We start from the raw sequence: 72,089 nt of genomic DNA, 5'->3' as shown, positions 1-72,089 counted from the left end.
AGTTTTATCCCTGATGGGAGGCTCAGTGCTTAGTTTGAGCTTTTCGCTGAGGTCTTGCACCACCTAAGGGTGCTGGGAGGCATGGGGCTTGGGTCTTTCAGCTCACTGTGTACTGTCCTCTGGTCTGGGTGGGTCTCTCCCCTTTATCTACCTGTCACTCTTCCTCTCCTCTAATTTCTTCTCACATAGTATAATCCTTTTTGTCAAGTTTAAAAAAACAAGAGCTATGAAGGGAATTGCTTACAGTTTTGAAAACAAGGAGAATAAGGACTTAGTTATTGAAAAAAATTTTTCTATTTATTTATTATAATTATTATTTACAAAATTATGATCACGTTCTACCTGCTGTTCTTATCCAGTCTGACAATCTTTATATTTTTCAATTGGATTTTTTTCTTATTGTTGAATTTTAAGAATTCTTTGTAATATCTTGATTACAACTCTTTTGTCAGATATGTATTTTGCAATTATTTTCTCCCATTCTGTCTTTATTTTCTTAACAGTGTCTTTTGCAGGGCAGAAGATTTTAATTTTAACAAAGTCCAACATATCATTTTCTCCTTTCATAGATTGTGCCTTTGACATTACATCTGAAAACTCATCTCCCAACCCAAGGTCATATAGATTTTCTCCCATGTTTTCTTGCAGAAGTTTTATAGTCTTGCATTTTACATTTAGTCTGTGATCCATTTTGAATTAATTTTTGTGAAAGGTATAAGGTCTCTGTCTAGGTCCCAGCACCATTCATTGAAAAAAACTATCCTTTTACCATTGAATTGTCTTTGAGACTTTTTCAAAGATAAATTGACTCTATTTGTGCAGGTGTATTTCTGGATGAGGTCTAATCAATGTAGACAAAAAACTTACAGTTAGGTAATGTAGTACCTACCTTGGGCATTCAAATTTATTCTTTAATTTAAAAGGTAGAAAGCCAGTGCCCCTCAAGTCTGCTCTCTCTTCAGAGAGGGGACAAAAAGGATAAAAATGAAATGCATTTAATTTCAATAAGCATGCATGTACATGAAAATCTACCTCAAAATAGCTAAAATGGTAAAAGATGTGTTGCTATTTTAAAGTCAGAAGATCTGGATTTGCCCCAGGCAGCTTTAAGCTTCCAGGGTATTATGGCTCACTAGCTTCAGGTTAGAAAATTAGAAATGCAAAAGCGGGCTGTGATTTTAATATCTGCCATTCTTTCATAATTTTGTAGTACAAGGTTTTCCAGGGAGGGAGCTGAGGGAGAGGGTAGAAAGTTAGAGAGGAAGAAATGAAAGGTAGCAGAGAACTGGTCCAACTATCTGTCTTTATTTTTAACAGCCTTCAAAGCAAGTCATGCATGCTGAGCACTGCAAAAGCACCAGGCATATGTTGAGGGAAAGAAAATCCTCTGGGAATGCACCCCTTGAGGGGAGAAAATGGCTTCATAAAGAAATGATGCAAACACCATACTTTGCCCTGCCAGCAACTTCTCTCTTTATTTGCAACTGCAGAATGAAATATCCACCACACCAAAGCTTTCATCAGCTGCACAAACAATGTGCTGTAATCTGATATTTATTTTTGCTGAAATGGATCTGCGGTCCTGCAATTTCGGATTCTGCAGCCTTGCAAAGCACCCAGAGAACCTTCGCTGCCCTTGGGGGAGTGCCGAAGGCTAACGAAACATCCTCGCTTTTGCAATATAATTTTTCTGCAAAAACCCAGGCCAGAGCTGGATGAATTTCCATCCAGCTTTTGGAGGGAAAAGCAAAAATGAATCAATTAAGCTTATCAGACAGCCTCTAACAAGTGTTCAGCACTTCATTAGGATATAATATCAGCCAACACTTGCTTCACTTTCCCTGGGAGATACTGGATTTGAGCTGCTGATGGTGGAAGAAGTGCTTTGCTGTCCCAGACCATACACTCGAGCAATTTAAATCTAGTCTCCAGAGAGACCTGACATCATAAAGGGAAATTGTGGTCAAGTTTTCTAATCTATGAAAACATTACCTCAACACTGCTAAACTCAGTCACTACCATCGTCTCTCTCCTTGCAGGCATCACCAAATTTCATAGAAGAGAAATCATTGCTCCACTACTTCACCACCTAATATTTCCTTAACTCTAAGACCTGCTGTCATGGGACACTTGAATGATGCTGTTCTTTTGAAGGTCACCAGGGACTTCACATTCTCCTGTCCAATAAGTAGTTTTCAGTCCCAACAGACTGCACCATTAGACACCAAGCTTAGCGTGTGCCTTTTGTGGACATGATGTTGGAGATTTCCTCGCTGTCTCTTTCCTGGGCATCTACTAGGCCCTTCATTGTCATTATCCAACGTTCTTCCTTTCAACTTTTTATTCTTTATATTCTTTCTCTCACCCATTCCATATTCTCAGCCATCACCTCCCCAATGCCTGGTGCTGCAGCAGCCATCCTGAATAACGAAGTACGCTTGAGATGGGATTCATCAGTGGAGGATGCTGAAGCAGGACATTAGAAGGAAAGTGGCTCCCTGTTGACTTCATGGAGACACCGTACCTATTCTGCCTTGCCTACCTCCTGATTTCTTCTAAGTATTAGAATGAACCCTGTGTTTAAGCCATTCTTATTTTGGACTTTTTATTACATGCAACAGAATCTAATTTAACTAATAAAAATGGGTATAATAATGCCTGGCTTATAATGCTGGTGTAAGGTTAACATGATAGAATATAGGTCTTCTATCTGGCTCAGAGCCAGGTAAGGCCTATATGATCAAATTTTGTAGATATTGTTATCATAAACTCTATGCCTGTATCCACAGAGGTGGCATGTACCATACGCACTATGTCCAAAACAAATCCACACCAAACCAACTCCTCCTAATCTCCTTGCTCTCTAGTTTGTGCTATGACTAATCTCTTGTTGATTCCTCCTATTCTTTCCCTCTTAATACTTAATTAGTTGCTAAATCCTATTGGTCTAGTTCTTCAAAACTTATCCAATGAATTCCCTCATTTTTACGTTTCCCCTGCAAACTCCCTGATTCGAACTTTCATTATCATCTACCCAAATTATTGCAATTATCAACTCAGTTGTTTCCCCACTTCCTGTGCATCTTCCTCTATTCCAGGTTATCCTAGGGAAATCTTGAGGTGCATCTTCTAAGAGCACTGCTCCAATCTTGTTGCTCCTCTGATTAGAGACCCGAGTGGCATGTCATCCTCCACTGAGCTAGATAACACACTCCTCAGCCTGGTGCTGGAGACCTTAACCTACTTCCTGACTTTGATCTCTGTATGCTAGTTAATCTAGACTTTTCAATTTGCCTTCTGCTGTATTAATTCTGTGGCTTGGCTCATATTTCAGCCATCCAGAATGTTCCTACACTCTATCCGCTTCCTACATTTCAGTATCTTAGCAAATTTTCAAAGCTTCATGGAAATACTGTCACTCCAGGAAGTTCTCCTTTCAAAACGGATGCTATTGTATTTTCCTTTTATTCTAAGCACTTTGTATCTGTCTTCTGGCATTTGTGCTCTATTGCTTTATGGCAGTGATTCTGAAATTTTAGAGATCATCAGAATCACTTGGAAGAATTGTGAAAACACACATTGCTGTGTCCCACTCCCAGAGTTCTTTATTCAGAGGGTCTGGAGTGAAGCCTGAGGATCTGTATTTCTCATAGTATCCCAGGTGCTACTGATGCTGCTGGTCTGGGAATTATACATTGAGAACCGCTTTATAGTTATTTAGATCTCATTCTCCCTCTACATCGTAAATTTCTTGAGATCAGACAATATGGTTTATTTTCATCTTTTATTCCCTGTAGCAACCAGCACAATAAATACTCAATAAGTATTTATTAAAACCAAGTAGAACAGGAGACCATAGTTTTACTTTTGAACTTGGCAATTCCCTTTGGAATTATGCTCAGTTGTTGGTTTCCCTCAGCCAGAAAGAACACATCTAAGGGCTTTTGCTGAGGGCGTAGTCAAATTCTTCCTAGTTTTTGCTGTTGTTTTGGTCCAGGGATGTGAGCTCATGGCATGCAGTCAGAGGAATGTTAAGTATTGAAGGCAATGCCATGACATAAATTCAGGGAAAGCAGTAGTTGAAGGACTCCCCCAAAGGAATAGAATGACAAAAGTTCAACATTTGTGAAATTAAGTATGAAGGTTACTATGGTAAGTCAACAACAGATTTCAAATCTATAATTGTACCTGGAGAGAAGCATGTTATAGTCCCTTCCGTGTATTTTTGTTCTCTCTTATGCTTTAATGCTTCAGAAGCAAGTCACTCTGAATTCAAGTTGTGCTTATAATTACCCTTATTATTATTCTCAGAATGTTCTTTAGAATCAACATGGGTTTTTAGAAAAGAAAATTAATTGCAGCGTTTCTTGGTTTAGAAATGTGGGCAACTGGATATTTTGGCAAATTCACGTCTTGTCTTCCTCCTGCGCATACATAACAGATTTCTCCTTCTACCTGTCTGTCTACTTTTCCAGTAGGGTGTTTTTCTCAGGGGGATGAGATGAAATTCTGCATATTGAAATTGTTTTTGAAATCACAAGAAAATCAAGAAGAAGTCAGCCAGAGAAATAAAAAACAACAAAGCCGTCCCCCCAAAACCTTTGTTTCTAGTTTTTAGTATTTCGTGTCATACTTCTCATGAATTCTATAAAAACAACAAAGGATATATGGAGATCATTGCAAAAAGGATATATATCAAATTTGGATATTTTTTATTTTAGGGAGGCAATTTAATTATACCCAGATGGAACATTTAAAAAGTCACATCTATGCATCATCATTTTTCAGCAGTAGCACAGATGGTACCTTTTCATTCGCACCACGTGCCAACATAGTCAGTGTGTCCAGCTGTCTGCCCCACCCCCATCACAATTCCAAATTTATATTTAAGAGAACATGTCAGTTGAGTTAAATCAGAGACCCTTGGGAAACTGCATTATCTGAGGCCCTGACATTACCATTTTATAATGTTTCCTTCTTGAAGGAAGCAGATGGGATTGCTAGACTTGGACTTTTATCTCATTTTCTTGAGTAAGGCACCCCAAGGCTGCCTGCCCCTTCCCAGAGACAGGCCACAGATCTGAGAGAACCATGTAACATCTGCAGACTGTCTGTTAAAAGCCCTTGTTTATTTAAACATTCTGTTTCCTTGCCATTTATGTCTCTAGAAATTAGGGAGATGCTTATCCTTTTTTGTCCCAGATAAGGTTAAAATTTATGATCGATGTCATCAAGTGCCCACAGTCTATGTCATGTGTAAAAAACAAAACAACACTAAATCCAAAAAAACAAATAGAGTGGAAACACACAACCACCAGCACCCCCTCCCCCACCTGACTGTTGGAATGGTTTGCATGGAGATAGGAGCAGAAATTCTACTTCTTTAGGGAAATTCCTGTGGTCTTCTGAGGGAAACACCAGCCTGAGGCCCAGAAGAATCTCACCCAGGGAAGGACACCAAGTAGCTATTAAATAACTCCTGGGAAGCACTTATAATTGCATTGAAGAGGAACTAAAGGGAGAATGAAATCGTTTGCCAGTCTATCTTACGCTGTTCTGTGATTTCTGTTTTATTGTGATAAAACAAAATTGTCCAGGGAGCCTAGAATCCCTAATTTTGGCATATCCTAGGGCCCCAAGGCATTTCACGGTTTAATTCTTGGCTTCCTAAGCTGATGGGTTTCACTGACAGTGATCGGCGCTTATCATTGTCAACGTCCCACAGCTACCTTATCCTCTGTTGTCTTCTGTCCCTGGCTGTTAATGTTTTGCTACTAGTCCTTTGAAAATCACTGTCTTCCCATTCTGCCACCCTTCCTGTACCCTTACCTTTTGTCGTGTGGCTCTGCAGTTACCGCTGTCAAGACCCGGAGCCCGGAGCCCATTTCCCTGCCCTTTGAGTCTGATTTCATCCATGTGATTTGCTTTGGCCAATGAGTCATTAGCAGAGGCTCGAGAAGGAGCTTGTTCATTTCCATCGTGGCCTGTGCCTCTGCTGTCACCATGAGCAAGTGCCCAGGCTACCCTGCTGGAGAATGACAGAGACATGGATTAGGGCTGAGTTGTTCCCTCTGAACCAGGTAAGGACAGTCTAGGTCAACTAACAGCCGACTGAACAATACTTTACCTTCCAAGCCATTGTCAAATTCTGGTTGTACCTCCCATGTGTGACCAAATGTCAAGTTGAAAGAGCCAGTCCTTCAAGATGGATCCAAAGTGGCTAACTGGATCTACATTTTATTACAGCCAAGAGCCCATTTGCTGATTAGAGGTCACACATGGATTCTGAGTTCCCTGAAAACCCACACCTGTTCTTCAACTTTGGGACTTCCAGAGTTCACCTGAACCAACTAACCAACCACACATTAGTTGTATCAACCAATCAGGGCTCAGCTGCATTGACCAATCAGAGCTAAACAAGTTTGAATCCTTTATTTGCAGAAACAAACCCAATTGGGAACTTAGGCAGGAACTTTTGGTATAAAACCCTAACCTTCCCTTTGATCTCTGGAAGGTACCTTCCTTTTAAACTAAAGGCTGTGTATTCTGGGTTTGCAAACTGTTTGCTGGAATAAAGCCTTTCCTCCAAATTCCTTTTCAGAGAACATTTGCTCACACGTGCAACTCTCAGGTTTGTCCACTTCTCTCTACCTCCAGCATCACCACCGTAGCACCTGTACCATATTTCACCTGGATTTCTGCAATGGCCTCTTCTATGGGGCTCCTGCTTTCCCTCACACTTCCCTGCATGCCCTTCCCTGCTCAGCAACCTGGCGGGGACGGGTGTGTCTTTCAAAAACAGAAACCCGATGGTGTCAATCCCCTAGAAAAACCCTTTGCTGGGTTGTCCTTGCTCTTAGTATAAAATCCAGTACTTCACAGTTCCCAAGGCTTTCAGGTTGTGCTCTGCTCTCTCACCTGAATTCATGCCTCCACCCCACTCTTTGCCTAGGCCCCTGTTCCACTGGCCTGCTTTTTGTTTTTCCTCCAACAAGAGAAATTCCTTTCCATTTTTGAGCCTTTGCCTGTGCTGTTCCCTTTGCTTGGAACACCCTTTCCCCAGCACTGCTAGTCACTGCAGGATTTTTCTCCTTTAGGAGCATCATCTCTGGGGTGATGTGGCTCCCATTGGCATGGGTGCCTACATGAGGACCTTGTAGGCCAAGGGGCCCGTCCACTGTGTCACTAGATTCCTGACTTTCCCTCATTAATCATCCCATCTCTGCCAAAAACAAATCCTGTGACCTCCGCCAGCCCCCATGGCACCACCTGTGATGGCTGAGCTATCTTTTTTAAGGAAGGACTTAATCTGCCTCAGGGATGCAGGTTGGGCTGCAGTTCCCAAAAAGAGTAGGGGAAGTTTTAAAGAGACAGAAAATATTTTTGCCTTTTTTTTCTTTCTCAGGCCATTCCCCGTTACATATTCCCCACTCTCGGATTTTATGCTTCCATATCTATGGGAGGAGGGGCGACTGCTCTGTTACAGTTGCAACGGTATGGCCACAAGGCAAGAAATGCCGGCGGCCACTAGAAGTTGGAAGAGGCAACAAATGGATTCTCCTCTGGAGCCTCCTGAGAAAGCATGGCTCTGTCAACACCTTAATTTCAGACTTCTGGCTTCTAGAACAGTGAGAAGCTACCCAGTTTGTGGTAATTTATTATAGCAGCCATAGGAAACTAATATAATTATGATAGTACCTCTTTCTGGAATTATCCAGAGCCTGTACTCTCCCCCACAACACATTTTTCATGAGAATAAGTGCTGTCTCTGCAACTCGTATGCTACCTCCTCCAGGCAGCCTCCGAGATTTCTCCTCCCACCACCTCCAGGCTTCCATCTGGGTAGACAGTCCTCCTCTGTCTCCCACAATTCCTTGAGCAATCCTCTATCATTGCTTTTGCTCCATTCTTTTGTATATGACTCTTTCTAGGTCAATCTCCCTGTAAAATTGTAAATCCCCAAGGGCTTTATTCATTTTTTCATCCCTTGGGCTTGGCACAGTGATGGGCAAAAGTGGCTTTTTAGTGAGGATTTGTCTCCCGCCATGAAGAGAAGGTGGATGCTGCTGTCCAGTGGCTAAAGGAGGGACTCAGGGACCCACAAGGTCTCTCATCACTGGCCAAAAATCAGCATATATGGGTGGGTGGCAGCTCCCCTGGCCGACCCAGCCGTGCACAGGCTTTTCCCTGGCTGGCAAGCCCTGCAGCTCAGCCTGCTCTGGAGCATTCTGGGCCCTGAGGTCTGGGGTGCTCCCTGCAGCTTCACGTCTGCTGAGCCGGTGTTTATTTTCTGCTCAGCTCTTTTTATATTCTCCTTCTCTCTCCGCTCTCCTTCTCCCGCCTCCCAAACAACAGTGACTCACAACCTCAAAGGCTGCTCCCTTTTCTCATTATTTTTAGGAGCCGCATGATTGCCCTCATTATCGCCTCGGGGCTAGACCAGGAGCTGGCCCACGGTGTTTTATTTCTCAGGGCCAGGCTGCAGAGCACAAACCTAGTGACATTTCAATAAGCTGGGGGTCATGTTAGTGTTCTAGTAATCTAGCTGCTCTGGTGAGGTAGCAGCTGAACAATGGACTTTGAAAATTAGGGATTGAGCTTCAGTCAAAGGGATGGTGTTGAGTCTTTTCAATTCTTCCTTTATAGATTAGCTTCTCGACTCAGAATTCTTGGCCGACGTTTGCAGTCAAATCTGGCATTCATTCCCTCCTAAAACCTGACAGTTTCCTATTAGCCTCAAATGAAGGTAGATAATTGTGTTTTGTTTTTTTTTTAATACTAGGTAGAAAGATCCCAAGGCAGGGGTGGTGGTGGTATATTTTCTATCCTTTGTGCTGTTAAGAAGCTGCTGTTATGTTGTAATTATCAAACCTGGGCTTTGCGGGGAGGGTTTAATAACTTCTTCACAAAGTGCCTAAATTAGTTATCTATTTTTTTTAATTTTTTTTTTTTTTTTTGAGACAGTGTCTCACTCTGTTGCCCAGGCTAGAGTGCCGTGGCGTCAGCCCAGCTCACAGCAACCTCAGACTCCTGGGCTCAAGCAATCCTACTGCCTCGGCCTCCCAAGTAGCTGGGACTACAGGCATGCGCCACCATGCCCAGCTAATTTTTTCTATATATTTTTAGCTGCCCAGCTAATTTCTTTCTATTTTTAGTAGAGACGGGGTCTCACTGTTGCTCAGGCTGGTCTTGAACTCCTGACCTCAAGCGATCGTCCTGCCTCGGCCTCCCAGAGTGCTAGGATTACAGGCGTGAGCCACCGCGCCCTGCCTAGTTATCTATTGTTACATAACAAATTATCCCAAAACTTAGCAGCTAAAAACAATACACATTTATAATCTCACAAAGTTTCTGAGAATCAGCATAGCTGGGTGGTTCTGGCTCGGGGTCTGATGAGGTTGCAGTGAAGATACTGGTTTGGGCCACAGTCTTCAGAAGGGCCTAGAGGACCTGCTTCCTAGAAGCCTTGTTCACATGGCTGTTGGCTGGAGGCCTCAGCTCCTCGTCACACAGACCTTGCTGCAGGGTGGCTTGAGTGCTCATATGACATGGCAGCTGGCTTCTCCCAGTGCAAGTGATCCAACAGAGAGAAAGAAGGAAGCCAAAGGCCTTTGATAACCTAGTTTCAGAAGGTACACATTGTCACTTCTGCCTTGTTCTGGTCCACAGAAGTGAGTCACTAAGCCACACTTAAGGGGAAGAGAATTAGGCTTCACCTTTTGAAGGGAGTGTCAAAGAATGTGTGGACATATTTTAAACACCAGAGTGGCCTTCCTTCAGTTAGCATCAGAGAAGGCAAACAAGTCATTGTTACCCTGTAGATAAAATACCACCTGATATTTGCATGGTCTGCTGGGAGGCTGCAGGAAACATGGAAGTCTTACAACACGGTCATTGAAATAGTAAAAAATAATACTTATGAAGACAGGTGAGAGGATATTCTGTTCTATTAGGTATGGAAGGAGGAAGAATTTGCAAAATGTGGGGAATACAATTGGCTAATACTAGAAGTAGTTTCTGTATAGTATATGCAAAGTTAACTAGCTATCTCATTGTGTTCTTTGATTCAACAATTCAACAGCAGATACTACAATGAATGGGACAAAAACTCTGCCTTCAAGGATGAGAGACTTAAAAGGAGAAGAGCTAACTCAGCTTATCTCCCCAAACCCAGCCCAGCCTAGACAGAACCTCAGCTGACCTACAGATGAATAAGTGATTCCAGCAAAGACCAACAGAACTGCTCAGCTAAGCCTAGCTCAGATCTGTTGAACCCTGCAGAAGTGTGAGACATTAATATTTATCATTGTAAGCCTGCAACTGAATGATTACTTGTTATGCAGCAATAGTAACGATACAAGTTTACAGTGTCATGAAAGAGACAAACATAAAGGCAAATTTTGCAAAGCAATATGATAAATACCACATTTGAGGATTGTATAGGGTGCTCTGAGAAGAGTGAGATGGGAGTGTTTAAATCTGCTTTGGGGTGATCAGGGAAGTTGAAGACTTCAGTTGGTGCCTGAATGAAGTCCTAAGGATGAACAGGTGTTTGCCATGGTAGGGTGGGAGGAACACAGTGTTTTCAGATAACTGCAAGTATCCTAGTAATCTAGAGAGCAATAGTAATGGATGGTTCCTAATTGTTGGCAGCCATTAGATCATGAATAACTTCGTGTTGCGCTAGAGTTTGCACTTCATCTTAAAGGTGGCTATTGAATGACTGAAGAGACATAACATGATCAGACTGATGGTTTTTTAACCTTGCTCTGGGAGTGGTATAATGTAGGGTAAGGCCACCCAGGCAGGAATTGGAGAGGTTCATCCTCAGTCTGTGCTCTTCCAGATATGGCCATAGGAAAGGAGGGGGAAGAGGAAAGAGATACTCGGAGGTGGTGTAGACAAGACTTGGTGACTGATTTAATGAGGGGGTGGTACCTGGCTTCAGTCCCAAGGCAGAGAAGTTTAGAAGGGGGTGGTGGTGAACATTTCATTGTGGCTCATGATAAGTTTGAAGTGCCTGTGGGTGAGCTGGAAGGAGGTGTTTAGTAGGCAGGCAGAAATGTGGTTTGGGGCTGCAGAAGAGGAGCCTGCAGCAGGCATCTGGTTCGGGGCCTCATCTGCATGGAGATTGTAGCTGAAGCTATTACAGGCAAGGTTGGGTTTGTATGCTTTGAGAAAAAAACCCAATTTAGTATCTTAGGAAAACGCTGACACATAAAAGATGGGCAGAGGAAGAGAAACAGAAGGAGATTGAGAAAGAGCAGCCAGAGAAGACCCAGGGGAAAGTGGTTTTGCAAAAAACAAGGAAGTAGTTTTTAAGTTGGAGGTTAAGAATATCAAGTGTCCCAGAGAGGCAAGAGTAGCTGAGGACTGAAAGGTTGTTTGGTTGTTTGGTGTCGAGAAACTATGATGAGTTTCATGGTGACCTAAGCAAGGGTTTCATCAAAGGTCAGGTGGGATGAGAGATATATTGCAGACAGTAAACAAGAAAATGAAGGGTCAAGAAGTAAAAACAACAGTGATTCTCAACTACTGCTTGATAGTAAAACTATCCATTGTCTCTTGGCTTTAGCTCTGACTTCAGCAATGGATGGGTAGACAGTTCTATGCAGGCCCCGATTCACTTTGAGTAGGCAGCATCTTGCCTGTACTGTGCACCTTGGGTTTTCCTTTCTGTCTCAGGACTCCTCTAATGCCATGGGCACCACTAAGAGCTTGCTCAGCGCAGTGCATAGATGTGTGGAAGTGTAGAGGAATTAATACCTCTAGGAGCAATGCTTCACCCATACGGATGAGAGTTGATGAATATCTTTTGGGTGGGCAACTTTTTCTGGGAGGGGTGGGCAATTCTGAGAGGCATTCTGTAAACATCTTCATGGTCCCATGAAACTGAGCCCCATTGCCCTGAGTGGTGACCTAGAAAACAATGCTTATATTGACTTATATTGGCCCATCTTTTTTACTAGCTCCCTCACTCCTGCTTCTTGGAATCACCCCCCAAATAAACTACCTGAATCCAAGTCCATATCTCAGGCTCTGTTTTAAGTGCATCTAAACTAAAAAGGAGACGTTTTAGACACTAGAGATTTCAAATGATTATATAGATATCAATGGATACTGTCTCACTGCTCGCACTCTCTCAACTACAGCTTCTGTGGCTTAGGTGGCCATGTTTTGTGTCATATGACCTAACGCTCTATCAGTAGCTCATTGGACCAAAGGTGAGCACGTGATTGAGCTCAGCCAATGCACACATGGCTTCTCAGCAACTGATGATGTTGCCTGTTATATAAACAGAAGGGAGGAGCTAATACGATTCTTTTTTTGTGGGAATTTGAGTAGGAAATATCTAGAGAATAAGGGAATAAGCAATGATATGAGAGGCTGAAAGGTTGAGATGAAAAGGGGGATTGGTGAAAACATGACTGGTTCCCTTTAGCAAACATTATGAGGGAGCAAAAGCAGTGAGAATAGAAAGACAGCCAGACAGAAGTGGAGCTACCACGTAGACCATAAGCAAAAAGAAGAGTCTTTTAGTTTCTATGACTCTCTAATTTCAGTTCTTCTCTGTGACTCTACTGTAAGCTCCCTTTTGCCTGAAGTACCTTTAGGGAGAGTGTTTTCTGCAGTTACAACAGCCTCAGTACAGTGTGGCCAGAGGAAGATGCCTGTGGAGAGAAAGTAGGTTGGATGCCATCGCTCACTCCTCCAAACCTACTCCACCCTTCTCCACCCTGTTCTGTGTCCTGGAAGTACCAACTTGTGTGAACTTCATCACTGACTCCTTCCCTTGGCTTCTTCTGGAGTTTGGCACATTGAAGTCATCAGAAAGGCAAGAAATGAGGTGGTGGGTGGGGTGGGAGACTGTGGCATTTATTCCCAGCTTTCTCCCTACCGTGCTGCCATGGGTTGGCTCCATCTCTCCACCAGAGGCCCCAGATCCATCCAGATGGTGTCCTCTCCATGTAATATAACTACCTTTTCTCGATTCAGGGAAACTGCTCCCTTCCCTTGCCTCTTTGGGCCCGGGGACGGGAAGAGTTCATACTGTTGCTAGTCCCAGGGGACTGCACTTTGCTTCTTGGTGTCCCTAAACCTGCCCATGTCTTTATAAACAGTCTCTGTTATTAAATTTCCCTTATATTACCAAGTTTCTCTCGGAGCCTGACTGATGTAGGACAGCAGTACAACACAGATGGGAAGGGCCATTTTGAAACTGGTGGGATAGGAAATGGAAGTGGTTTGTGCTTGATAATTGCATACTGGGGTGTTGTACCACTACAGGAAGCATTTTTCACATTGGGATGGAATTGTGTCACTTACATACCTGTTGATAACTTCTGTTTTTTTTCCTTCAAATACAAAGTAAAGTCATGCTAAGAGACAGGAAAAGAAAAGGGTAGGGTAGAAGGGGTTCCTTTGTATTTGGAAGGCCTCTGTAATTGAAGGGAGAGCCAGTCAAAGTTGGGGACTTTGTTGTAATTTTTGTAACTATTTAAAAGTTCCTTGTTGGGGTATAACATGTATACAGAAAAGTGCACACATACTGGAGAATTTTTACTGACTGAACCCAGCCATGTAACCAACACCTATATCAAGAAGTAGGATATTACCAGCACCCCAGAAGTTTTTCTTGTGTCTTTAGTCACTAACCATTCACCCCCAAGGGTTACCACTATTCTAACTTCTAACACTATGGATTCACTTATCCTGTTCTTGAACTTTATATACATGGAATCAAACAATATGTTCTCTTTGGTATTTGGCTTCTTCCATTCTACACTGAACTAATAAGATTTATATATGTTGCTTCAGTATGTAGTTGTAGTTTGTTCATTCTCATTATTGCAAGTGTTCTATGTTTAAACAACCATGATTAATTTCTCCATTCTATTGTTGATGGACATGTGGGTAATTTTCAGTTTGGGATATGAACATTCTAGTACATGTCTTTTGAACAAGAGTATACACAATTGACCCTTGAACAACACAGGTTCAAACTACAAGGATCCACTTATACGTGGATTGTTTTCCACCAAACAGGGATTGAAAATACGGTTTTTGTGTGATTCGAAACCTGAGTATAAGGAGGGTTGACTTTTGTACCTGTAGGGTTGGCCACAGGACTTGAGTACGCAAGGATCTTGGTATAAGTGGAGGTCCTGGAACCAATCTCCTGCTGCATATACTGAGGGACAACTTTATTTCTGTTGGGTAGATCCTTAGGACTGGAATTGCTAAGTCATAGTGTATGGGTGAGTTCAGCTTTAGTAATAATGCCAAATAATTTTCTAAAATGGTTATGCCAATTTATACTGGGCATGAGAGCTTCAATGGGACCACACATTTTTAATGGCACCAGTCCAGGATTTTCCTTTGTTCCCAAGGACCCCAGATAAAGAGCACGGTATTGAGCCAGAGTTTGGGGTTTGTAGTCCGGGAATGATGAGCAGAAAATTGAAGTTGCTGACAGAAGAGTTGAGAATGTCATACTTTGGGGCTCTTGGTGAGATTGGGAAGATGGACTCATTGAGAGAAAACTTAGAAGAAGGTCCTAGAAATTTAGGTGCATTTGATGGTAAAGGTAGAGATGTAAGAACATAAGAAAGGGGAGGTATGAATATTTTGGTCAGAGAATGGCATATGTGGAGTTTAAGATCTTTGAACTTTGGAGAAGTGTTAGGTCAGTTGATATTACTGAAAGTTCTGTTCTAGTCCTCAAGGCTGAACAAAGAATGAGCACAGGTGGTTAAAGGGAAGGGAAGGAGAAGTTTATTAATTTGCTGGCAAATGAGGAGGATTTCATACTCTTGTCTTAGAGAACCATCATCCCCCCTTTAAGCAGAAATACAGGGTTTTCAAAGGGGCTTTTCAGCTTCAGGCTATTGCTGTTTAACTATAGCATCTCTGATGAAGACAACCTCTGTCCCATAATTCTGTTGAGCCATCTCCTGTGGTTTAAGATACTAGAATACAAATAACAAAGAACATTTTTCTGCCCCTTTGATTACTGGCCTTGGGCAAGAATGTAGGTTTTAATTCCCAAAAAGGGTGAGGAGTTCTAAAGAGAAAGCATGTAAAACATTTTGCTCTTTTTCAGGCCTTTACCACTGTTACATTGAGACCTAGAATGAGAGCAGCTCTATGGTGTAGGAGGATGTATTCAAGGTCACCGCGGTGATGGCTGTGAGAATAAAGGAAGAGAGGGGGACCAAGGAACAGGTTATTTCAGGAAGATGAACTGGATATAGCCTGGAAGTGGCAGCTGCAAACTGAGTCCATAACCAGCCCCTGTCCTCCAATCCTTCACGTGCTATTATTTAAGTTTCTTTTCATGTTTTTCTCTTGTTCCCTTTTTAACTAATTTTCTCAGTTCCCCCCATTCTCTCTTGTGTCATCAATTCTGCCCTGGAGTTTTTCTGGGCAGAATTGCTTAATCCTGTTTTCTTTGTCTTAACCCTTTTCCTTGTCTTCTTCCTCATGCTAAACTTTCTGGTACAACTCCTCTGGGTCTTCAGGATTCAAAAACACAAAAACAAAAACAAACCAAAAAACACCTTTTCTATTACTTTTCTATGTCATCCAAAACCTTCAATCCACTATCAATATTTAGAACTTTATTTTTCCCATCTTAAGTTTGTCCTATTTGTCTTCCAAATTATTCTAGAACAGTGGCTTTTAAAGGTTTCTTTCTATTCTATTCTTTTCTTCTTTTTTTTCTTTCATTTTCTTTTTTAGCAGTGGAAGCACTTTCCAAGAAAATCTCAGTTGAAATCCTATATATGGAACACGCAAACGTGGTGTGAATGGTGCCCCCTAGGGTTGAGCCATTTGCAACTTGAACAAACTGGATGCAGTGCTCTGGGCAAGGGCCAGTAGATGCTTCTTAAACCTTCAGATTTTCTTGTCTCTGTCTCTTATTCTACCCACAGGAGTGGCAACCATTTTCATGCAGACTTCAGTCTTATGGAAGTATGAGCTGACCATACCCACCTCAGCCCCACTCTCAGTTCTGCCCTGGAGCTTCTCTGGTCCTCAAGCATAGGACATCCTTGCAAAGAATCCCTTGGCATTCATGCACACAATCTCGAAGAACAGGGAAGTTAACACCCTGCCCTGTGGCAGTCCCTGACCAGACAGAGATGCGAGCTGAGTGGTAAAAGGCAGATGGTCCTAATATGCATTTCATAGGCTTAGCTATTCCCTGGGATCAAACACCCAGATGCCTGTAGCGTTGCCTAACTCCATAATGCATGCTTGCATTGGCTTTCCAATGAGTTGTTTTTACTGTTTCACTCTCTCATCCCTTATGCCTCTCTCTGGAATCACACTCTCAGATAAGCTGCTTAGACTTATGCGTTTATCTCAGGCTTCGTTTTCTGAGGGACCAGCCTGTAACATCCCCTAACTCAGGAAAAAAGTGCTTCCAATGTACTCCAAAGCTGCTTCTTGGTTGGAAATCATCGCCCTGGAATAAAATTATATTGAGATAGTTGGAAGGGATATCTTGACTAAAGAATGGGTAATTATCATCGGTGCTGAGCAGGCTATTTGCATAAAGTACATAAATGAAAGTTCTAAGGGTAGAAATTCAAACTGGGCATTGTTATGTTCAAGTCAATAGGCATGGAAAACAAAGTGGATTTTTAGCAGAGTGGTATAAAAGCTCTAGCCCCCTGGAGAATCTATTTGGCCTGTTTTGGAGATTTGCCTTTAGAAACAAATGAGAGTACAGATTTAGGTCTCTAGGGCTTTCCATCTCCACAATCTGAAAGTTTAAAAACACACACCATCAGCACTTGCCTCATCTTTCCTAAACTGGCGGTTGTCACAGTTCCTTTAAAGAAGTAAGACAGCACCTCGGAAGACAGCAGCCACCTCCCACACCCCCACGCCCCCAGACACCCAGGATATAGCTTGTGTATACTTAAGCTGTCTCTGACACACATAATTTCTTTTCCATCCCTGAGTAATCAGTCTTTTTTGTGCTCTTAGTAAAAAGAACACTATATTTTTGTACAGAAAAGACTGGGAGGAAAGGAAAAGTAAAAGAAACCTCTTCCTCACCCCCTAAATTTCAGTGTAAATTCCCACAAAATAGCAACAAATAAAAGATGAGAGGGGGGAAAAACCACAGACGTTTCTAGAATAAGGGCATTTGTCAAGTGCTAGTTGAGATTCCAGTTTTATTTGTATATTTTAAAATGTTTGATTCCGGTTCTGGGTGTTTAGGGGTTAAGGATGGTGGCTGAAACACTACTGCTCTGAATAGGAGGGATTAGTTTCCTTATTTCAGGATTAAGGTCAGTCTTATCAACAGGCTGCCACATCCTGTCATCAGCTAGCCCCAGCTCTGCAATCACTCCGCCATGGTTCCAAATCCTCTCTTGGGCTGCTGGCCCCCTGAGCCCTCCGATTTTCATTTTGATATTACTAAAGGGTAAGAATATTAGGTGTGCCCACTTTAGGGCACAAAATGTGCCCCATATTAGGACAACACATAGAGTTCCCCCTAACTCTTCATTGCCATGAGATGCTAGAGACACAGAGGAGGCAAGAATTCCATCTGCCTCTTTGAGGTTTGGTGGGTTGACTGAGAAGACAACCCTTTTATTCACCACTCTCTGTATGCATGCCCTTTGTGATATGACTTTGAAGAATTTCCCAACAAGGAGTGGAATGTATTTCCCTGTCTCTTGGCTCTGGGCTGGTCTTGTGACCTGCTTTGGCCACTAGGATGTGGCAGAGGTGAGGAGCCTAGGCCACAGGAGGGCTTGTGAGCTTCCCATCTCTTTCTTGGACTCCTGACTTTACCATGAGAACATGCCCTGGTGCTCTGCTCAAGAACAAGAGACCATATGGAGAAGAGCTGAGAGGCCTCAGCCAATATCTGCCAACTTCCAGAAGCTGAGCAACCCAGGGGGACCCCATCATTGACTGTAGTCACACAAGGAGCCCAGCTAAGACCAGAAGAACTGCCATCCTAGCTGAGCCCAAAATGCCAAACTGCAGAGTCAAGAGCTAAATATTTGTTGTTTTAAAACATTGTGTTTTGGGGCAGTTTGTTACACAGCAATAGCTAACTGTTAACAGAGGCTCATGGCCTCCGCCATATTCCTTGGGTCTTTGCCTGTTTTCCCTTATTATCATTAATAGTATTGGCAAAAATAACAACAATAGATAATGTTAGAATACAACTGTGGAGTGTACAACTCATTTGGTCTCACAATAACATCTAGGGAATTATTCCTATTTTTTGGATGTGAATTATGGGGAAAGGAATATTAATGCCCTTGACTTTTATAACTTTTGGGTAAAGGTCAAAGAGACTAACTGAGTTTTAATAGTGAAAAATTTAGCACACCAACTGCCACAATTAGAAGCATGGAGATACGTGGACAGTTTATTGGTAGATCTGACAAAGGTGGGAAACATCTCTGATGTGAAAATTAATTTACTTAAACCTAAGATGAAGGCCAATGTTGACACTATATGCACATACATGTGATGAGTGACTTTTCTAACTAAAAGCAGTGAGGGAGGCCTGTCTCTATGCCTGACGTGTTGATTCTGCTTCCGTTCACTTTAATTGTCATCTTAGTGGCATGAAAGATTTATAAGGCATTTTAAGGAACATTAATCCTAGTTGATTTTCCCAACCATCCTATGAAATAGGTAGGGCAAGCATCATTTTATACATTTTGTTTATTTGTGGTTTTTTTTTTTTTTTTTTTGATACAGGATCTCACTCTGTCACCCTAGGCTGGAGAGCAGTGGTGTCATCATAGCTCACTGCAGCCTTGAACTCCTGGGCTCAAGTGACCCTCCCACTTCAGCCTCCAGAGTAGCTGGGACTACAGGCATGCATTATCATGCCTGACTAGCTTTTAATCTTTTTTTTTTTAGAGATGGGGTCTTGCTATGTTGCCCAGGCTGGTATCAAACTCCTGGCCTTAGGCGATCCTTCCACCTTGGCCTCTCAAAGTGCTGGGATTACAGGCATGAGCCACCATGTTTGGCCCCATTTTGCTTATTCATATATACACTAAGGCTCAGGGAAATCTTAAGACTCCTCATTGAATTCCCTTTCTATAGCACCTCCATGCTGCCCTTTAGTTTATAACTTTGTGGGCAGCAGCACATTGCGTTTTACTATAAACTTGCATTTCTTCAACCCTTGTTTGGGGAGGGTGTAGTGGTGCATGAGGGCTTAGGCTAAATTTCACAAATTAAGGACAATTGTTGATATTACTTTGCATGCAGCTTGTTGCTCACCAGTGAGAAATGCTGGTTTTTTAGACACAGGCAGTAGGCATTAAGGGGAATTTGGTTGGAGAAGGATGGATCCAGAGAATGCTGGGAGGTAGGCGGAAGGCAGCCCATTTCCCTACAGTGGTGTTTTGGGGCAAGGTTCAGGAGCTGGTGTGAATCTCCTAAAGATACTGTCTTAGATAGGGCTCCCCAAAAAGCAGACTCTGAGACAAGGATTTGAGGGCAAGTAGTTTATTTGAGAAGAGATTCCAGGAAACACAAGTAGCAAGATGGGAAAGAGAGAAGAGAAGGTAGCTAATAAGGCAAGTGATAATCACCAGGCAAGTTATATGAGCAACTGGAGATTCATTCAGCTGGGGAGCTCTGGGGAGGCCACGTAGAACACACACCAGAGTTATCCCAGCTTGGGGCCAAGGAAGCCAGGGTATCCACTCGCCCATCAGCATCTGTTCGTGGTTGACAACTGTTTGTCAACCAAGGGGCATTAAAACTTCAGCACTTCCTGCTCTCCCGCTCTCATGGCAGAGAATTGCAGGGTTCTTCACTGCAAACAGTTTTTTGTGAGTAGAGGTGAGTACTCAGAGTGTGTAGGCAGGGCATCAGCAGCATCTGTTAGGAGGATTATGGGCCAAATTTTTCTGATTTCTATGTGGAAAGAGGATCATACACTCAAGGCAATAAACTCCCTGAACAGAATGATCTTGAATCTGTGTTATGGCAAGAGGCTTGAGGAACTGAGGATTGTGTAATGGTGGGCAGTGAACAGCACCTGGTGGTACCCTGCCTGGGACTGGTGCTCTAGAACAGTCTGATACCTGGGATGCATTGATGACTCGTCCAGAAGATAGCTGCAGGCACTACAGTTAAATGCCTTGCTAATGGTCCACTTTTCCTTAGTTTCACTGATAGATTTTGAGTTTCCAAAGCATAAATGGAGAAACTGAGGTACATGACTAACCTGTTTGAAGGTGTGAATTTGTAAGATGATGATTGTATGAGGACTTAAATCTTGGACCATCTCAACCAATCTCAACATCTTCTACTCTTGTAAGAAAATTTGACTTGATCTTCATCCCTGCACACTGTTTATTTCATTCTCTGAACCTGCCTCATTGTCCACTGGGACAAGAATTGTGCAAGTTTCTCCTGGAATATGTAGGAAATACTTAAAGCCAGTACTGAGTGGCAGCATTGAGTTCATCACTTCCAGCTCCTGCTTCCCAAATCACTCTGGACATTTTAGTCATTCTGCATCTTGAAGAATTCCCTGATTAAACCTCACTTTGTTGGTGAGGTCTTCCCCAATTGTTCTATTTCAAAGTAACACCCTGCTATGGTTTGAATGTGTCCTCTCCAAAATTCATGTGTTGAAACTTAAATCCCATTGTGGTGGTACTAAGAGGTGGGGCCTTTAGTGATTAAGTCGTGAGGGCTTCACCTTATCAAAGGGCTGGAGGGAACTGGTTTAGGCCCTTTTGTCCTCTCCCCATCCCCCATGTCAAGACACTGTCCCCTCCAGAGGATGCAGCAACAAGCCGCCATCTTTGAAGCAGAGAGATTAGCTTTCACCAGACACCAAACTGGCTGGAGCCTTAACCTTGGAATTTCCAGCTTCCATAACTGTGAGAAATAAATTTCCATTCATTTATAAATTGCCTGTTCTATTGGTATTTTATTATAGGAGCACAAGTGGACTAAGACACACCCTCTCTCCCACCTCTTAATTCTCTCTATTCTCCTCACTGTTTTCCATTTCTCTATGACACTTACCATCTGATATACTTTATATTTTACTTGCTTTTCTAGCTCTTCCTCAGCTTGAGTATAAACTCAATTAATGTAGGGAATTTTCCCTGCTTTTTTTTGTTTGTTTGCTTTTGGTTTCTCCTAATGCTGTATTTCTAATGTTCAGAACACGGCCTGGCATATAACAGAAGCTCAATAAATATTTCTTGAATGAGTGAGTGAATGAAAGGTGGGTCCACCAAGACTTCCGCTATGACATCTAGTGCATCTGTCGTTGCTGCTCTATAAGGAGCCAAATGTCTCCTGGAGCTTCCTGGCTGGCTGAATTGAGAGAGGTGCGTTCCTGGAATGTACCTTCTAGGCCTCTCTAATTTTGGAGTCACACATATCTTGTTTAAATGACACCTATGTCACTTATTAGCTGAGAGCTTGTTCAAATAAACTATCAATTTCTTTACCTGCAAAATGGGGCTAATAATGCCAGTTTTGCCAATTTTGCTGAGTTTTTAAGACATTTTAATGAGTCAATATAAACAAAGCAGTCATAGTGCCTAGCATGTACTAGATGATCACGAAACATGGATTTTCTTTCCTTTCTCTTTATTTCCAGTGCAAGCATCAATTTGCTGATGAATGAGTGGCACAGAGATTGGGAAAAGTTGGTCAAAGCAGAGGTCAGGGAAGGATGTGAAAGAAGGATCATAGAAACTAGAAATGAGAATCAGACAAGAGGAAAGGATTCTGTTACCAGGATCTGGGACTACCCTTCATCCTCTGGTCTTTTATGGAAGAGTCTTCTGCCCGTGCCATGTATGAGAGAGGTAGAAGTTTCAGCCTTCCCCGCGTCCTAGATTGCCCTTGATCATCACATTTCTGATGTACTCTCTGAGTTGGCGCATTACGCAGAGCTGACTCATCCCTGGGGAATATGCTCCCTTTAGCCTAAAGGAGCCAACTGCATAAGAGCTGAGGCTGGACAAACTAGATTATCAAAGGAAATGTGCTTCAGAAAGAATTACATGACAGGCCTTAATGCAAAGTGCCTGTATCTTACTTTTCATATATCCAGTGTGAGGTTTTAATTACTAGGCAATGTGGAAACACACTCACTTATCTGGCTGAGAACAGATGGAGTTTGGAAGAGAATTTTCAAACATGGCCCATATGTTGACCCCTTGGCAGCTCTGACATAGGCAGTGTATTTATTCACTCTTCCTCTCTTCTTGCTTCCTTTCTATTCCCTTAATTTAAAGGAATAAAAGTGTTGTTACTGTTGTTCTTTAGAATAACTTCCCTGAGCATCTGGGAACCTGCTTTCAGGCTTGGGAAGAGGTGAAAGAATTGCAAACATTTATGGAGAATGATGAGTTTGTCATCACTGTTCTTGCTTCTTAACTGTTCTTACCAAACTTCCAAGGGTGCTTTCAGGGGTAAAATTATCTGACAGCCAACCAAGGCAACTAGGAAAATGTATCTGCATTGCCACTCTGGGGTTGTAGAGATAGGTAGAGGAGGTGGTAGAAGTGATGAACGTGATGGCAGTGCTGGTGGAGAGGGTGGAGGAGATGCCGGTGGGGGCAATGGTGTTACAGGTGGTGGGGCTGATGGTAGCAGAGGCCGTGGTGCCGGTGATGGAGGTGCTGATGGTGACTGCAAGGGCGGCGGTAATAAAAGTGGAGGGGTGGAAGTGCTGCTTAAGAAGGCATAGTGGTAGAGGCAGGGGAAAAGGGGAAGTGCTGGCTGTTGAGGCAGTGGTGTTGGTGGCAGAAGTAGGAGTATTAAGGCGATGGTGGGGGTGATAGTGGAAGTGATGGGGAGGGTGTTGGTGGTGGTCATGGTGGTAGAAGCCATGACAGTGGGAAAACTGTGTTGGCAAGAGAATAGAACACATATGTCAACACAAGAACTTGCATATGAGTGTTCATAGCAGCATTATTCATAATAGTCAAAAATTGGAAACCGTCCCAAATATTGATAAACTGATGAATGAATAAAACAAAATATGGTATATGCATACAATGGAATATAATTTGGCCATAAAAGGAAAGAAGTATTGATACATACTACAATATGGATGAACCTTGAAAATTTTATGCTAAGTGGAAGAAGCCAGACACAAACGAATCACACATTGTATGCCTCCAATTATATGAAATGTTCAGAATAGGTAAATCTATAGATACAACTAGTAAACCAGTAAATTATAATAGTTGGTGCCTAGGGCTGGGAGAAGTGCGATGGGAGTGACTGCTAATAAGTATGGCGTTTCTTTTTGGGGTGATAAAGATGTTCTAAAATTAGATTGTACAACTCTTTGCATATATTAAAAAAAACATTGAATCATATGTTTAAATGGGTGAATTTTATGGTGAGCCAATAAAGCTGTTAAAAGAATGTGAGGGCAGTGGTGGTGGTGGTAGAGGAGGGCTCAGATTTGGTTGGTGGGGATTTTGGGGAGAGGAAGGGAGATGAGAGTTGACTGATACCATATATACCTGAATCTAAGTAGGGCCAAGTCTGAGTACCACAGATTTTGTTTCCTATGGACTTTTTTTTTCCTATGTCTGCTAGAAAACTACATTTTCTCCCCCAGCCAACACTGAATTTACACATAAGTATTTCTAGAACAGATTATGAAAACCAAGCCAAGTTGTCAGTTGCCATTGGAATTATGTTTAAAAGGGGCATCTTTGGTTTTTCTACACACTGTCCTCAGTGCACAGAACTGGCTTCTTAGGAGCAACAGGACAGAGTAGCCCAGGCTTCTTCTGGTGTGAGTGCAAAATCAGACGGGTCCACGCAGAAATTAAAGCAGATATCTGGGGTCTATCATTTTTAATAATTTTAAACTAGCTACAAAATGTCAATCACTTCACAAACCAACAGAGGAGACAGGAGGAATTTAATATTACATGCTATAATGATATTTATCTCACAGTTTATCTATATTTCATTCATTTATATTATTTTTAAAAGGTTTCTTTATCAGCTACTAAACATCTCAGCAATTTGGTGTGCATAGCTCTAGATTAAGCAACAAAGAATTGTACTGATAACAAACCACACGGGAAATGGTGATTAATAAGAGTCAGCCTTATAAAATTTACATCTCCACAGTTTCACAGCAAGATTGCTTTCTCCAAAACACAGCCTTCAAAAGCAGCAAACAAACCCTATATTACATCCATTTGACATAGTTTTCAGCTAAACATATATTTTGCTGGAAATGATTAAATGGCGAGTGTGTCAAATCCATCTTTTTTTAAAATTCTTTTTTTAAAAAAGGATGATTATAAGTCTATATATGGACAGAAAGAAAGTGACACTACTGCAGTTTTGCTGGTATAACTTAATAATCTTGACAGTGTCTCAATACTGAGCATGCTTTGTTGTTGCTGTTGTTGTGTGTGTGTTTTCTCATCAGTATGCTACTGTCGTGGAAAGTTTTTGTTTAAGTAGGAATCTAAAAAATCTATTTAGTTCTCATGCATAAATGCATAAATCACATCACTTTTAGTGCATTGCCTGTTATGTAATTCCACATTGTCTAATCATGAAATCATAAAGACAGATAACAGCCATGAGGAACCAAAGACAGCACATTTTGAGAGATTCAGAGCCTGACACTCAAAGAAAGGACCATGGCAGTAGCTCTGTGGAATGTCACAGTTTTACAAGAACAATACTGTGTATTGAAAGAATCAACAGCACATTAAGCATTCCTAAACTGTCATTCAGCAAATGCCACTGAGGAGAGAAAAGGAAAAATGAAACTCAAGACATCTTACGTAGGGAGTTAGAGCCACCAAATGACCACTATATACAACCTTTGGAAAAAAAGAGATCTAGAGAGAACAAAAGACACATAGTATCGTCAGGAAGCTGACAGACGACACAGGACAACATTCACGATGGGGTTGGACTGATGTGTTTGTGTGTGCAGACCTACTAGGTAATACAATGAGAAAAGCGTGAAGGAGCTATCTTGCCCGACAGCATTTGGGAGAGAACATAGCTGAGTACACTTAACCACTTCCCAGCATCTTTGTTGCACGTTGGTTGGCCTCATCAATTCTGGTTTTGTTGGAATCAGCCTAGAAAAAGGAGAAAGAAAACAGAACTCAGGTTATCCCATAAGGATCCATTCATCCTTCTGGATCCAGGTCAAATGGTTCCTCTTGAGTGAAACCACTTGAAATTTCCCCAGTCAGAACTGACCCTTTCTTTTGTGTTCCTAGAACTATTGCTGTGGCTGCACTTGGACATGACCATAGAAGCTTGATTTTAGTTTTTATCTGTTTTCCCCACCAACGAGCATCCTTTTGAGGATAGGTTTATATCATTTATCTTCCTACCCTAGACTGACACTCAGTGACTTCTATGGTAGGCATTCACATCTGTTGGACTGAGTTGAATTACTGCCACTTATACAGTTGGATTCAAATCATGGCTAACTTATTAGCAGAGTCACTTTGAGCAAATTACTTCTTGGGGCCTCAGCTTTCTTATCTATTACCTGGGGATAATAAAGAATATTTCTAATGAGTATGAGCATGTACAGTTGACCCTTGAACAATATGAATTCGAACTGCATGGGTCTACTTATACATGGATATTTTTCAGTAAATATATTGAAAGTTTTTTGAAGATTTATGACAATTTGAAAGAACTTGCAGATGAATGCATAGTCTGTAAATATTGGAAAAATTAAGAAAAAAGTGTATCATGAATGCATAAAATATATATAGATACTAGTCTAGTCCATCATTTGCTACCATAAAATATACATAGATTTATTATAAAAGAGTATAATAGATTTTATTATATAAATCTATTATACAAAATTTGTCAAAACTTACAATACAAACACAGATCATTCATGGCACTACTCTCAGTCAAGAGAAATGTAGACAAATGTAAAGATGCAGATTTAAATCATATCAGCATAAAATTGACTGCAGTCCATACTGTACTCCTGTAATAATTTCATAGCCTGTTGCTGTTGTGGTGAATGCAAGTGTTATGAGTCACGTGACGCTCATCATCCCCTCCCATGAGCAGTTTGTCTCTCTAGTAAATTGCATATCACAGTAAAATGTGATCTTTCTCTGTTCTCATGTATTTTTCATTGTGTTTAGTGCAGTACTATAAACCTTGAATAACACCATGGGTCCAAAATGAATTGCCACCAGTGGTGCTGGAAGTTCTCCCAAGAAGCAGAGAAAAATCATGACATTGCAAGAAAAAGTTGAATTGCTTGATATGTACCCTAGACTAATATGTATCATAGACTGAGGTTGCCTGCCATTTCAGATAGAGGATTCATCTTGTAAACAGGTGACATGAACTTATAATATTGATATAGTACAGTATTGTAAATGTATTTTCTCTTCCTTATTTTCTTAATAACATTTTCTTTTCTCTAGCTTACTTTGTTGTAACAATACAGTATATAATTTGTAAAAAATACAAAATATGTGTTCATTGACTGTTTATATTATTGGTAAGGTCAATAGTAGTTAAGTTTTAGGGGAGTCAATGTTATATGCAATTTTCAACCACATGGAGATTGGCCCCCCAACCCTCATGTTGTGCAAGGGCCAACCGTACTGTGTTCCACTCCTTCAACTTTGACAAGATCAAGACTGACAACAACTATGAAGAGGGTATTATTAGCCCCCATTTTGAAGGAAAACCAGGCAGAGAGGATTTGGGCAATTTGTCTAAAGTCTTAATATAAATAAATGGGGAAGCCAGAGTCCAAATGCAAACAGCCTGGAGTCAGAATCCATCCTGGTAATCACCCTACTACTTAGTTTTGCTATGAGGATTAAACGAGTGTATACATATAATGTGATTAAAATGATACTTTGCAAAAATAAAGTGCTCAACATATCTTATCTTGTAATTATTATGGTGTGAAAACGTGGCTTGCTTTCTGGATGCTTAATAATTTTTAAGCCATATTTCTGAAGACTCACTTCTATGAGTTTGATAACTGGCTTGTCTTTAACAGGGGCACATTTACCATGATTTTGTACTTTGCTCACTTTAGTTTCTTCGTTGATTTCTTTACTACTTGGGTTACATTTTGCTGTATATGCAGCATGAAACCCAGAGCTGCTATGGAGATAGACCTGTAAACCCCAGAAAATTAATGATTCTCATCAGCACTGAGAAATGAATTAGCAAGGACAGGTGAAGACAACAATTCTGTTGAAGCTATCCTTCTGTCCTATCCTGACTGGTAACATTGTCCATCCTTCTATAGCCTGGAAAGAGGGAAGGAAGCTGCCAGGCAGTGTAGGGAAACCCAACTGATTTTCTATCAACCAGTATCACTCCATGATTACTGATTTTGCACCTATTGGTGCTTTCCAATCTCTACCAAGTTGGGTCATCTTAATTCAGTTCACACGGTGGATTTCCAGGACATTAGAGATATCCATATTCAAATAGAAATTTGCAAAGTTAAAATAAACATATTTCTAGATTATTTGTAACTCTAAATTATCTGGCAATGGTTCTCTGCCATCTGTTTGGATAATTGAGAGTTGTCTTTCAAAACAAGTATTTATATCATAAGATAGAGCATTGATTTTCTTTGATTTTGTTTTGAACTATAGATTCATATTTTTGACCTTAGGTTTTTTTATTTGGAAAATGAATAATCTCTCCAATTTTACTTAGCTCCTAAAGCATCCCTTTCCAACTACAAATCATATCAGAAATAATGACACTTTAGGGCAAAGGAAAATTACAGACTCAGAGCAATGGGAAATGTTCCTGTCGATTGAATTATGCTATGTTTCCAGACTGAACTCTTGGAAAAACTCAAATGAGAAAAATAATCCATTTAAAGATAGATGGCATTTCTGAAGGCAAACATTCTAAGATCTCTTGTATAAGAATGCACTGATAAACCTTCACATTGGTGTCACAAGGAAATATGTGAAATAGAGCATAAGGTTATTCTTTGGATTTCCTCAAAGGATCTGGAAAGAACTGGAACAGACTTGTGTTCAGTGAGCATCTGTGATTTCCACCTAAATTCTTTCTGGAGCACATGAAAATTCCAGCCCATACCATATCTGATACAAAGCATACTGCATCTTTATTATATTATATAAAAGAAGTAGTGCCTTTTATAAAAAAAAAATCCTGAATCTCCTTTTAGATGTCTTCCTGGTATTTGGAGAATGCCTTGGTGTTTACCCTATTTATAAGCTCTAGGACTTTACTTTTGAAGTCTATTCTGTTCCAGTTTTCATATTTCTATTTAGAGAATCCTAGATTCGTTGGCACACCCAACATATGCTCTACGTTTGTCCTTGAGTAGAAGCCAGGATGACCACTGGAGAGCCAGGAATAGGTTAGAAGTTGCTGCTGAGCCTTCTGAACACTCTGGCAATCTCAACTTCAGATCATGGCAGGCAACTTTTAGGCCCCAGCTCAGACTTCCACTCTGTTCTGATACCAGGTTTGAAGTGTTCTCTTACTATCTTTCAGGTGAAGCAACCAGGTCACAAGAGCTGGTGAACGGCAAAACCCTGTTAGAACCCACGGCCTTAGTTCTCAAATGTTGTGTTTCCTCATTGGTAGAAGAATTTGAGAACTGCTAAGTGTCAGCCTCACTGTATTTCAATGTGTGCCTGACATCTGCCACTGAAGCAAAGTGGCACTTAAAGCAAAGTTTGAACATCACTAAGTTATTTCCTTAGCAACAGTTCCCATAAACCATCTGATATAAACTTGCCTCCAGTTTAGTAGTTTCCTGAAATAATTGTATGTTTTTAACCTTAGAAAATTGTATATATAAACACCCTTAAGCAGAAATCAGGTTTTTAAATAGACAAAGTAATTTCTTGACAGTTCATGGGGATGTATTGAAAATCTCATTGTTTTGGACTTCCAAAACTTCACCATCAATCCAAGGGTTGAGAAAAGATCATGACTGATGGAGCTGGGTGAAGGTCGCTGTTGGGGTCATGAAAGAATATGGGAGAAACTCACAGACGCTCCTTATCCCTACAGTGTGATTGTAATTACATCTTAGATATGCAGGAGATTTTTCACACTGTTTCCTGTTATCAGAAATGATAACTCCCATGAGAAGGTGGAAGTTTATTACTAAGTGTGCAGTTCATGTAACATGATCATTTGGGGGAAATGCTCAGTTGAAATAGACTCTATCTAAGTCATGTGCAGATTATGATTTTAATTTAAAAAAGGGCTAAAGTGTTAACAGGAATAAACTAACTATTCAAAAGCAACAAGACCCCTCCCTCACTTCTTAAATGATTCAGCACTGAAGGAATGATACAACCTGGAAAAACTATTTCCCATCCACTTGCCTGGCTCTGATTAAACCTTGTAGCTGCATACGTCTTTGCCTTTGTAGTATATTGAGTCTAAAGATGAGAACTAGAAATTGCGCAAAGTGGCAGAGTCAAGATGCCACTTGCCTTTCCAGGAACACTTGTTTTTTTTTTTTTTTTTTTTGCTTAAGGCCCAACTCTATCAATAAGTGTTTGACCCCTCTATTAGTAAAACCTCTCCTTCTGGAAGGAGAAGCTCTCCTCCTTCCTAATTGGCTTTGATGCATTATCTACCTGCATCTTCCAGTAAATTTGTTCCATTAATAGAAAATGAATACTTCCTGTTTTCTCAAATCATTTTCCTGTTGGAAGGCAGTTCAGCAATTATTTCTTAGTTCATTTTTATGGGCCATAATGGGTTAGGTCAGCTTGTGTTGGCTCCAGTGCTTTTTGAATCTCTCAGTATTATTTTAAAATCTATTGACTTACACAGCTTTAAAAGCTTTATCATACCAAAGGCTTCTTAACAATGATGAGCATGTTATAACTTGCAAAAGTAAGCAAAGCACAAATATTTGACCAACCAACACTGATATTTGTGTAACTCAATACTGACCAGACAAAATATTACACAATCAGATATTTTTAACATGGAGCACATACAACACAATAGGGCAAAGTGTTTCCCTTATGTCTGTCTACTCAATCCTTCTTTGAGTCATTGGAGACTGTCTGTGTACCAAAAAATTACTATTTAGCCTAATGATTTAAGAAATCTCAGAAGTATCCTCCTATGCTTACCAAAGTAAAATGAATTAGAAATTCAAGATCTCAGACTAAGAACTTCAATATCTCCCAGGGAATAAACACACAACATAAAATTAGCCAAATAGAGTAGATTATAGATGTACAATTATCATTAAACCTACAACGTGTCTATTTCTCCTTTTTGGCAATCAATATTCAAGACTTTACTGATTGTGGAAAGGGGAACACAAGGAAAAATTATGTCAGATTTCTGTGGTGTAGAACTTCAGATTTTGGTGTCCTAAATCTCTTTGTAGGAACTTTCCAGTGTTTCTTTCTGTTCTCATCTAATTTTAAGTCCCCAAACCCACCTCTTCCCATCTACTCTCCTCAGTCTTTCTATGACCCTTGGAGCCAAGTCTGGTGTCCCTGTGTGAACTCAATTTCATCAGATGTGAGTTTCCTATTTTGAGATCTGGGGATGTGAACTGTCACCAACAGAAATGGAGCTGAGTCTTTTTGAGCTATCATTAAAGCTTTGGCATTACAAAAACAAAGCTCATATTTACCTTCCAGCTAAACTGACTATTCATTCCCCCATTTTCTGATTCCATTCCTTCACCATCTCCACTTGACAAACTACTGAACATCCTCCAAGACTCAGCTCAAATTCAGCTTTTTCTAAGATTTTCCCAACTCCTGCCCCTTGAAATTTTTCTTATTTAAATTAACATTTTTTTTCCTATGGATCTCTTAGTGAATCATAGTTTTGTGGGACAGTAAATTCATCTGCCTCCCATAGGCTGTGAACTTCTTGGCAGGAGGAACGGTGCCTTTCTCATTTGTGTATATCCCATAGTGCCTACCTAGCACAATGCCTGGCATAGAGGAGCCTTCCTTATCTTCACTCCAGTTCTGTTGCTGCATGCTGTGTTTTTTTGTCTTGGAAACTTACGGGCAACATTTCCAGCTATCAGTGTGCCTGAATCCAAGGCCATATTTTGAGGAATCTTATTATGCCTTTCACGCTTCCTGGTGGCCACCTGATGCCCATTTCAGAAGAACTGAGGAGCAGTACAACTTGCTGACTGCCACGTGCTTACCTTCTCCATGATCCTGTCAATCTGGCGGTTCTGTGTATCGATCTCATTGCCCATATCCAGGGCCATGTGACGGAGGTTCCCAATGATGCCGCTCACCTGCTCCAGGTTTTCATCCATTTCATTTTCTCGGGCATCATTTGTTACCCTGGGAGCCAAAGAGCAATTTTTAGAAGACAGAGGGTGGGGAAAAAATTGAATACCAAGGACCAAAAGTGTAGGGGAAATCTGTAGTCTTCTAGGTATCAATTTTTATCTGTCTTTAACCTCCATCTAATACAAGAACATATTTTAGCTTTTGTATATTAGAAAGTAATTTTTTTTTTTTTTTGAGACAGAGTCTCACTCTGTTGCCCGGGATAGAGTGAGTGCTGTGGCATCAGCCTAGCTCACAGCAACCTCAAACTCCTGAGCTCAAGCGATCCTTCTGCCTCAGCCTCCCGAGTAGCTGGGACTACAGGCATGCACCACGATGCCCGGCTAATTTTATTCTATATGTATTTTTAGCTGTCCATATAATTTCTTTCTATTTTTAGTAGAGATGGGGTCTCGCTCTTGCTCAGGCTGGTCTCGAACTGCTGAGCTCCAACGATCCGCCCGCCTCGGCCTCCCAGAGTGCTAGGATTACAGGCGTGAGCCACCGTGCCCGGCCAGAAAGTAATTTTTTAAATTGCATTTTGAACCCTTGAATTTCTGTTTTTAAGGAAGGTATAGCAAATAGATTATCTACTTTTCTCACTTCTGCCAGCACATCATTTTCCTCTTTGTATGTTTATCCTAATTTTTATTATTTAAGGATGAAGTCATTTTAGTTGGCAGGACTCTAGGTCAGAGAGTGAAGAGGGAACTAGATAGAAACTGTATTTTTCTTTCTGAAACACCAACCACAATCTCCAAGACTCGAGAATTAACGAAAAACTTCTTGTGCTAAGTCAGAGTCTCTCTGTTCAACTCTTTTCCCATTTGGGACCAACAGCAGTGGGAAGAGCCATGGTGAGTACAGTTTACCACTTAATGCTGCTTGCTTCCAAGAACTCCAAAGGGAGCTACTTGCTCAAGATGATTTTTATTTTCTCATGCCTTAATGCCATGGGTTTTTCAGTGGCATTGCGAGTGAGTGATTTTAGAGTAGAAAACTGGGATAAAAGATTATTGTTTCAGTTTCAGTAGGGAAGGAGTGAGGAGGAAAAAGTTGGCTCACAAAGCACCTTACCAACTTGCCATTTTTGCACAGTCCAACTTGAAAGTGAAGGATGTACTTTATTACAAACAGCAGGTACTTATTCCAGAATTTTCCCAGTACATATGATGATGGGCTTAAAAATGTTCAGAAGGGTTAAAATCCTTCCCCCATGATAATCCCCAATGTAGACTGGCCCATTACATTATTATTATTATTTTTTTTTGAGATAGAGTCTCGCTTTGTTGCCCGGGCTAGAGTGAGTGCCATGGCGTCTGCCTAGCTCACAGCAACCTCAAACTCCTGGGCTTAAATGATCCTACTGCCTCAGCCTCCTGAGTAGCTGGGACTACAGGCATGTGCCACCATGCCTGGCTAATTTTTTCTATATATATATTTTAGTTGGCCAGATAATTTCTTTCTATTTTTAGTAGAGACAGGGTCTCGTTCTTGCTCAGGCTGGTCTTGAACTCCTGAGCTCAAACAATCCACCCGCCTCGGCCTCCCAGAGTGCTAGGATTACAGGCGTGAGCCACCGCGCCCGGCCAACATTTTGTTTTTAAGCAGCCCAGGCCAGACAAAATTCAAAAATTAAAGGGGAACTTCCTAGCTTTCTCATGTAGGGAAGAAGATTATTTAAATGAGCATCAACAGCTAAGATATATTTCTAGTTCGATGGTTCTCGGCCCTGATTGCATATCAGAATCACCTGCGGAGCTTAATGGGCTACAGATGCTTATGTACCACATCAAGAGATTCTGATTGAATTGGTGTGGATTGGGCCCAAGCACTAGTATTAAAAAAAGTAAATCTCCCCAGGTGATTTTAATGTGCAGATGGGCTTGAGAACTCTTGGTGTAGTTTCCCTGGGAGCAGATAGAGAGCTGAGTTCTGAATTGGCTGATCTTGTAATTTGAGATTTTTAAAATAGATATTTAAGTTGTTTTTTGCTTCTAGATCTCAAAAGAAAGGATTAGTAAGAAGCTCATTATTCTCTATGTTCACTATAATTCTATTCATATCTAACTGTCTTTGCTCTGTGCCCTGAGAGGCTAACCTCCAAAACTGTATCACCCAGCTTCTCTTACCCTCGGGCTTCGAAGGCGCTTTGGCTAATGGTGAATGAAATTGAAGGGCAGGAAGAGTAAGGGGTTAGGGCATTTATTTCCATTATTCACTCCCTGCTAGCTTTGGCAGTGGCTGCATTTCTCTACCCACAGCCATAACTATTGCTGGGTCCCTCTCTGGTCTCTTCAGGACTATGTGATAACAGCTTCCTGCTATAGATAGTCCAAAAGTGCTTCACCATAACTTGTTTTTTTACCCTGCTCACACCTCTGTAAACAGTCTCTTTAATAAGCTCTGTTTAATTAAACTCATGGAACAAGATGCCTGTTTACCGCCACATTAAATCTGGATGCGGTCATGTAACTTGCTTTGTCTAATGAAACTGTGGCAAACATGACACAAGCAAAGGTTTGATAAGTGCTTTTGCATTGCATCTTGCCCCCTTGGAATGCTGCTACCACCATGTAAGAAGCCTGGGCTCTCCTGCTGGGGAGGCCACATGGACGAGAATGGGGTGCCCCACCGACAGCCCCAGCCAACCACCAGGTAAGTGAGTGAGGCCATCTTGGATCTTCTGGTCTCCAGATGTGTGTAGTCCCATGGGTTAGCTCAGGAAAGGCTCTTGGGAGAATTGCCCAGCCAACTTGTAGATTCAAGAGCAATAAAATGGTGATTGTTTTAAGAACCACTCAGGTGTGGGGTGTTTTGTTAGTCTACAATAGAAAACTGCTACAGTGCGTACTACATGAGGCTCACCTGCGGATGAAACCACCACTGATGGCCATCTGCTCCCGTTCATCCACTACACGAGCAGGCTGGCTGGCTACCACGCCGTCCTGATTATTGCCCCAGGCTTTTTTGTAAGCATCACTTGATTTAAGCCTATGCAAAAAAGAGGGTGAGTGACAAGGCACGGGGGTGGAGCAGTAAGCTCACAACAATCGTCATTTCCTCAAGCAAAGAATCTAACCAAGCGAATGAGATTTAAGTTGAGGCATTAGAGAATACCGATATATCATAATCCAGACCCAAACAGTTGGCCACCACCATGCCTCAGCTACTCAACATTTTCATTTCCAATCGAGTCTATTGCAATTGTCAAGACTGCAATCTTTGCCTACAAGGGTGTTCTTGTTTTAGTTTGTTCTGTGATTTCATTTGGATTTAAGACGAGGATTAAGGTAGCTGGAGGACATTCAGTTCTATTTCAGTGACGTGGTTGTATTTTGAGACACAAAACACACACACAGAAAAACATACTGGCAGACAGACACAAAACAAGACTGCCAAGTAGAGTGTGGTACATCACACCACAGTAACACACTGTCATTAAGAAAAACATACTCAACCAAGTTTTTACACATCACCATGCAAAGATCCCTGTTTAATATTTTTTTTCCAACACATGTATGAAAGTAACATTTACAACTGTATATGAAGGACATAAAGGATTGGTGGTTGGCCAAGAGTGGTGGTCTTTCAGTTGCCTCTAGAGTGATTTGAATTAGATAATATATCGGTACTTCCAAACAGTCACCATACATCCAGAGTTGATGTACAAACCTTTGTCCACAGAGACAAAAAGTAAAAGAAGCATAGTGAAATGAATGCAGGAAAATAGAAGAGAGAACAAGCCATCTAGCACCAAAAAGGGAAACCCCTCTATCTCTTCTTCATGCACCAGCTACAGGCATGAGTAGAAAGTGAAGCATTCTCATTTAAGCCAAACTACTCCAGAAGTTGACCATTCTCGAAAAAGGCACTAGCAGGACAGTAATAGCCTTCAGGAGGATTTGAAACGCAGGTTCAGTAGCTTCTTTGTTGGGCTGAGGGTAGGGTGGAGAGTGCTTACGAAATCCTACTTCAAACTATCCTGGGGTTGTGACAGGAGGAGAGTGGTTTGGAACTGGTGTAGTCTCCATGGGCTGTAATTCACTGAGCTGCCTTGGAGTAAAACTTAAAATCCAGGCATACCTATTGTGCCCAATAGAAACATGTGCAGCATATTTTGGTGGGTGTTGTAATTAAAGGCAATCAAAGATGTTTTTAGGTTCTTTGCATAGTAGAAACCACATGCTTTTTAGTCCAAAAACAAGAGACATCCTTTGGTCCCATTTTCACATTTTCTATTACAAGATACCAGAATTTAACTTTTTTTTTCTTTCAACAGAGGACCACAGCCATCTATTAAAACTGGCTCTAATAATTGCAAATTGGGGACCAAGCAACCCTGGAGACAATTTGGAAAATTGTACCAATTGAATTTCAGCAACTCCCACAATCTAGTGCACAATGCCACAGGCCTTAGAGCAGTCAGAATTTACTGCACCAAAGGGCCATGGGCCCATTCAATGAGACAAGATCCCCGAACTGATTTTAACAGAGTTTAGAGTCTGGCTTTGTTTTTTTCCAACTCCCCATCCCCTCCCTTCTGGGATTAAAAGAAGTTATATGGACTTTGTGATGTTTTCTGCTATGTAAAATGTCTGGTATTCCATCTTTGGCAAAGTCAAAGGAGTGGGAAATATGCGTTTCTGAAAGAAGGCAAACCACTGCACCCACAATGCTGCACATAGACTCACATCACTGCTGTACATCTACCATAATCCTTGGAAACATGCCGAGATAGTCCAGGGCACCACCAGCCACTGCGTTGTGACACATGGTTTTCAAAGCATTATTTACACAAAATAGGGAACACACTTCGGTCAAGCTTTGAAGCTCTGTTAAGGGTCTCATGCTCATTAAGGATTTAGTGACCACTGATATGTGGAATTCATAGGGGCCATCATTTCATCAGAATGTTAGAATCCATCCCAGGGGCCCCTGCCTCCCCCCTTTCTTGACACACAGTTGATGAAGGGGGGAAAATGTATCTGTTGGAATTCATCCCAAAACGGATGGAAATCTTGCCTGTGGTCAAGTTGCCACTGGAAAAGATATACAGTCAAATCTTGACTAACTGGAATGCTCAGCAGTAATTTTTTTTTTGGTACATTATATGACTTTCTTAATGAACAGTGGGCCATGGGGGGAAATTTTGTTTCAAGGGCGATTGGTGAATACTTTATTAGACTCTAGGGCTACTTTCCTGCCTGAGTGACTTAGGGTATAGACGTAATTGAATCTTTCCTTGGTTATGGTTTGTACTTATGTGTCTGATGGCCTTTCCTCTGAAGAGCAATTCTTATTGTTTGATCCTCATAGATGTGGAAGTTGTAGAAGAATGAAGTCTGAGTGAGCTAATGCAAACTACCTAGATTGCCCTGTTAGAAAAAATATTTTAACTCTCCAATGTGATTATTTTTCCCTTTTTTTTTTGTTTGTTTCTTCTTGCTAAAAGTGGAAGAGAGCAAAAGTACACAGTTCTCATTGGCTAGATTCCAGTTAATCAGGCTTTACTGTAGATCATTCTTTAAAAAATAAAAGATTTTAATTTATTTGCAAATTGAGCCCCTCCCCCTCCTAAACAGGAAGTAGGATATTTTAAATCAGCCTCAAAGTTTAAAGGATGTGAATGGTCATATAATCTGCTAAAAATGACATCAATTTCTATTCTAAAAGCTAGGATCAGGAGAGCTTTTAGGAAAAAGGCTTCTTTTAAAGGGGGGAAGTGGGAGGGGTGAGGGAGATCGGGTGACGAGTTTAATTTTCCAAATGCATGTTGGACAGTCCACTCATGCATTTTTTTTTCACTGCTAGTCAAATAAGACTATCTTCCAGAACCCTCAGTTTTAGGTTCCTTCTGTTGCAAACCTTTATAACCACATGTCACATTTCTGCTACATTCCAAAAGAAGCGTTGCAGAACCTTTAGAACAGTTGAATGTTTTGTGATGTCGTGCATGCAAAATCTACACATTTCAACATTTCAGCCAGTGTACGGGTAGCTCTTCCAAGGAGAAGAATTGGAGGGGGATGGGTACAATTTGGGTAAAGTTTGAGCACTTCTCGCCGGAAGAGCTCATCACCTCTGTGTTGGGTGCAGCAGCAGCACCTTGTGACCCAATTTGCAACTAGCGAGCAGTAGAGAGGGAGAATCTCTGTCATACTCTCTAACTTACAGAATGCTTGCTTGGGCCAATTTACCTGTCTCCTTCACTTCTGAAAAATCAAACCCTGCTATATGTGTTTCTCCTCTTCCAAACTTACCCGCAGCCTTTTTCTAAATCTGCAATTTTAGTTGGGGAAAATAAAGTTCCCTGGGATGCCTCTTTCTTGAGACTAGTCTCTGTCTCAAGGTACACTTTCTGGAAAATGTTGAAACGTTCATCAATAAAAATTGCTGACAGTGAAGCTTTCACTGTAGTATGCCTGATTTTTAATGCATCAACAGTAACTTCCACTAATATCATCTATGCTATGAGATGAATGCATCGGAGACGGTATTGATCTGTTCTGCATGCCACATGCTCATCCTGTCTCTGAGCCTGGCAGGAATGAGCTTGTCAAGGCTTGGAGATGGGCCTTGGGAAACCAAAGCTTCAGGCAGGCAGGCAGCACCTACTTGTTACAGGGACACACACAAAGCCCGCAGAATTTTCCTAGGTCCGTCAAATTCTTTTCTGCTTCTTTCATGTCCTTATTGATTTGGTCCATCCCTTCCTCAATGCGTTCCAGTTGTTCTGATTAAACACAAGTATTTTATCCCCACAGAATGAAGCAGATGGAAAAGGACAAAGAAAAAAAAAGACAAAACTTCAGACATTCACTTTGACATTAAAAAAGAAAAAAAAAAAAAAAAGAAGAAAGAAAACTGGACGCCACAGATTAGAGCTGGTACCCAGTACCTACTTGTTACAAGGACATATGAAAAGGCCACAGCATTTCCCTAAATCTTTTAAATTTTTCTCGGCCTCCTTCATGTCTTGGTTGATATGGTTCATGCCTTCTTCGACACGATCGAGTTGTTCTGGTTAGGACAAAGGGATGACAGTGTGGAATGAATTTTTTGGGGGTTTCCAACAGAACGTGAGAAATGACTGTGAAACAGAATTTGAGAGAGAAAGAGAAATACTACAATGCATTGTCCAGGAGGATGCATTGTCGTAGACTGCTGCCGCTGCCCTAGCAGGTATGGGTGGAAGGAAATGAACAAAAATGATGCTCAAAAATAGTTTGTAATTCAAACGTGATGGGATGGGGTCGGGAGGCCTGTTTGATTCTCAGTGTCCAGGAAAACAGCACAGCATATACACTTACTCAGATACCAGTGAAACCCAAGTGAAAGAAAAACAGGGTGTTAGTTTATGTTTTAGGCATACCAATTTAATGCCAATGGAGAAAGTATCTGTTTTAATTTTAAAATATCTACATCTTTTGGTTTTTTTAAGCATCCTCGACTAGATAAAGGTAGACAATAGAATCCATTTCTTCTCTGGGGACAACAACAGCAGTGATCATTAGCAATGGGTACAGGTCTTTTTTCTTCCCCTAGCAGTGGCTGTCTAACCAGAAGTAGCTCATGGTCTGTTTTTGGTTTTGCCTATTTAATTCATAGACACTGTAAAAAAAAAAAAAAAGTAACATCAGCACAGTAACATGATACGTACTAGAACATTTCAATTCCTCTCTCATCCTATGACTTACTTGCTATGAAAGCTTTGGAAGACATTTCAATTCTCTGTCTCCTGATGTAGTCTCCATGATGGAGAGCGTGCTAAATACTAGGCCCAGGCAGAGAGATCAGAGAGAATAAATGTCTCTTTGGAGGAGGGTTGATGGGTTGGAACACAGACCAGTACTGAGTCATTGCTGGTAGCAAAGTTGATGTTATTGTATCCAAGACATAGATCGATAGTCATAAAAACGAATCAGATTTCTAGGTTGCTAGGGTTACATACACCAACTTGATTAATTTTTTAAAAGTTGTATCACCAAACTGAGGTAGCTATAAGTTCAATGAAGGGATTTTTAAAACAGCTTTTAAGACCATTAAAGGAGAGCAGTAATGGATGTCTTGGCTGTCTAATTACAAAACCTAATTACATTTCCATTCCTTTTTTTCATGCCTATGCCTCCGGGAATGAAGGCATGCTTAGAATAAAACTGATAAGTACATTTCCAGCTGAAGGATGTAAATAATCACATAAAAACAATTTCACATTAAGTTGTACCATGAAATTGTTATTGAAAAAAACTAAGATACGTTTGCTAGTGACTCAACCTGGGGAGATGAAATTTGGAAAATAAAATCCTATTGTGTTCTCTGTTGTGGGGTTAAAGAACAGAATTCAGCTTATTAGGAATTTCCTATTTCTGCTATGCTTTTCAAATGACTGGTGAAAACAAAATTTCAGTGTTTATCCATCCATCGTTGGATACCTGGAGGAAATAACTGTGTAGTGCTAGAGGACTTGTGCTGAATAAATACAGGTACAGTGATGTTTTCAAAAAAATCCTTAAAAGGGTTAATGACTTTCTTTTGCTATTATGTTTGGATGACTAGTTATTTGTGATAGAACCACCAATGGCAGGATGCGCAAGGATCTAAGTTCACACATATTTTCTACTAATCTCACCTAAGTAAGGCAACATGGGGACCTTAGAATCCTCAACCTGGTAGAAAACAGTAGAAGAATAGCAAGAATCAATGTTATTGACCTAGTGTGCAATATCCAGTTACAAGATGCTGCCTATATGATTTTCAGTTTCTTTACCATTAATAAACATATAAAGATTCATTTAAATAACTTTAAATAGCCAAATGTGACTAGTAGCCACCATATTGGATAGTGCAGCCTTAGTCATTCATAAAAGGTATTGGTGAGTGAACTTTAGCAAGAGGGATATTTTCTCAAATGCTGCCTCATAGTGCCATGAACCTTTTAAGATAGTCATAGTAAGATGATAGAATAGCCATCTGGCCCTCTGGATGGGGCTTTTCTTTGGCTTTCTTCTGCCAGGCAGTGGTCAGAGATAGTTTGTAGTTGATCCCAGGGGATTTCCCCAAAAGCGACCTCTTCAGCATCAAAACAAACATATAAACCAGCAAAGACCAACAAAAGAAACAAGAGATATGAAGGTGAAAGCCCACATTAGTGCCAAGGTCATTTCAGGGGATTTCTCTTGGAGACAAGTTTTCTAGAGAAATCAAAGTCCCAGGGCTCAGGATATTTCCAGGGCTGTCTCTCATGCTCAGTGCTCCTTGGTGTCTCCTGATACCTGGGTATAAAACAAGAATCCCATAAGGAATTTCCCAGTGCAACCATTAAGCTGGACAACCTGGAATGGTCTGGCCTGACCCCAACAGTTGTAACGGTTCTTTAGAAGGAAGGCTGTTTCTTGAGGCTCCTGTGCAGCTGTGGGGTAGAAATAGTCAACACTTTTGGTGTTCAGGCACAGACAAAATTAGTAGAGCATAGCTGAAGAGAAAGTTTAAAGTAGTTACAGAGCTGAATAGCTAAACATGGCACATACAGAATTAAAATGCATTTAAGATGGCAGTGAAGATAGTTGTTGACTTATGCTCATCTGTCATTTTAAAAGGTCCTAAGCTCCTATTATAGTATAAATGGAATGTGTCCCACTTCAAACCAGGCAGAAACCGCCCACTTTTGGGGGGCTTTAAAGTTGCATGTTTCTTATCAGTATAAATCTATTCACCTCACGTCTGGTAAAACCCTGGCTATCCTTGCTCAACTGAGAAATTCCACATTTACTGTGGTATGGCCACAGTTGAAATGTTTTAACCAAGAACATTAACGATCTCATGGGAAAATCTGTCAAACAGACATTCTGTTTTGTTTCACAGAGAATAATATATAGATGATCCTGGGAATCATTTGTGCTAAAGGATGACATATTTTTGCATTTGTATGAGGATTTCAGCAAATCATATCTTTAGATTTTCTTCATCCAAGTATAATGAAATTTGCAACAGAAATAAGCAAGTTATTTACTTTCTCTCTGTTTGTTTTCAGGTTTGTCTATAGTATTTTCCATGTTTTTATGTCAATGCTTTCTAATTGGGGGGAAAAGGCTCTATTCTGAATCTTTCCCAAATTTTTTTCCTGTTGCAATGCCCCTTCTGCCTTCACGTTACAAATTATTAACTGAAAAAGTTAATAAGGCAGAACTGCTATTTATTTGAGTGTATGTGTTTCAATTTTGCTCTGGAAATGAGGTGCCACTCTTCTCTACAGGCACCTACTGTTTAATTTTTTTTTTAAGCTACAACTAAGCTATGTCATTGTTATGCAGATGGAGCCAGCAAATCTTGTAATTATAGCAAACTCATTTGGGGACTTATGAAGACTGCCACTGCTACGGTAATACCTTTAACACAGACCTCCACTGGACTTTGTCATTTGTGTATAAATTTTGATAATTTGTACTTTGAAAATTGGAGGGAAAGCACTGGGGTTGATGTTCGATTGTTTTTTCAAAACTTTTTTCTTGATTTTTTTTGACTGATTGTATATTTATTGAAAAAGTTCAGTATGAATAAATAATGTAAAACCAAAAGTCTTTAAATGACAGCCACGTGGGTGTGCCCCCTCTGAGCAGGAAAAGTGCCTTATGTCTGTTATCTGTAAGGCAAATTTCTCCCAGTTTGAGCTTTGTGCTTAGAGTTTATTTATGGTGGCCTATGCTGTGAATACATTTTACATTTTTATCTTTTCCATTAAAAAAAAACTCAGGCGATCCAAAAGATTGTCTAATGCTTTCACAAAATATGAATAAAGAGAAAAACTTCTAAAAAATCTGCTGATTATGATAAAATTCAAAATGTAATCAAGTAGCTAATTCGTGGCTAATATTATGTATAATATCACCATATAGCTAGATATATTGAGAGAAAGAAGACTTAGGGTATTACCCTCCTGTGTTGTACTTTAGAGTAGAGAGATGCTATACTAAAATGCTGGCTGTCTGATTTTCATTGCTTCTAGCATTTCTATAATCATTTTAAAAACAGGCCAAATATTTCAACTGGTTCAATTTTCTAATTTCCAGATAATTCTCCTCTGCTTATGTCCTGTTAAAAATAGCTTCCAGTTATTTAAGGAATTCCCATAGTGACTTTGGAAATCAAAACTGCCAGATACTGAATTAGAATGGTCAAGAAAGTGGACAACATGACATACTATACCATCATTCTATCTAACTCCTAGTAGAAGGAAACCAAATTTATTGGGAAAGTTTGGGGGTACGAAGAATAAGAGAATCCTCACACTGTCCAAAATACTATCATTAAAAAATACAAACAAATGGCTTTTGCCTTCAAAATTCTGTTACCCCAATATATATAAGAGAGAGTAGTACCATTCATTCAGTCATGAAGAAGGCCTTGACATTTTCATACATTTACTAATCTTTTCAACAGAAAAAGAAAAAAGCAAGATGAAAATTCTAGAACCCTCACATTCACATACGTGCGTAACACAAGTCAAAATGACCACCTGCATATGCACAAATAATTTAAAAATGCACATTATTCAGATGAGGAATTGTTCTTACTGAAGAAATCTGAACTTACCTCCTTGTTCATCCAACATAACCAAAGTCCTGATACCAGCATCTTTACTCTACATTCCAATAATGGTAGCAAAGTTGAAAAGGAGTTAGAGAGAGAAAAGAGAGAAAGAGACATCAGTAAGGGGACAATTAGCCCTAGAAGTGGAAAATGAAGAAGGACCAAAGGAAAACAGGGAGGAAGTGTGGTGAGAGCCTTGAGGGGTGGGGAGGGACGTGCAGGAAGGGGGAGCCTGCAGACTTGCTCTGTCAGTGATGCTCTGGGGCAGAAGAAGGGGATGTAGCATAATCTCTAGGGAGGAGGGCTGCGGACGGGGCTTGGCATGGAATTGAAATATACATACTTAATATTATCCTGTAATTTTATATTTAGAAAATAAAAATGCCTATGGTTTCCATAACACCAACCACAGAAAACAAATCTTTCAAAATCTTCTAGACTGAATTTTCTTCTCTGGCATAATCTATCAGAAAGTCTCCATCAGTGAACTGGGGAGGGATGCTCCACTGGGAAGACGTGCAAGAATCTTGTGGGGTGGGGAGAGACTTTTAGGTTTATCGGAAGAGAGCATGGCTTCACGAAGGTGGGGAAACACAGCTCAAAAGGAATCTCGCCCTCCTATTTTCTCTCTGTGGAGAGAAGTTCTGTGATATTTAGAAAAGGGATTGAGGTGAGAAATAAGGGCTCTTTATTCTGAAATCTAAAATTCTGCACAATGCTATAGTGTGAGAAAGTAATTCCTCTCCAAGCTTTACCGCAGTTCTTTTGTGCAGGCGAAGTCTTTAAAAGGCAGTGTTCATCTTACTCCTTATTGTTCAAATACACTAACTGAACACTGTCTGAACCGAGGGCAGGAGGAGAGTGGGAGTTGGTGGGCAGGAGAAAAGGGACAAAGATACTCGCATCACTGCTACTTAGGAATCATCATTTCTAGGAATGCTAACCGGTTTAGACGGCCCATTTTACAGAGTAACTGTTAATGAGTATAAAATGGCATTGCTCGCAGTTTGGATTAATTGATTTTTCAAAGAAAGAAAGCTCGTGGTAGCTCCCAGAATAAATTCTAAAAGAAGACCTCTCTCATAACCTCATTTATTTTCCACTGACTTACTCTGAACTAAGAAAGAAAGAGAGAGATATTAGTGGAGGCCAACAGAGGTTTGTAAAAATATAGATAGTATTTTAGCAATTAAATTCCAATAGTGCTTCTAAAAAAATAAAGCACTGAAAATGATTTCTGTGAACTCTGATAAGCTCCTCATTTTTGGAGACTGTATGCAGTTGACTTTCTAGGACACAAAAGCCCACCTCACCTCTGAGCACACTTTGATAGACTTTAATGGTAAAGCCAGGGTGTGGTTTGGAGAGTGACAGCACAGGGTGACTCCAAGCGTCGAGGACAGCACAGATTCTGGAGCCAGACCCTGGGCTGGAATCCTGGTGGTTTCATTGCCTAGCTGTGGGACCTCAGGCAAGTGTCCTAACTGCTCTGTGCCCCTTTGTAATCCAGCAATAATAGTTAGTACCTCCTTGAGTTTTTATGTGAATTAAATGAATTAATATGTGGAATGTGCTAGAATGGAGCACGGCCTACAATTAGCATTACATCAGTGTTTCCAAAATAAATAGATTCCAAAAGTGCATCTACAGTGGGATATCTAGGCAAACTAAAAATATCAGCATTACCAAATATCATTAGAAGCTTCTAGACCACTAATTCTTTAATGGACATATGAATCCCCTGCAGATGGGTCACCTTATAAGATTCTGAGTCAGTGGAACTGGGATAGAGCCTGAGATTTTTTTTTATCTCTAACAAGCTCCCCCGATACATGCAGCTGGTTCAGGGATGCACACTGAGTAGCAAGATTCTAGACCACAAAAGACATCTCAAAATTTTTTCCTTACATGTGTTCTAAATGGACTTTTGTCTATATTAGCCTGTATTTTAATGATTTATTGGCCCTTTGCTGCATATTTTATCCATTTCTTGTGAGAGGAAATTATAAAGAGCAGATGGCTGTCCAGGCATATATGACGTGACAATGCAAGTTCCGGTGAGGACAGAGGCATCTTGGAGAGCACCTTCTCCTTGAGGACCCAACCAAAGCCACACGTGAGATCCCTGCTCCATTCTACCGGGGACAGTGGATGGGAAAAAAGCTAGTGATTTTAGTTTGGTCAGTCCAGCTGTCATCTGTCTACACTTTCTTTTTTTTTTTATTTTTGAGACAGAATCTCACTTTGTTGCCCTGGCTAGAGTGAGTGCTGTGGCGTCAGCCTAGCTCACAGCAACCTCAAACTCCTGGGCTTAAGCGATCCTTCTGCCTCAGCCTCCCGAGTAGCTGGGTCTACAGGCATGCGCCACCATGCCCAGCTAATTTTTTCTATATATATATTTTTAGTTGTCCAGATAATTTATTTCTATTTTTAGTAGAGACGTGGGGGCGAGGGGTCTTGCTCAGGCTGGTCTCAAACTCCTGACCTCGAGCGATCCACCCGCCTCGGCCTCCCAGAGTGTTAGGATTACAGGCGTGAGCCACCGCGCCTGGCCTACACTTTCTTGATATTCTGTTATATCCATTTATTTTTATAAGAAGCCCTGCAAGTATAATTTCATATTTGTCCAATTTGGCGCTGCATGTTTCCTCATTAGAATGATTCACAGAACTAATTTGAATGAGCAAGAGTTTTTCAGGTTGCCCCAATCTGGGAGAACAGTAGCAGAGAGCACTGACATCCCCATGAACTGTCAAGAAATTACTTTGTCTATTTAAAAACCTGATTTCTGCTTAAGGGTGTTTATATATACAATTTTCTAAGGTTAATTCAGGAAAGCTGGGCTGTATTGTTAGCTCAACTACCAACTTAGTCATGAGACTAGGGAAGAATCATCTGACCTTTCAGGATCTTTCCCCACATTTATTTTATTTTTTAATTTTTGAGTCCGAATCTCGCTCTGTTGCCCAGGCTAGAGTGCCATGGAGTCAGCCTAGCTCATAGCAATCTCAAACTCCTGGGCTCAAGCGATCCTCCTGCCTCAGCCTCCCGAGTAGCTGGGACTACAGGCATGTGCCACCATGCCCGGCTAATTTTTCTATATATATTTTTAGCTGTCCATATAATTTCTTTCTATTTTTAGTAGAGGCGGGGTCTCGCTCTTGCTCAGGCTGGTCTCGAACTCCTGACCTCAAACAATCCGCCTGCCTCGGCCTCCCAGAGTGCTAGGATTACAGGTGTGAGCCACCTCGCCCGGCCTTTCCCCACATTTAAATAGGAGTAGAGATGCCAAATAAGATCGTGTGGCTGAGAGGTCGGTTCACTCACTCACTGGCTCACTCGATCCATTCATTCATTCATTCAATAAATGTTTATCAAGCCTTTGCTCTGCCCCAGGTCCTAAGGGTAAGGGGTAGACAAATACTTGGCTTCTCAACTGTGTTGCTCAGAGAGACAATTTAATCAGGTGGGCAGAACTGCGATCTGGGGGTCAATGATGCTGAATTCTAGACCTATCTTTATAGTCATGGTTCTCTAAAGTAACCTGTTTTGTGTCTCAGCTCCCCCAGCTGTCAAACGGGGACAGTCACCTCTCCTTCCCACAGAAAAGCTACAGAATATAAAGCCCTCTGAAAGTTCTCCTCCAGGGGAGGTTATGCTAGGTTCAGAAGGAAATACACAAAGATGCAGGATTTAATTTCAGTAGAATCTCCATCAGTTTAGAATGAGCTGCTTTGTTTTCATAGACCATTTTGCTTTTTGTGGAATTCTCAAAGAAAAATAATTATGGTAGGAGTTGCTGGTGGAAGGGAAGTTAAGTGCTGCGTGTAAGAACTTATGCTCTAGAATTTAGGTAGACCCGGGCTTTCATTTCGTCTCTGCCATTTCCAGCTGAGTGTCTCAAGCAAGCTACTTAACCACTATATACCTCAAACTCCTCCACAGTAAAATAGAGATCAAAGTAGTTGTAAAAGGCAGCTGCAAAGATTAAATTAGATAATAGAGGTTTGATGATAATGATGGTGACCTCTCCAAGCACAAAACCTGGCACATAGTAGGTGCTCAATAAATGTTAGAACTTACATTTAGCTCTGATGCTTTGCTGATAGTTTCTATCAAAATAACTGGACTGTTCTTTAGGGGAATTGGAAGCTCAAGGACAAGGGCAGGGATGGGGACAAGATTTCAGGGGAGGCAGAATATTACGTTTTCTTATTCCTTAAATAGTATTATGTTTTAGTAGCTAGGAAGTGAGAGGAGGTGGTTCTATTTTTATCTTAGCACAGTTCTTGGTTTCTGTTTGAGATTGCTGGGAAAACAGCACACCTAAAAACAGGGGAGTTGGAGCTATGAGGAATTTCTTTTTCTTTATCATTTGTTTCTTTTTCTTTTTGTTTATTTCTCTATTTTAATTTTTAAAATTTTTACTTTTTTGCATATGAACTAAGATGATGTTTACAGAACATTTCTAATCTTTCTTTTGTCATTCTGAGATGCTTTCCCTGCAGTCTGATACACTTGAGCTAAAACAGAACACTCCAGGTTCTCGCTTATCTGCTGAGTTCCAAAGGACCCGACATCTGCGTATCTGAAAAGAACTGTCCAACCTGTATTCTTTCATTTTTAACAGAAAGTCTGGCATACCACAAACAGCATTAGAATACTTGTTCTGTTCCCATGGCCAAAGTGTCTTCAAAGATAAGGTGGAATAAAAAAGAAAAGATGCTGAAACATTCATGAAATGTTAGGAGTTCAACAACCACTCCATGAAAGCTGTGTTGTGTGTTTGAACTGGCCTGCCCTGACACAATGTGGCTTTTCCTGGGCTTAATTTTCATAGCTCAAGGCATTAATGTATAGACTTCATTTCCTGGGATCCAATACTCCCTCCTTGAAGACACCTTCATGATTCTCTCACCAGACAGAGGTGTTCCCTTTTCTATGCTCCTAAGGCAAATATGACCTTGAACTTGGAGAGCTATTTACATATATGTTTCCCTGCAAGATATCAATTGACATCTCCCTTCCTATCCTGAGAGTTAAGCATTCCATAAATATTTGTTCAAATGCATCCACCTGAAACGGAGTTCCCAACTCCAGGTGGGGAACCAAGTGCTATGTGATTTCTAACTTTGTTACCTACCTATGGTATTTAGCTTTTCGGAACTTTCCCCACTGTCCTCTGTGTAACTTTATATTATCCTTGAAATGCTGGTGATGGCTTCTATTAAAAAGTTAGTTCCTACCCCAGCCATACTGTTTGTTACACCCTGGAGTCTATCAGGGATGGTGCAGAGTTGTATATTCTATTGAAAGTGGGATTGTTTGCCATAGGGAGATTTCACAAGTTGAATAACCTTTCCTGTTTTTGTAACTGAATTTTTATATGGATTCAGCTCAGTTCAAATTATATGGCACTGATGAACCTTGGGATCATGGGCAAGATCCTGGTATTTCAGTGCTCAGATTTTCCAAATGATTTCTGCCCTTGATGAATATTTAATGCTGACTGTCTTTAAAGAGAATTTCCTTTTTGATTAAAATACAGAATATCATCTGAATAGCCAATGTCCTAGGCGTCAGGGTGTTGGGCCATATATACAAAATAACCCAGGAGGAAGTAAGAGCAAATCAATCTCTTCTGATAACACATTGCTCACAGTTTCCTAAGGATGGAAAGTCTAACAGCCTCCTCTCATCTATTAGAGGTAGGAGATAGCTTCCATCTCTTTCGCTTCTTGTTCTAAGATGCAGCTTCATGCTTGATTGAGAAACACTTTAGGAGAAACAAAAACATATGATTTGAGAATCCTACTTCAATCAATAGAGCTTTTGAGATTTTTTTTTCCCCTAGAATATATTAGAGCAGACACTCATTTTTCAAGGCTGGTAGACACTGCTTGCAATTTAAGACACATGAAAAAGAAGCGTCCATGTCCCAAAGACTCTGACGGGCGAGGGGCCAGCTCAAGGTGGTGTGTTCTTATTCATTTGTTTCACTACTTCCCACAGTCTAGTCAGCATTTCGACACTGCACAGGTGGGCGAACTGGTGACAGTTCTGGTATTTTAGAAATTTGCATTGCATGTGCCCACACGTAAACAAAAATGAAACGTTAGCTTGGAGGCTATGGTTGAAGGTCATAAAGATGTATTATGATAAGAACATAATAATATACAATAAAATAATTATGTCGATTGACTTCTGGGCTTCCTTCAGGTTCACATCAGAGTTCCTGCAGGAATGTTGCTAACATTCGGTCCTTTCGTTTTTTTCTGATGACAAATTGGGAGAGAGGAAGTCTAGGCTGAGAGCCTTCGCCAGCACTCCTAGATTTAGAATATCTGCCTCCTTCTTGGTCCTCCTATTTTTACATGAGCAGTGTTCCCAGGACAGAGCAAAGAAAACATCTCTATTTAGAGAGGGAAGGCTGCTTTTTACTGGGCTGAGGGCCTCCTCGCGGGGTCTGCCTTCCCGTGTGACCCAATTTGTGCTACACTGCAGGCTTGAACTGTCATTTGTTTTTGTGATAAGAGATTTTGCTATGTGCACCCTACCCCACCTCCTCCAATTTCCCCAGCTTCCTGGGGTGCTGGTGCTTGCTACCTTCTTCCCACTGCCCCAGTGGCAATTCACATGCAGCCGTATTTCATTCCCAGGTGACAAACTGAAGCTACAGAAATAAGGGAAGATGTTGGCTCCCGTAGTGTGAGAGGCAGCTGCTTTTCCTTTTAGCCCTTGCAAAATTTATCTTTTTTTCCCCTTTCATGTCACTGCATAAGCAATTTACAGTAGCATGAGGTGAGTCGGTTCATTTAATCATTCTGCTGAAGAAACCTCAAGATCTCAGAAAATGATAATGACACATGAATTTATACATTGATAAGCAGTTTCAAAGCATCACTAAAACAGCATCTCACTGAATAAAAACTATCAGGCTTGTTTTATTAGGTTAAGATAAATATAGTCCAACCCATTCTTTTTCCACTTCATCTCTCCCAATGGACAAGTTCAATTAATCCATTTATTCTTCCTGGTTGACTGCTGCTCTACCAAATTGGAATGAGTGAGGTTTATTGCAAATGCTCTTTTGATTCCGTCATTGCTATCTGCCCTATTTTACCCATTTAAAAATAGTTTGGGATTTATTAACCATGCCTCGCAAATGGATGTTCAATCCAGAATCAGGAATGTAAAAGAGCTTCTGTATTAATGTTATTGGATTTGATATTTCCCTTTGTTAAAGATTTTTCCTATTTGCCCATAAATTTTAGTGCCTGATTCTAAATATAGCAATTTCTAAAAATGATACACTTATATGGATACATAGTTTTAAAAGTCCTCTATATGACTAAAGTTAGATCAGAATGTCAGGGTTAGATGTGATTTAGAAGAAGCATCAAAGTAATTACAAATGAAGCTTTTATGTAGATAATTCCTTTGCATATTAAAAATTGTTCTGATTTTCTTCAAGTGATCCGATCTTTTGTAATTTCTTGGGAGCATTGATTGGGAAATATGATCCTTCTCTGCTTCCCAGACTATAAAGGTGGACTGGGTTGGGAGGGAGGGTGAATATGCTTTCAGGGATACCTGGCAACTTAGATACATCATCTCCCTCATCATGTGGCTTCCTGATAGGCCACATTACAACTGAACTCAATGGGATCATGGCTGAGGGAAAGGAAGCAGGGTCTAGGAAAACAGGATGTCAGCATAAGGGATTAGTTTGTTCATCTTAAAATATGGTCACTCCTTACCTCTTCAACCAGTTGCAGCATACGACGGGTGCTTTCCAGCGACTAAGATAAAAAAAAAACATAAACATTATGAGTGCAAGATCCAGAGGTCTTGGAAAGTCAGAAATACTTTCTTCACTTGAGAAACACAAAGAATCCTCATCACATATTCTTTTAAGTTTGCAAGTAAAACACAAAAATGTCATTTCATTTTCAATGTCTTCCCTATCAGACTTTCTACAAGATCAGATTCCCTAAAGCAATTACATTCAAGCTTATCTTCATAAAATCAAAACCATATGAAGCTGATCTTGATATCAAAGACAAAGTAATCTAGAAAAGATAATTTTGCCTGCTCAGAATGCATGAAAAATGATCTCAAATACTCAGAGGACTCATTGGGTCTCCCTGGGCCAGGAATATTGAATTTTAAACACTGACATAATTTTTCATGAATTGAGATGAATATAACATCAAGTTTCTTATAAAGCTCGTAGAAACACAATTGGAAGTTCTTATCAATACAAATTAAGCTGTTGCCTTAGGGTGAAAAAAAATCAAGCATGTTTGAAATAACTAGCCTATAAGAGACAGATATAATAATTATCTCCATCCTTAGATTAAAAAGAAATGAGAAGGAAAGTCTGAGCTCGGCGATGGTCCCTCGGGCACAGTGTTGTCACTTTTTTCTCAGTTCCTTTGAAACTACTAGAATCCAACAACCAGTGTGGTTTCTCCAAGCTGTGCTTTTAAGTGACAAACTTATTTTGAACAAGATTCTGCAGGAACCTGAAGGATGTTAACATTCCCGAAAGAGCTGTCAGCAGGCTGCTATATGCAATGGTGTGCTGGCAGATTTTTAAGCTTTAAAAAAAAAAAGAATACATAAATGTATTCAAGTTTATTTGATTAATATAAAGGATGAATAAAATGTACAAATAATAATAAAATATATAATGTATATATATTGTAAATTACCTATAGCCAATTGATTCTCACAGAAAGCTTTTGTTGGTTTTTGCTGAACTCTTTTTTCTGTAGCTAACCACGGGATGAACAAATGTAGTTCTGACATGAATGTTGGTTGGATATTTTCATTTATGTTAATGAGTAAGAGGAAAATGAAACAATGAAGTCCTGTTGTCAATGACAAAAATGATTTCTTTGCTTTAGAGAATCACAGTTGTCAAATACTGGAAGCTTTTTCCATTTTTTTTGTGTGTTATTCATAGTGTAATGACTGAAGACATGCACATTTTAAAGTTTAATCTGTATTATTCATATTTTCTCCACTTTCTTAAGTCTATACAGTCAACAAAACAATAAATCAAGCCCTGATTTATACTGTTTGCAGGTTCCCATGGTATAAATACTCTTACCCTGTCTGATTTTTAACTATAACAAAATGTGACTGAATGTGAAGTTGGGAAAACATGCAGAAGTACACCATTATGTGGTATTCCTACCCTACAGATATAATGGCTATATCTCAAGAGCATAGATAGTAATAAAATGATCGTAAAATAATTAGGAAGTGATGAGTTTTGAGTATTTATTAGTTTTGATTTTAATACAATCTAATTGCCAGCTTATATAATCCAATTTTAATAATGGCTGTGTCTAGCAACCAGCTCGCAAAGTTCCCCAAAATGTTAACAATCAGCTCTTGGAACCGAGGCGGCTCCAGCACACCACTGAATGTAAGACACCCACAGACATTGCTTTTCTTAGAGGACCTTGACTTCTCAAGATTTCTAGAAATCGGGAGGTAGAGCCAAGACATTAAGCTGCATATAGGTTTTATTATCAACCCATTCTGGTCTGCCGAGGCCTTAGGTATATAGGAAATCAAAATCATACCCCTCCCTTTCTTTTTTAATTGAGACATTAGAAGAAGCCCTTTTCCCACCTGAACCTGAATGAGACAAACCACTCAGGACCCTGTCTTCTGCCTCCCTTCCCAGGTCTCCATCCCTCACCTCATCGGCCAACTGGTCAGCCCTTCGCTGCATCTCCTCCAGTTCATTGCGCATGTCTGCGTCTTCGGCCATGGTAGCGGTGGGGGGTGGCTGGGCGCCTGGGCGGGGGGGTCAGTGATGTATTTGGCCCCGGAACCTGGAAAGAAGCAGATTTGAAAGTATGAGAGCTTATACATGTGCGTGTAGGTGTGTGCAAAGAGTGGAAGATCTGAATGACCCACACTCCGTCATGACCCATGGCTCTGTCATCTTCTGAACTTGATGCCACACCCAGACAGGAGTCAATGGAATCATGCTATTTCTCCAGAAGGTTCCATGAATATACACTTGCCAACTTTACCATGGAGATAGATACCTGTCTACCTATGAAATATTTTTAAAGATACAAACCACTCAAGGGTTGGGAATGATGGGATGGAGGAATGTGGTTTTGGGTTTGTACACTTTTAATGTCAAATTTATTTATTTTATTTTTTCTTTGTTTAAAACAGCTTTACTGTGGTATAACTGACGCACAGTCAACCCCATATATTTGGATTGTACAATTTGAGAAGCTTTTACATATGTCTACATCCAGGAAACCATGACCACAATAAAGAAAATGAATGTATCCATCACTCCCAAAAGTCTTCTTATGGTCTTAGTATTCCTACCCACCCACTGCTTCCCTCCCTATTCCACCCCACCTCCATGCCCAGAAAACTGCTGATCTACTTTCTGTCACTAGAAATTATTTTGCATTTCCTAGAATATTATATAATTGAAATCATATAGTATATATTTTGTCTGCCTTCTTTGACTTAGCACAATTATCTTGAGATTTATCCGTGTTGTAGCATGTATTCACAGTTCATTCCTTTTTGTTGTTGAGTAGTATTCCATTGTATTTAGAGGTGTTTAGAAGCAAAAGGCAGAAAACCTTTCATCTCCTTCAATTGTCATCAGAGATTGCTAACCGGGCTTGTGCAGAGGTGAGCCGCTATCACTCCAAAGAGGGATGAGTGCCTGGCCCTAAAATGTGACCGGCCTATTTCTTGGCTACTCTCTTGCAATCCCATATGGTGCAAATTACAGGTAGCAAGACTGAAGTCCCTCCAGAGCAAACTCGTCCCTCCCTCCCTCCTTTCTCACATGCTTCCTTCCTTCTCAAATATTTATTGAGCACCTGTAGTATGCCAGAACAGTGTTAGGCACTAGGAATATAGTGACAAGTAAGACAGGAAATTCATTGCCTTTACAGAACTACAGTGTGATTGGGAAGATGGACGTGAAATGAGGAAATTAGATGATTCAGTGTGATAGTCAGTACACTAGGGGACATGCCTGGTGCCATGGGTGCCGATGGTTTTGCAGCAGGCCTCCTTAAGGAAGCCACATCCCCAGGAATAGCCAGCCATTAGAGGGAAGGGGTGAAGGACCTACAGAAGGGTTTCAGATGATAAGTATTTGATGTGGTGAAGACTTCTCTGTGAGTAGCACACATTTGTGGAAGGCGTGGGCTCTTGTCTTGTGGCTGAGATGGCCAACGGTGCACTGGAATTTATCCTTCCTCTTGCATGGTGGAGCATGGTCTCTGGGAAATAGCTGTCCAGCCAGGAATTATATTTCCAATCCCTATTTCAAGGAGGTGGTACCATATGGCTAGAGATGGTCTGTGAATTGTAGCAGAATGATGTGTGTCCCTGTTAGACTAAGGCAGTTCAGAAGTAGGTATTCTATTCCCTCTCTTTCCCTTTCTGCCAGAAAAACAGGGCCCTAGAGGATGGCTGAGCCACGAGACAGCAGCAGATTGGGTCCTCTGCATCCCTGCATGGAGGGAAGTTGACTGTTGGCCAGAAACACCTGAACTCTTAAATGAGCAAACAATATACTTCTATTGTGCTACCCTACTGAAAACACAAGGGGTTGGTTTTGTTATAGCAGCTGGTATTATACTCACTAATAAAGGCCTGAAGAAACTTAAAACGGGATAGAAACACTGCATATGAGCATGATTTTCTAACTGAAAACATATTTGTGTTTGTGCTTTTATTGAAAACTGAAGCTGGGAGAGGAAATTAGATTTAGGCTCTTGGGGCAATACCATGTTTGCATTATTATTTGTATGAGAATTACTTTTTGCAAAAATAAAAGTGGATATTCTTTATCAAAACAATCAGGAACATATTTATTGGAGGCAAGGGCACAAAAGTTCACAAAAGGGCCCTTGCGCTGAGCCTCGGGCAGGGGGCTCTGAGATCTCATCTCCCGGGTCCATGTTTATACTGCTTTCTCAACGCTAAGGCTGAATTCCTATGAGATTTTAATTTAGCACATATTATTAGGATATTTCATATGCATCACTCTTGTTAAAGAAGTCATCCTATTGAAGGGTTCTTAAGATAGGAGGAATCCTAAATTGAAACTTCTTTGGATATAATAGACTTCATTGTTCTTTTCTACCCATTGATTCTTGGGCAAAGCATCAAATATGAAATCAGGGTAGAAAAGGAAGTAAAAAAGCTTCAGGGCTGCATTCTACCACTGGCATTAAAAAAATAAGGTAATATGCTTATGTTAGGTTAGTTTTATGGGCAGTCATTTAAAAAATTGACAGAGCATTTTACTATGTGCCTGCTAATTTTCCAAACATCTGCTCTGGCCACCAGAATATGTGCTCACGATATAATGTAGAGCTGTAAACATTATGTCTTGCTTAAATACAGGTCTCCACTGTAAAAATTAGGGATCTAGACAACAGAAACTGGGAGGGATTTATACCACATCACTCAAGATGAGCAGGAACAAAATTCCAACGTTCCTCTGAGAGACTGGAAATCTGTTCTCCACAATAAAATGGTAGACCCTTGGGGAAGCTGAATGGACTGTGGGTCATAGCTTAGTGGAGTGGATAAAGGCTTTGCTGTCAGAAAGACCTGGTTTGGACTGTTGGCTCTGGCACGCTCTGCCCAGCTGGGTGGCTCTGGGCAAGTTCATCACCATCATATAGTATGAATTCAGAAAGCCTTGCTCATTCCAGGTAGGCGCGTACCCTTTGCTAAGAGTGGAACAAATCCAGTGCTTTTTAATTAGCTTTCCTTTCCCAACGGCTGGGCATGAGGCATATTGCTGTGGCGCTGAGCACCCATGGAAGCCTGAAACCAGGGAAACCAGCAGAGCGCGAGCCTGCAGGCTCTAAGCAGCATCCCTCCTAGGATTACCACCAAGAGACAAACACCAATGCCTTCTGGCCCTGTTCTCTGTCTTGATATTTTGCTGCTGGGTTCCTTGGGGGAACATCTTCCTTCAGCCTAAGCAAGCAACTGACCTTTCAACAGGCCAGTTTATTCGAAGGCAGGGATCTGTGGGCTTTCAGCCCTGTGGTACTACTGCTATTTCCCACTCCTCTAGGTCTATTTGCTGGCAGATGTCTGTGTGCTCTCTCTTTCTCTCTCTCTTTCATACACACACACATACTCAAGTCTCATGTGTTTCCTTGGCAATCTCCCCTTGAAGTTGCTATTCTCAGCATGTGAAGAACAGCTGTAGGGCCCCCAGCTCTGAGATGACAGCAACCTATCTGGGTCTGGCTGATGGGCATGTGGCAGGATGGCAGAGAAGCCACCTATGTGGCAGATACCCTTGATTGCATCACTTTCATGGTTCCCCCAGGAGCTCTCACACCTTTGTCCTGCTCTAAAATGTTGGGATATGTCTGTAATTTAGGAGGAGGGCTGATGAATCTGACAGATCTGAAATACACAGCATTGCAAAGCTGAAAAACCAATGTCCTCTCTGCTACTAAGATCTGGGGAGTGGTCACTGTGTGCACCTCCAGATCTTCTGTTGGGATGTTTATTGCTAGTGTTCGATAAGTTATTCCCATAAACCCCGAACCCATGCATGTTAGCATCCTAACACACAGCAACTGAAGAGGCATAACAACATTGATTAACAGTAATTTTAGTAGCTGAAGGGAAGTTAATAGTAAAATGATATTTATTTTCAAGGCGGCCTATAACACATCACTCACATTTGCATTTTCAACAACCACCATAGGTCCTTCTTATGCCCCCCAGCATGGGAGGATCAACGTGTAGCATTACTCAGGGCTGAAGGTCTTTGTAAGTATCCAATGGGATATTCTGATAACCCTATGATAAAATCATCCAGAAACACAAGTACATAGTTCCTCAACATTTAAGGAGGACATCTTAATCTGAGGTGGTGGCCTCTTGTTCTCCCCACCATGTTCTTTTCAATATTTGATGACATTGGATGAGCTAAGTTAAATACCGTGAATACCTTTCTTACAGGAAGAGTTGGCTGAAGAACCATCTCAAGTGACGGGTACTTCAACCAGCTCACAGAAGTGTCACCCTCTCCCTTGGTGTCTCTGAGGGGAGGCATGGAGCACCATTGGAAGCCCACTTTCTTTCAAGTGTAGCTTATTTATTTTCTAGACCATTCCATTCCACACCATTCCTAAATGAGACTCTCTATCTATATCTAAGTATAAATAGAAACAGTCCTGATCTGGTTTCCTCTGAGAAGGGAAATCTGGTTTCCCCAATGAGCCCCTTCCCTGGATTACTCCAGGATTAATGATAGCATCGCTGATGGGCAGCTTTGGCTTGTGTTTTGTTTTTTAGGGTGCTGGGTCTCGGGAGGCCTGACATTTAAATGCAGCCAGCATTGGCATTTCTTAATTGCAACGGGGCAGCCAGCCATAACCAACACTGATTATGCCTAAATCTCTCTTTTTCAAAAATGCCAATGTTTCTTTTGTCTGTTCTGAAAATGTGGCTAAATGGGTATTTAGCCCTGTGGTTTGTGTTATGCAACAATCCCTGATTGTTTACTTGGGAGCCAAAGCACAGCGAACTTGACCAGGAGAGAGGGAAGGGCAGAACCCAACCTTGTCTCATTTATCCTGATCTTAGTCAAAGCAAACCACAATAACTGGTTCACCCATTTGACCAACATGTGCTGGAGTGAAAGGACTGCCCCTAAGGGGTGGTTCTAGGAGCTCTAGCAGGAAGCCTTTGCTTTCAGTTCTCCTCCATCTTGCCTATGGCAGACTGATAAAAATGTCTGTATTCCAAGGTATATAGCCTGGTTCTTGGGGGATGAGCAGTATCCTGTAGCACTAACATTTGGCTGCAATAAAAAACAAGTTTTCTTAGATGCTAAATAAAATGATTTCTCTTAGGGGGTGCGTGAGCAGATGGAATCCAAGACCAAACAGAAGGACCCCCCACATTCTCATTAAAACCAAACGATTTCTGTGCACCTACGACCAAATCAACAGTTAGAAGGAAGCTGCTGTATACGCAAATTCAGCAACAGTTTTGCCCTCAGTAGTGGATGCTGTTGGTTCTCTGCTCAGTTCTCTAACTGGTTCTTGGTGGTCATCCCCCATTTTGTACCTGGGATCCTCTTTGTAAGACCACCCCGGGGCTGCTTCTCCTGATCCACTGAGAGCAGCAAGTATCTGGGAACTTATGTGCCCACCCCTCCCCCCCTCGCCCCCTCGCCCCCCAGGGCAGGCCCATAGCTGATAACTGACTGGCACAGGAGTACAAAAGCCCAGCTCTTTTGCCTTAAGGTGAGGCAAACCACCAGGCGTAATGAACCCTCCAAAGACGCTCTCAGGACCTCACCAAAGCTGGGATGCCACCTGAAATGGCTCCTTTGCTTGGTTTCCTGCCATCCGTGCCGCTCTTCTTTTCCCACTCCCTTCCTGATTTCTCCTGAAAGCACTTCCTTAATAAATCACGTGTACATAAATCCACGTCTAAGGGGCTGCTTCTGAGGAATCCAACCTAAGACAACTTCCATTTGTTTATGAGCTATATTTATTACGTACGGACGACTGAATGCCAGGTATCAACAAATCACTGTGTGAGGAATAGAGGGGAAAACAGAACAAAAATTCCTCATATTCCCAGCCACAGCAAAGAACATCTACATTCAAAATATCGCAGAATGGCTAGAACTTGAGGGTTACTGGAGTGTCATTTGTCAAAGGAAGAAGGGAAGCTTCGAGAGGTGGAGTAATCTGAGACTATAGAGTCACCTGGAGCCTGAGTCTTTTAACCTCCAATCTAGGGTTCATCTTAAAGTATCCTTGAAATAGCAAACATCAAAAAACCTGGAGGAAGGGACTTGTCTATGCTCACTGAGGATGCTTTTAGAATATATAAAAATAACATGACTAAGGCCAACGTGGCCTGTCTTTTTTTTTTTTTTAACTGTTAATTTGAGATGTTCACTATTTTTATATTCCATGATATCACCCTAGCAAAACTAAAATTCTAGTTTCTTCTGAGGTGGATACTGCTCTTGGTACAGAATGCTTTCTGTCCTGAATTAAAAGGAGGCATATGAACTATATGGTATTTATGAAAGAATCAGTGGTGGTTGTGTTGCTAAACTCACTGAGTTTTGGCATTTTCTGTTATTGTCTACTTTCTTCCGAGGCAAGATGAACAGATTGGTAGGTAAATGATGCTAATCAACATGATCTGTGTTTTCCTAGAAAAAGTACTGAGGGTGAAGAAGACACCTATGGCCAGGACCCCCATGTCCTGAACCCATTATCTTTGTGAATAGTTTTTCCAAAACCCTGGGATGCTTGTGCCTTCTTCATAATTTAGGCATAAATGCACACCACATTATTAATTTATTTAATCTTCTAAAAATTGATTTTAATGGACTGACCTTTCAAACTCAGCATTGTTCTAAATAACATCTACAAAATCAAAAGTTTTGTGGCTAACTATGTTTTCTTAATATACATCAAAATAGACAAAACAATTATTAAAATTTTAAAAACAGACATCTTCTATCATCCTCTTGAGCTCATTTGGCCAGCCATGGAGGATGCATGTGTTATTTGGGAGTTCACTGCTACAGATGTAGGGTGGAATCACATGCTTTTCATTCCTGCCTACATTTCTACATGTCTGACCTGTGTACAGAGTACACAGATAGGCAATGGAAGCTTGACAAACAGGGACTCTGCGTTTGAGCAAAATCTAGGATCTGGTGGCCCACGGGCATAGAAAAGAACATTTGGGGTACATGTAAGTACTGCATCTTGGGATCAGGGCACCCACAGAACAAGTGATTTCCATCATTGTTCCTATTCATTAATTTGTGGTTACCTTAAAGCTGGGAGGAAAACAGGGTGTTCAAAGGCTTTGAGATCACATCCTACTAAGGAAGGTTGAAGGTATGAGGGCATTTATCTGGGAGAAACGAAGGCAGAGACAACCGAATGGTTACCACAAGGAATAGATATTAGACTTGTTCTATGTTAACCATTAAATTATGTGTGATTTAACTTAAAATTCTTTGGCATGGATATGCCTTTGTTGTAATTTGTACCCTAGAGGCGGATGGTAAACACTGTAGGTACCCTAATTGGGGATACACACTTTTAGGATGGGTAGTTAGCATTTGAAAGGTTTTTATGAGGAGCACACATTCCTGAGAGAGCTATTGTAAGTGCTTCCACTCCCTTTGTCGATGATCAACTGGAAGGTTGGCCAATTAACATAACGGATGTTAGGAATGATTTTTTTATTGGTGAAATAAAGTATTCAAAATATATGAATTGGCTAAAAATACTGGGCAGATACTAAAATACCACATAATATAAACAGGGTGTGTGAGTGTGTGTGTATAGTTTCCATATATATAGTGAGTCTGGAGTTATGCCATTAACCTAAAGTTTAAATTTGCTCCTTCATTATTTCATGGTTAGGGGATTCTCTTAACCACTGGTTCTTACCTGTAGGGCTTGTTAAAACCCAGATTGCTGACATAGTAAGTGATTCTGGGGTAGGACCCGATAATATGGACTTCTAAGATTCTCATTATCTTCTGCTGCTGTTACTGCTGCTGATGCTCATTCAGGGAACACACTTTGAGAACCACTCCTTTTTATCTGATCTGACTACAAGGTCACCTGAATCCTCCCATTAGAATATTATGTGCTTATTGGAATGCCCAAAAGAACAGAAAGCTGGTACTTCATTATTCTTATAGAACAAGTGGTCCAATTAGCATTGTGTCTGCTTGCTAATAAATATTTGAATGAAGGAAGAATGAATCTTTATAACAAAATACCTAGTTTTAAGGTCATAAGGAAGGAGACCTACAAACTTCACCTACTCTAACTACATCTGCTAAAATAATTGCTGAGAATTACCAAATTGGCAGAGGACAATTTGCAACAGACTTCAAAAAACAAAACCACCAAGCACAGAGAGGAAGTTATAGAACTTTCTAAGAAATCTGTCCAAAGTCTGAGTTGGGAGACTTGGAAGAAGTGAGTTCCCTGTTCCTGGAAGTATTCACAGAAAGGCTGGCCTACCAATTGGTGGCCTTTGATGGATGTGATTCATTTATAAGATGGGACACTGGGTCAAGTGATGTATAAATTCTCTTCCAAACCTGGGGTCTCTGGCTCTATGAAGAAAGACAAGGTGTACATAGAGTGTTGATACCACAAGCCCAGGTCTCCTCATAAGAATGGGTTCTTTGTAGCAATGAAAATTGGGATTTGTGGATTAGCTGGGGCAAATCCTTTAATATAGTTCCTCAGTATCTATTATATTTATTCTACAAGACTGTCACAGACATCAGAATTTTTATGGACCTAATTGTTTCTACCCTTTCATTCTTCTTGGGAAAGGTCTACCATGCGGGAAACACTATCTGTTCCTAAGTATTAAAGTATATACACTGTGAACACAAGGAAGTCATTTCCCAAGCCAGCACACTCCCAAGAAGGAGCTGACTCACTTGCAAATTCTGCTTCCCTGAAAAGTGCCAACCTAATTGTTATTTCTCAGATTAATCTGATAATCTCATGGCAAACATGGGCATTCACCCAGACTTTATCATTTTCACCTCTGATGGAGATAATTTTTTGTTTTGTCTTAGATAACAGTTCTGCTATGTCTCTCCTTAAAGAAACCAGGACTCTGAACAAAGCCACTGCACACCAACCTACTAAGCAGTTAAGCTAAGAGACTGGCTGGAAAATTATTTGCTCTAGAAACGAATTCACTGCAGGGTTTCTTTAAATAGCAAAGCTACGCGCTTACATTCTAGCATTTTACAGATCATTAAGTACTTGACACAGAGAGTGGGAACAAAAAATAAAAAAGTCCCAGCCAAAGTGTTGGGAGTCCCAGCTGATGGCAGAAGAGCTCCAAATGATGATAAAGTGTCTCTGAAGTGATTGGGTAAGTCAATGGGGACAGAAGACTGATTTGCTAAATTAGATTTACCCAAATCTCCAGTTGCTTGAGTCACTAGTGTGACTGTAACTACCTCAGTGTGCAAATTTGACTTCCCCAGTTACTCAATTTGGCATTGACTACCATTAACATAGAATGGATTTAAAAAGCACTTTGGATTAGAGTTTGCAGGCAAAGAGCCTGGGGATTTTTGTAAACTTAAATCCATCTTTGTACAGAAAGCACGTACTGAGAACATCAGGGCGAAGGAAGCATTCTGTGGCCAGTTGCTCAGATGTTTATGCTGGATCAATCTCCACTCAGTGTGAGTTTTCTACGTTCAGTTCTATCACTGAATCCACGTTTGATTGTGCACAGTTTCAAGGCACCATTTCAAAAAGTTCAAAACATGACTCTCATAAACATATAGAATGAATATGTGCTGAAGATTTATTAACTCATTAATGAGAGAACCAATAAGATGGTAAAAGCTGGTTTAAATTCATATGTAATACTGGAATAAGACTGTAAACTTAAATACAAAGCTGGTTAATATCTTACAGAGCAATAAAACTGTAACCTTTGTAGTTATCTTTTCCACCAGACAGAAATCATTTAAATTTTGATCACACAAAAATCTCCAAATTAACAAACATATAACTTCACAGTGTCTGGACCCTGATCAAAAGTTAATAGAAAGTCAAAGAAAGAGAATTAGATAATCCTTGAGTGGGTCCATTGGACAATGCACCAGTATGTCAAGTGAAAAGACATGCCTCCACTGTTTTGCCTTATTTCCAAGTTTTGGATGATATTCCTTTTTTTTTTTTTTTTTTTTTTGAGACAGAGTCTCGCTGTGTTGCCCGGGCTAGAGTGAGTGCCGTGGCATCAGCCTAGCTCACAGCAACGTCAAACACCTAGGCTTAAGCGATCCTACTGCCTCAGCCTCCCGAGTAGCTGGGACTACAGGCATGCGCCACCATGCCCGGCTAATTTTTTCTATATATATATTTTAGTTGGCCAGATAATTTCTTTCTATTTTTGGTAGAGACAGGGTCTCGCTCTTGCTCAGGCTGGGCTCAAACTCCTGAGCTCAAACAATCCACCCACCTTGGCCTCCCAGAGTGCTAGGATTACAGGCATGAGCCACCGCGCCCGGCCTGGATGATATTCTTAATAATACAAACAGGTAAAATTTGGTAGCGCCTACCAGGTGAACTTCTTTTGTTTTGGAAGGCTGAATGAATATTTATTCTTTCTCCTAGTGTTATTAGTGAAGAAGAATTAAAAAAAAAAAACTTACGCCCACATTTCTCAGATCCCAAGTGGCACATTAAAATCTCCTGGAAAGCTTTAAAACAATGCCTAGTTGACACCCTAGACCAATTTAATTAGAATCTCTTAGAATGGATCCCAGGAAGCAATATATTTTAAAGCTTCCCAGGTGACTTTAATGTACAGCCAAGATTGAGGACCACTGTACTATTTAGAATCGATATACATCTGTGTGTATGTATGTGTATACATAAATTTATTTTGAAATTAAAATCAAAGTTATATACATTTTATCCCGTTTTTACTTTTAATTGCCTTATGAAAATTTCCACTAATCATTAAATATGGCTTAAATGTCATTTTTAAAGACTACATTGTGGTCCATCATATAATGTATTATGATTTATTTGGCTACTCCCCTATTACTGTATGTTTAGTGTTGTTTCCCTTCCCTTCCCTTGTCTTTTCTTTCTTTGTGCCATTATAAGGTAGACTGCTATGAATGTCACAAAATTTTATCTACAGCTTGGATTATTTCCTTATAATGGATTCCTGGGAGTGGATTTACAGGTTAAAAAGAGTGAATATTTTAAAGACCTCTGAGATCTGTTACCATAAATGCTTTGTACAAAGGCTTACCAATATATTTTTAACTTGTGATTTCCTCATTTTTTAATTTATAAAATATCCCAGAGAGTTTAAAATTTATTTTTTTCTAGTTTCCTCAGTGGTCATTTTTAATTTAACTTTTTAATTCAGCCAAAATTTATTTTAGTGTACATATGGATAAAGTTCTCATTTGATATTTTTTCCAAAACAGTCCCCTTTTCAACATCATTTGTCAAATAATTCATTCTTTCTCCATTAGTTTATGATTCAAAGAAGTTTATAATGTGTAGGTTAATGAACTGTATTTTGTAATAGTGGATAGACTCAAGAGATGTACATGAAGAAGGTTTAAACCACTAACAAACTAGTTTGAACATATTCTTGTCTAAGTCTTAACCATTATTATTTCTTAGAGACACCTAGTTCTGGTTTTAACTCTCACTCATTTATAGAACACTTAGGTGTTGAAAAACAACCCAGAGCTCATCCTCTCTAAGATGGTTTTAATCTGTCTGCAAGCAGCTTGTAGCTTTGCCAATAACAGGTCTGTCTAAATCCATCTGTTCTACTTTACATATTCTCCCTCTGTAATATCGTCTATACCCTTGCATTATCTATGAAGAAAGGTTTTGCTACATAATGTCCCAGAATGATTTATTACCAATTCTGAATTTAGTGGGATCTATTTTTTGTTATCTATTTATTTATATTTTTAAATTTTTTTAAATCACTATAGTCTCACTATTCTTGCTTAATAACCCTACTTAAAATCAGTACATGAAGCTCAAAGTTATCAAAGCAGCATGGCACAAAGGAAAAGGAAGCTAGAATTTTTAATCATGTTTAAGAAAACAGAAACATTTTTACTAAATGGAAGACACGAATCTTCTCATTCCTACCCCGCATGATTGATTCCGGTGTTAAATCGTAGAAAAGGTAGCCTTGCCTACTAATTTTTTTAATGAGTTGTACTTCATTAATAACTGTAGTACTCACCTCCTAATTAGCTTTGTTCAGTAGAGAAGCCTTTATCATGCATCTCCTATCGCCAGGCATTGTATAGATCACTAGTGATTGTTACAAAGAGGAACAGGCCTCAGTGAATTCCCACCCCATAACCCTGTGCCTGTAAAGGAAATAAGATACATGTGTGTATGTGTGTGTTACTATTCCAGAAGCTGGTAAGAGCTTGCTCTGACCCATGTACCCTTCTCACACCCAGTCTCTGTACTGATCAAAAAGTTATTTGCTCATTTGAAGGACACGTGCAAGATGGTGGATAAGAATTAAGGGTGCCGTCGGTGGCCAGGGAAGCAGGCATTGATTGATGGCCCTTTAAGCAATCGGTTTGGAGTACTTTGCCCCACCAGTGAGTCTGTGTGGTACCATGCAGACTTTTGGAAACCCGGCAGGTTGGCAGTCATGGTCATTACACTCACCTGCTTGGACCCTGTGGTTTGGCAAACTCCAACAGGCAAATGTTCTCTTACCCAAAGGCTAGGCTTTGGGCTGCCCTGAGCCTTGGGGTGGGGGAAGAGAACCCTCCACATCATTTCAAGTACGCTTGGCTAACACATGGCTGGGCTCAGGAGTCACACTGGGTCTCATCAACATTTCCCTTTAGATGCAGGAACAGTCTGAAGCCTCCTGAGGTCAATGAGGCAAAGAGCAGCTTGGATCTGTTTTAGAAGTTCCTGAGGTTCTGGGACTGCCCAGTACATTAAAAAAAATCCTCTAGACCTGAGGCACTTTGCCTTGGGGAACCATTTTTTCGTTGGTGGATTCTGAATTACTGCATTCGCCATTCACTGCAAGGCCTAAATCTTCCTATTCTGCTGCCCCTCCTGCCCCCAAAGTGTTTACAAAGCAAGTAGTTCAGGATGGGGCAAGTTGCTCAAACAAAGCTTCATGTTTCTAGGAACTTCAAAGCAGGACTCTCCTCTTTTGGGATTTCACAAGCTATCTGCTGAGAAGAGCTTCTCTACTGGAGGTAGGAGTGAAGGGAAAAGGAGGTGGTCTTGGGCTGGCTTCTCCCAGGAGCCAACTCTGAGTCAAGAGTCTATATGCAAGGGGTTTATTGAGGGGATGTTCCCAGGGGACACTAGGAAGGGAGAGGAGGAAGTAGGTCGAGAAAGGGAAGAAGGTAAGCAAGGATGGTTCCCAGCATCAGCCTCATTCTCCAGGGGGAAGCTGGAGTCTGAAATGCACCACAGAGTGTGCCCCATCTCCAGGCCAGAAAGCTGGGCGTCTGTACTCCTACATCAGCCAGTCATTGGCTAAAGCCACTTATGGAGTTCAAAAAATCCCAGGCATTTCTGGCCTCTGTGCGGATGAAGCAACTCTCTCTATGGGTAGAGTCACACGTTGCTTTTAGCAGCAAAACGTGCAGAAGCTGTGCAATGGGCTGGTAGAGGCATCCAAGGGGATCTTGGTGCCTGCGAGAGGAACCCCCTGGGGATGGAAATTTCAGCTCAGGCTGAGCAGTACCCCAGAACTAAGGAGGAGCCATCTTCCCCGAGGCAGGTGGTAAGCCATCTGTGGGCTCTGTGGGAACAGGAGGGTACATCCTGATCAGGGAACCCTGCCAGTCAGCAGGGGGGAAGGCCTGGCCAGGTCACCCTGAAAACTGCCTGGCCAGCTCTTTTGAGGGTGTCAACACCCTTTCTCTAGTCCCAGGGTGTGCGTGACATGTAGATCAAAGAGTGTTTTTATGACATTAAACGGTATACACAGCTGTCAGACAATTTGTATTAGCACTCCAAATGCACCTTTGGAGGTACTGCCGAGTGACACCCCAGAGGGGAGCTGTCCTCCACATAAAAACGGCATTTTCCACTCTGGGAAGTCCATCAGCACTCCTAGTCCTGCTGCGTGTCCAGGGCTCTTGGATGCTCATCTGCTCATTCACAGCCCTAGTAATAAAGGGGTGATCATTGAGCACCCGGTGTCTGCCAAGCACTACGTAGACCCTTGCAAGTGATAACTCAGTGTCATAGTCCCAACGACTCTATGTGAGGTGGGTGCCTTTATCATCCCCATGTTATAGAGAGGAAACCAAAACAGAGGGGTTAAGTAAATGGCCCAGGGTCACCTAGCTAATAAGTGGCAGAGCCAGGATTTGAACCCAGAGAGTCTGAATCCAGAGTCCTCACAACTGACCACTGAGCTACAATACCATGGACATACAGCCCTATGAGCTTATGCATAGATTCAGGATGTGAAGAAGTTAGGATTCTAGCAGAATTCAGTTCAAGGCCGAGTAAGTGAATCCTACTCTAAAAGTTATAACCTGCATTGGTCCCCTCCTACTCTTCTCACAGTGTATAAATTGAGGAATCAGACATAAGGTCAAGACTGCAGTTCTTAGTGTTGTTAGAGCCTGGTTATGGTCTTCCTTATCTCATTGTCTCATTCAGATAGCTCCTCAGTTATGTTCTTGCTTAGAAACAATACTTAAGAACAGTTAACATTTACTAGGTCCTTAATATGTACCAGGTGCTATGCTCAGCACCCCACACACATTATTTTATTTATTTCTAGTAATATGCCTATGACATAGGAGTCTACTGTTATCTCTATTGTTTTTTTCAGATCGAGAATCTGAGCCTTAGGGAGGTTTAAATATTTTGCCTGAGGTTACACAATTAGTAAGTGGCCCAAACATAAATCTCTTTGACTCTAGAACAATTACTTAAATTAATGTCAAGAGAAATTATCCAAAACTTGGAAGTAAAGAAAAAAAAGATGATAGCATTTTTTTATGTCACACTGGAACATTTTCTAATATACTTACCCAAGGATTATCTAATTTTCCAGGGGAATCTTCGTTTGTTTGGCTTATTATTTTTATCTCTTCTTTAATAGCTTTATTGAAGTATAAATAACATGCAACTAATGCACATATCTAATGTACAATCTAATAAATTTTGACATATGCATTTTGCTATGAAACTATCACCGTAGTGAAGGTAATGAACATACCTAACACCCCCAAAAGTTTTTGCTATTTACTCTTGATTAGAGACCAGACTGTCAAATTACATATTACTTTATAAAAGACTGAGCACATGACTTTTGTCCAGTAGAGATGCCAATGATATCTCTCTAGTAGAAAAGATAATTCCAAGGGTTACAGAATTGTTGCCTGATAGGGCATTAATCAGTTTTGAACCCAATTTAACAAATTTATTTTAATCTTCCTTTCCTGACTGACTATATAAATACTTGTTCCTCAAATACTCTGTGAACCAGCTTACTGGTTTTCCCACTGATGAAGCAGTAAATAAATCTTTGACATATACTCACTGTATATTCTTATGAGAGTCATGTTCTAATTCTTTGGAAATTATATTTTGCCACTACTGAGTTTTCACGTGTGTCTCAGTATATGCAGATGTATAAAATGTCCCAAGAGCAATCAGAGCACATAATGTACTGTCTACCTGAGGATGGTAGAGTTCTAGATGGTTCTAGAAGATCATGGCAGCCATATAAGAAAGCAAGCTTAGGAGTCAAACTCAACCTTGTTTGGCATGTCCTGGTGAAGTGACCTATCAAACACAAGTGTGCAGAGAATTTATGCCTTAAGTCTCTCTAGCTTCCTATTCTTTCCATTTCCCCAGGTTTGAGATTTCCTCTCCTGTAGCTGCACAAATATCCAAAATTTCCATAAGTTCACTTTCTAGGAGGAATGGTTATAGGCAAACAGGCTTTTCTGGGCTTGTAGTTCATTCATCTGGAACCTCGAGGGGATACGATGAAAACAGAAGATCTCATAAATAACAAAATGAAACGACAAAAGCCACCCAGGAAAGGTTAGCCTGCTTTAATCACAAGTGCAAACATGGTTCCCTTCAAATAGATGGATGTGTTCCTTTTTGGAGGTTAGCAGCAGGTTTGCTTAACATTTTCCAAGGGATCAGATCTCATGCTTATTAAGCATTGCTCCCTCAGGAGCAAACCTGATGAAAGTGCATACCTACTTAACATTAACTGTAATCCTTCAAATGTCTGCTATTTCTTTTGCCACAATATCCTCCCTCTTCATCTGGCCAGCTTCCATCCAACCTTCAAAATTTAGCACAAATGGCTTCTCCTAGAGCAGGCTGGCGGCCTGGACCAAGGCCCCCTTCTGGACTCTCGTGTGGCTCTCAGATAGCCTGTCCTAGTACTTCTTGCTTCATGCTACATTGGTCTCTTTATGTCATCTGTATCCCCCGCCACACTGTGAGAGGTTCTCAAATTCTCCTTGAGGCACAAATCTTCTGTACGTTTGTGTTTTGACAGGTCACTCCACCAGTACCCTTTTAATCTGAGTGCCTTTCACACAGAAAACAGCAAGTAAATAGTTGTAAGGATGAGGATCATTCGTGTCTCATGCTTCTTTATAACTTTCTTTGTTTGACATGATGCTGTGCTCTCAAATTTGAGTATACAGTTATGTATCGCTTAACAACGGGGATATGTTTTGAGAAATTTGTTGTTTAGGCGATGTAGTCATTGTGTGAACATCACAGAGTATACTTACACAAACCTGGATAGTATAGCCTACTACATACCTAGGCTGTACAGCCTGTTGCTCCTAGGACAACAAACCCGCACTGAATATTGTAGGCAATTATAACACAATGGTGAATATTTGTGCATCTAAATATTGAAAAGGTACAGTAAAAATATGGTATTAAAATCTTACGGGACCACCATTGTATATACAGTCTGTTGTTGATAACTGAACCATTGTTATTAGATCCAAGACTGTCATGATTTTTAATTTTTTTACAAAGCTTTTTGGCAACAAGCTTCCTTTGACCATTTAAGGCAATACATTTGCAATCAATTTGAGCATGTTAAAATTTACCAGAGAGTCCAATAAGTAATTTAAGAAGTTACACACACACATTTACCCATGAAGCCTTGGTATCCTAGAAGCTGAAGGTGCTGAGGGTTTAAGAATACAGGTAAGTGTTGGGACAACTCTAGGTTTCTTCTCCAGAGGACTTGGAGACCACTCTTGGCCATTTGGGTATCACTTTCTGAGGGCTTGACTAATGCACCCAGAGAAGTTAGCCTCATGCAATGTTTATCAGGGGACTCTGGTTCTAAGCAGTTGGAAGGTGATCAAAGCCTCTGGAACAGGAAACCATGAAGCCATACATACCATCCCTCTTTCACTTATTTAACTCAACAGGCTCTTTCAGAAATGCCCTGGACAACCAGAACCAGCTCTATTTCCAAATGGTTTTTGGACTTTGGATGAAAGATAAGTTTAAAAAGTAAGTGATTTTCTGAAGAAAGTGAGTTCCCTAATTAAGAAAATATAATTTCTAAATGGAATTGTAGAATTAGATATCTTAAAAAGGTCTGAAACTTAAAGTCTGTTTTTTTTTTTCTTTAAGAAGGGACATTGCTAAAGGAGTGCTAGTCTCCTCGAAGTGTAACCCAGGATAGGCAAGGGCAGCATATGCAGGGAACTTATTAGAAATGTAAATTCGTGAGCATCACCCTAGATCTGATGGAATGCAATCTCAGAGGGTGCAGCCCAGGAATTTTTTAACAAACTCTCCAGGTGATCCTGATGGTCACTAAAATTTGAGATGAGCAAAACTAAAACTTTCTGGAGGGTCAGCTATTCTTTTTGGGAAGCAAAATAATTAGTTCTGCAGGGTTCTGGGTAGACCAGGACTTCTAAAAACTTAGTTGTATAAAAACCACCTGGAGAGCTTGTTAAAACACAGATTCCTGGGCTCCAACTCTAGAGATTCTACTCTAGTCAGTTAGGGAAGGGGTGTATGAATTAGCATTTCTATCAAGCTGCACAGTGATGCTGTTAGTCCATGGACCACACTTTGAGTACCAACGACAGACATTCAGAAAGCTCCAAGCTAGACCTACATGATTACAAAAGCTTCAGACCATCTAGATAAAACATCATGAAGGCTTTTAACACTTATAAAAATGATTAATGTTGAAGGAGGGAAAATATTAACAATTGAATTAGATGGTGTGTTGGGGTTGGCTATGGAATACTTTATGGGTCCTCAGGGGTCTTCCCTGCACCCCATGCCATTATCCTTAAAGCCAAGTATAACTTTTGTTGGCTTCTGTGCATATATGTGCTTAATAATCCCCATATAATTCAGTCAGGAAGAACAATTTCTTAGGTCTCATTACCCCCTGGGTATGGGCTCAAGATGATTAGATTGAAGGTGCTCTCCTTCCCTCTTTGTATCCATGCAACCACTAGGTGGACAAATCCAGGCCAGCCTAGTGGATCATCAGATACACCCTGTGGAACAGAGAGAAGTCATCTTAGCTAAGGCCACTCTAGACCAACCAGCCACCAGTCGATCCAGCAGCTGACTGCAGCATGAGTCCAGATGAACTCACGACAAATTTCTGACTTACAGAATCATGAGCTAAATAAATGGATGTAGTTTGAAGCCACTGAGTTTTAAGTTGAAAGTCAATTTGTTACATGTAACTGACATACTGAGTGTATCTGAAAAGCGTGCTCTCGTGCCATCATCCACTCTCCCTGCTCTGCCCTCTATACCCAGCAGTCAAATTTCATTCTTTTATGTTAGGAGGTTTAGAGACAGTTGGACTATCAGTGTGAGTAAGTAGCAGGCAGCAAGTAGAGCAGAAATGAAGCAGGCTTGGAAGGCACATCAGTAATGGAAGGTGCTGTCTTCACATCCTTTACTAAAAGAAAATAGGCCAAGAGGAAAAAAGGAAGCCTGACTTAATCTAAATTTTTCATATGGCATCTCAGGAACAACCAGTGACTCTATTCTTAGCTTCTTTCTCTATTGAAGCTGAAATTTATTTCCAGTTTAATGCCGATCTTGGTCTAAAAGGGAATACTGAAGTTGTGGGCTAGGACAGGAAGAATATGGTTGGCAAAATAAAATTTTGTAATCTCCTTTCATTTCAGGAGCCTGAAAAAGATCACTGTAGGGCTGGCCCCAGATGTCACCACTGATGGGCATGGGCGATTGTTGGTGGTACCTCTTAACCACTTTGCTGATGGTCATTCATTAATGAGAGCTCAGGGGCAGTCTGGGCAGAACTCGGGTGTTCTCTGCAGCTTCTTCAATCTTTAGGGAGTCAAAGAGATCCCTGCCTTTGCCATTGTGAAATTGCCTGCTCTTTTTAAAACTTTGGATCATTTGGGTCTTAATCAGATGCATGGGGCATCAGATGCTTGAGTGCGTAGAAACACCAACCACAGCTGACATTTGTGAAGCACTCACTTTGTGCCAAGCAATGTCTACCTCTTTACGTGTGCTAACGCTCACAGCAACCATTTATCATCACCCCCACTTTACATGTGAAGAAACTGAG

The 72,089-nt window shown here is 40.7% G+C and overlaps 1 protein-coding gene across 2 annotated transcripts; it reads right to left on the bottom strand.

Annotated features, from left to right (window-relative positions):
• Nucleotides 1-23,841: 23,841 nt before the first annotated feature.
• On the bottom strand, nucleotides 23,842-52,765 carry SNAP25 (synaptosome associated protein 25). 2 transcript variants are annotated; one of them, XM_045528907.1, is made up of 7 exons: nucleotides 52,630-52,765; nucleotides 50,672-50,713; nucleotides 42,915-42,963; nucleotides 37,941-38,058; nucleotides 34,191-34,316; nucleotides 31,190-31,334; nucleotides 23,842-25,115 (listed from the first exon to the last, which is right to left on the bottom strand). In XM_045528907.1, the coding sequence occupies exons 1-7, from the start codon at nucleotides 52,699-52,701 to the stop codon at nucleotides 25,047-25,049; spliced, it is 621 nt and encodes a 206-aa protein (XP_045384863.1). In that variant the 5' UTR covers nucleotides 52,702-52,765; the 3' UTR covers nucleotides 23,842-25,046. The 2 variants fall into 2 exon arrangements, with proteins under 2 accessions (XP_045384863.1, XP_045384864.1); XM_045528908.1 differs by lacking the exon at nucleotides 37,941-38,058 and adding an exon at nucleotides 38,228-38,345 and having other exon boundaries at nucleotides 52,630-52,746.
• Between the last annotated feature and the right edge of the window lie 19,324 nt (nucleotides 52,766-72,089).

Source organism: Lemur catta, chromosome 17 (assembly GCF_020740605.2).
Source record: "Lemur catta isolate mLemCat1 chromosome 17, mLemCat1.pri, whole genome shotgun sequence".
Lineage (NCBI taxonomy): Eukaryota > Metazoa > Chordata > Mammalia > Primates > Lemuridae > Lemur > Lemur catta.
This window is presented reverse-complemented; position numbering and strand designations above follow the sequence as displayed.

Bases quoted from the DNA above. Each gene is read 5' to 3' on its own strand.
- SNAP25 (XM_045528907.1), bottom strand. From the start codon at position 52,701: ATGGCCGAAGACGCAGACATGCGCAATGAACTGGAGGAGATGCAGCGA. The intron at 50,714-52,629 runs GTGAGGGATGGA...TTTTTATCTTAG, and splicing joins CTGACCAGTTGGCCGATGAG to TCGCTGGAAAGCACCCGTCG. The intron at 34,317-37,940 runs GTAGGTGCTGCC...TTTTTTGCATAG, and splicing joins TGTGTGTGTCCCTGTAACAA to GCTTAAATCAAGTGATGCTT.